The 70,893-nt window shown below is 40.9% G+C and overlaps 5 protein-coding genes across 9 annotated transcripts in view; 3 read left to right on the top strand and 2 right to left on the bottom strand.

The window, feature by feature from the left end:
• qars1 (glutaminyl-tRNA synthetase 1) overlaps positions 1-5,955 on the top strand; it is a 6,360-nt gene extending 405 nt beyond the window's left edge. The window contains 21 exon segments of the mRNA XM_034126372.1: positions 135-285; positions 480-589; positions 676-751; positions 842-906; positions 1,026-1,083; positions 1,615-1,695; positions 1,809-2,077; positions 2,157-2,216; positions 2,219-2,258; positions 2,351-2,429; positions 2,515-2,754; positions 2,857-2,949; positions 3,056-3,193; positions 3,397-3,484; positions 3,584-3,730; positions 3,861-3,962; positions 4,070-4,162; positions 4,763-4,890; positions 4,978-5,044; positions 5,151-5,276; positions 5,374-5,955. Of these exon segments, the coding sequence (XP_033982263.1) occupies positions 135-285; positions 480-589; positions 676-751; positions 842-906; positions 1,026-1,083; positions 1,615-1,695; positions 1,809-2,077; positions 2,157-2,216; positions 2,219-2,258; positions 2,351-2,429; positions 2,515-2,754; positions 2,857-2,949; positions 3,056-3,193; positions 3,397-3,484; positions 3,584-3,730; positions 3,861-3,962; positions 4,070-4,162; positions 4,763-4,890; positions 4,978-5,044; positions 5,151-5,276; positions 5,374-5,424 (2,262 nt within the window). The 3' untranslated portion in view covers positions 5,425-5,955.
• A 675-nt stretch (positions 5,956-6,630) lies between these two features.
• Positions 6,631-13,959, top strand: LOC117479518 (glutamine-rich protein 1-like). Its single transcript, XM_034126532.1, has 12 exons — positions 6,631-6,854; positions 7,498-7,771; positions 7,861-7,950; positions 8,044-8,184; positions 8,296-9,057; positions 9,164-9,335; positions 9,440-9,594; positions 10,820-10,934; positions 11,195-11,303; positions 11,538-11,686; positions 11,777-11,867; positions 12,753-13,959. The coding sequence occupies exons 2-12, from the start codon at positions 7,517-7,519 to the stop codon at positions 12,937-12,939; spliced, it is 2,226 nt and encodes a 741-aa protein (XP_033982423.1). The 5' UTR covers positions 6,631-6,854; positions 7,498-7,516; the 3' UTR covers positions 12,940-13,959.
• LOC117479519 (receptor-type tyrosine-protein phosphatase V-like) lies at positions 13,773-18,626 on the bottom strand. 4 transcript variants are annotated; one of them, XM_034126534.1, is made up of 11 exons: positions 18,352-18,626; positions 17,927-18,037; positions 17,591-17,690; positions 17,409-17,499; positions 17,237-17,313; positions 16,975-17,109; positions 16,291-16,413; positions 15,984-16,144; positions 15,337-15,472; positions 14,826-14,887; positions 13,773-14,702 (listed from the first exon to the last, which is right to left on the bottom strand). In XM_034126534.1, exons 2-11 carry the CDS (start codon positions 17,929-17,931, stop codon positions 14,489-14,491), a joined length of 1,104 nt encoding a protein of 367 aa, XP_033982425.1. In that variant the 5' UTR covers positions 17,932-18,037; positions 18,352-18,626; the 3' UTR covers positions 13,773-14,488. The 4 variants fall into 4 exon arrangements, with proteins under 4 accessions (XP_033982425.1, XP_033982424.1, XP_033982426.1 ...); XM_034126533.1 differs by having other exon boundaries at positions 18,483-18,626; XM_034126535.1 differs by having other exon boundaries at positions 17,927-17,989; positions 18,483-18,626.
• Positions 18,627-23,526: 4,900 nt separating this feature from the next.
• LOC117479562 (periphilin-1) lies at positions 23,527-31,568 on the top strand. Of its 2 annotated transcripts, none has more exons than XM_034126640.1 (8): positions 23,527-23,826; positions 24,007-24,066; positions 24,767-24,847; positions 24,938-25,038; positions 25,144-25,340; positions 29,388-29,443; positions 30,147-30,284; positions 31,033-31,568. In XM_034126640.1, exons 2-8 carry the CDS (start codon positions 24,028-24,030, stop codon positions 31,240-31,242), a joined length of 822 nt encoding a protein of 273 aa, XP_033982531.1. In that variant the 5' UTR covers positions 23,527-23,826; positions 24,007-24,027; the 3' UTR covers positions 31,243-31,568. The 2 variants fall into 2 exon arrangements, with proteins under 2 accessions (XP_033982531.1, XP_033982532.1); XM_034126641.1 differs by having other exon boundaries at positions 23,528-23,852.
• A 2,896-nt stretch (positions 31,569-34,464) lies between these two features.
• LOC117479384 (prickle-like protein 2) lies at positions 34,465-68,395 on the bottom strand. The gene is made up of 9 exons (XM_034126332.1): positions 67,967-68,395; positions 43,102-43,286; positions 39,472-39,585; positions 39,214-39,351; positions 38,558-38,761; positions 37,498-37,684; positions 36,702-36,856; positions 35,687-36,479; positions 34,465-35,600 (listed from the first exon to the last, which is right to left on the bottom strand). The coding sequence occupies exons 2-9, from the start codon at positions 43,231-43,233 to the stop codon at positions 34,642-34,644; spliced, it is 2,682 nt and encodes an 893-aa protein (XP_033982223.1). The 5' UTR covers positions 43,234-43,286; positions 67,967-68,395; the 3' UTR covers positions 34,465-34,641.
• Positions 68,396-70,893: the final 2,498 nt, after the last annotated feature.

Here is a 70,893-nt window from a genome sequence, read left to right as displayed (position 1 = left end):
TCATTTTCACATTCTTCAGGTTGTAGGCAGACACTCCTCCCAGGGTCAAGATAACACAGGCCATCTACAGGTCATTCCCACTTTTTGAAGGATTAAACTAATCATTCTGATCTTTTTCTTTTTCTTTACAATAGGCCCATCGTGTCCGTGGGGCATCAGGAGTGGACAAAGCCATGGGTACACTGCTGTACAGTATGGCATCTCGCCTTAAAGACCCTAAACGCGTGGGATTTCTTTCAGACTGTATAGTTCAGAGCAAAATCTGCACAGAGCTGCAGCTAGCAGGTAAATTCTGACGTCTTTGACATGTTGCAAGCTGACTGGTCAACACAATGTAAACATGCAACATTAATCACCTCTAATGGATTGTCATTTTTTCAGACTGATCCCTAACACAAGAGAATAATTGTAGAAGTTCATTGCTTTGGATTTATTAACCACTGTGCCTTCCTGCTTCATACATTTTTCTTTTTTTACAGCTGCACTGGAATTTGTTAAGAGTCACCCTCAGGACCCCATCAACCAGAAGGAGTTTGAAGACACATGTGGAGTAGGCGTGTTCATAACACCTGAGCAGATTGAAGAAGCAGTAAGTCCATGAGCTCAAATACCCCAAAGTCTTTTTACTTGCTTTTCTGAGGGTGGTGTGTTCACTGACAGTGTGATCTTGTGCAGGTTGAGTCTGTGATCAAGAAGTACAAGGAAAAGCTGTTAGTGGAGAGGTTCCACTTCAACATGGGACTGCTAATGGGTATGATGTCATATTTGCGTAGTTATGTTTGGACAACATTAAAGCTTTACAAACAGACAGAATATCTCACCAAGCATTTTTGTGTTGCAGGAGAGGCACGTTCTGCCCTAAAATGGGCTGATGGAAAGGTCATCAAAAATGAAGTTGACTTGCAGGTGTGTTTTAAAAAGAAAATATTGTTAGAGGTAGTTTTTTTATTGTGATTGTATATTTGCTTCTGAGGTTTGGTGATTCTCACTGTATACTGGAACTTAATACGACTTTTGTCCTGAAGGTCCTACACCTCTTAGGACCCAAGACTGAGGCTGACCTGGAGAAGAAAGCTAAGGTAACACACATCAGAACATTTTGAAAAAGTTCAGCATTACTGGAAATGTTCTTACTTATTTTCTTTCTGCATCCAACTCAGTCAGACACTTAACCTACATGTTGAATCACAGCTAAATTAACACAGCCCTTCCCTTTTGTGCGGACTAAACAAACTTGATACAACAGAGATTAGGTTTGCTTTATTGGCCCTAGTATTACGATTTTAATACCTTTTTGGTGGAGCCAGGCTAGTTGTTTCTAATTGTTTCCAGTCTTCATGAAAGCAAATCATTTTATATTCCAAAATGTCTCATTATACTATTAGTCACTGCTTGTACTCTTTGGTTTTAATCTGTGGTTAATATCTAACGTTTGTGCAGGCCTCAGAAGGGCTAAAGTCGGCAGAGAATGTGTAAAGGGACGAAGAAGGAGGAAGGGGGCAGTGAATGGTATGAGGTGGCGAGTAGATGTAGGAGTGCTTGTTGAAGTGACATTTATTCTTTGTTTGTGTCTGGCAGTTTGTTTGTTTTTAACTGTGCTTGTTGGTTTTTTAGCTGAGGTGAAGACTGGGGAGGTGAGAGTCACTTACTGGAGCAGCTCCGAGGGGAAGAGGTCACTGAAGTTCCATAAAACAGGTGAGAAGAAGCCATTCTGAACAATCAGAAGCATCTCTGCTACACTCCGTGAAGAGCACATTATGGGATTTGACTTACCTAGTATGTTGATCACCCCTGATTTCATCATACAGGAGAGAACTATAAACTGAGGCTATGTGGTCACACGAAAACAATGGATTGGCTTAACACGCACTTGGAGATCACTGGTGGACAGGTACAAACTTTATATGTGTTGCTGTGTGGAGATAAACACCCATACTTTAAAATGGTGTATATTGATTTTTCTCCTTTCCTTTTACAAATTCCTTTAGATACGTACCCTCGTTTCCCTCCTGAGCCAAATGGTATCCTTCACATTGGGCACGCCAAAGCCATCAATTTTAATTTCGGCTATGCAAAGGTACGTCTTTATTTCCTCTTGTAACCAACCACGTAATATTGTGAAGCAGTTTCGTTTTAAAATAAGTCTTTTTCATTAGGCAAACAATGGAATTTGTTTCTTGAGATATGACGACACAAATCCAGAAAAGGAGGAAGAAGAAAATACTTCACTGCTATCAGAGACATGGTGGAGTGGCTTGGTGAGTTGGATTCAACCTTTGTGATTTAAAGAAAGCTTCTATTAAACTCTACATGCATAAAAGTTTCTTATTAATATTATTGTATGGCACAGGATATGAACCTCATGCGGTCACACATGCATCCGACAACTTTCAGGAACTCTACGACCTCGCTGTGGATCTCATTCGCAGGTGAGTGTATAGACTTTGTGTAAATGTTGGTAAATGTGCACAAGCTGGTTATTGATGTTGGATTTGTTTATATGTCTTCATTCAGAGGTCATGCCTACATTTGCCACCAGAAAGGGGAGGAACTGAAGGGCCATAACGCTCCTGCATCACCCTGGAGAGACCGACCCACAGAGGAGTCACTGGTGTTGTTTGAGAGGATGAAGAAGGGGCTGTTTGCTGAGGGAGAGGCTACGCTCAGGATGAAGATCGTCATGGAGGACGGGAAGATGGATCCCGTGGCGTACCGAATCAAATACACGGCGCATCATCGCACAGGAGACAAGTGGTACGAGAACTGTTGTACTTTTACATTGAGATTTTATTTAAATATGTGCTTTCTCACAACAGGCTGTGTTTTTATTTACATGTTCCTTGTGTTTTTCTGCAGGTGCATCTACCCCACTTACGATTACACCCACTGTCTATGTGACTCTATTGAAAATATCACACACTCACTCTGTACCAAAGAGTTCCAGGCCAGGTATACATTAATGCTTTGGAGATCTGTCGTAACTAAACTATGAAAGCATATTTTTTGGAGGAACATAAATGCATTGTTATGTTACGGTCCTTTTTGTTTGTGATAGGCGTTCATCATATTTCTGGCTGTGTAACGCTTTGGATGTGTACTGCCCTGTCCAGTGGGAATATGGACGCCTAAACCTCACATACACTGTTGTGTCAAAGAGAAAAATCATCAAACTGGTAGAGACTGGCGTTGTCAGGTAACATTTATATTTCTTAATTACTTCTAAGAATAATCTGCCTTGTAATAAATGGGATGCAGTAACACTCAAGAAATAGAAAGCATTTCTTCACCAGTCATCTGATCAGATTTCTTTGTGGTGAATTAGATGCTTTTTATCTTTCTTTTCATGTTACAAATAATCGGTTTGGTAACTGTAGAAGACATTTCTTCTAATTACAGTAACTGGGACGACCCTAGACTCTTCACTCTGACTGCGCTCAGGAGAAGAGGTTTCCCACCAGAGGCGATTAACAACTTCTGTGCCCGGGTATGCAGAATGGACTGAAGGATCATTTGTTGGGTGGAGGAACTAGTAATTAAATGCATGAGAACGGTGCGGGAATGATATGTTGCATCTGTTCTGCAGGTTGGAGTCACAGTTGCTCAGACTACGACAGAGCCCCACCTCCTGGAGTCGTGCGTGAGGGACGTGCTGAATGAACAGGCACCCAGAGTCATGGCTGTGCTGGAGCCACTCAAAGTCACCATTACTAACCTCGCTGAGAACGCAAAGGTTTGTACATGAATTACTAATACAGACAGTGCACGCTAAACAGCACCCTAAGGACTTGTTATATTATTTCCACTGCATATTTACAATCTTTGGTGCTGAATATTCCTGCGGTTGTCTTCTTCTGTCTCAGTCAGACGTACGAGTGCCAGACTTTCCTGCCAACGAGGCCAGGGGCAGCCACACAGTGCCTTTTACACGCACGATCTTCATTGAACAGAGTGACTTCAGAGAGGTCAGAGAGAAAACCCCAAATGATCCTTACAGTTTAGGTTGCAGACTTTCTTTGTGCAACTTTTGGATTGCGGACAGAAGTTGATGATGGACTCCTCCTTTTTGCAGGTGATGGAGAAGGGCTACAAGCGTTTGACCCCAGACCAGCCTGTAGGTCTGAGGCATGCTGGGTATGTCATCTCTGTCCAGAAAATCATCAAGGTAAGATTCTAGATATTCTGAGGTTGGTCCGATTTGTTTATTCTGTTTGAAATATACCTCATAGCAGGGTATGAACAAAAAAGTTGAAAATACTTTACTTTAACTGTTGTGTTTTGAAGGTTAGAAATATGCTTGATTTGAATATAGTTATGCAAAGTACTTGATAATTAATGTAAACCGAATATTTTTAAACAATGAACGGGTCAATAAAAGTCAATTGGTTTTGTGCAGTCCAACTTGATCTGGGTATTTTACATTCTTAGCAGTGTTTGCTTCAATTAAATTAAATTCAAGTTTATTTATATAGCCCAATATCACAAATCATATATATTGTCTCAGAGGGCTTCACAAATCAACAAACACAATTGACAATGTAAAAGCAATGTGAAACAATGTAAAAACAACAAACATATCTTACAAGATAAATGTGAAAATACCAATGAAAAAGGTACATAACACAATGACACAAATACAGTTAGAGTACAATAATTAAAATTCTATAAAACGAAGGGTCCATGAGGATGTTTACTCTGTTGATGTCTTTACTTCCTGGTCCACATCCTCATAACATCTCAAGCTGACTTCACCTTTATTTCCCAGGACGCTCAGGGTAAAGTGGTTGAACTGGAGGTGAACTGCTGCAGTTCTGACACTGCAGAGAAACCAAAGGCCTTCATCCACTGGGTCAGCCAGCCATTAGTGTGTGAAGTGCGCCTCTACGAAAGACTGTAAGTCGCAAAAACAGCTTACTGCCAATCGCAACCAATATTCCATGTTCAAAACTCGCTAAACCAAACTTCTTGCTGTCTTTGTAGATTCCTGCACAAATATCCAGAGGATCCGTCTGAAGTGCCCAATGGCTTCCTGACTGATATCAATCCTGTGAGTATATGTGCACTCCTTTGACAGAATGCCTGTTTAAATCAACAGAGATGTTTTAATGAGTATAGAAGTGATGTTTAAGGTTTTTCCTCCTCTTGTCCTTTAGCTTTCCCTGCATACTATCAGCAGTGCCTTAGTAGATACTTCAGTGAAGGGAGCAAAGGTTTTGGACAAATTCCAGTTTGAGAGAGTTGGCTACTTCTCCCTGGACCCCGACAGCACAGCAGATAAGGTACAGTAAGAACAAAAAGACTACAGCTGTAGTTCATTCAATAATGTATTTAGACATTTGGATACATATTGGCAATGTTGTCTCTTTCTCCCTGCAGCTCGTCTTCAATAGAACAGTCACCCTCAAAGAAGACCCTGGGAAAATCTGATTGACTGAGAACAAGCCACACTTCCTGCTTCCCATGAGCCCACAGATACATGTCCACATTGTTTGCATCATTTAATGTGTAACAACAGCAAGGGGACAAACAGCTTAGGCTGAGATTGACTCAAATCAGATATTGTATGCCGATATCCCTAAACTGAAGTTTTGTTTGTTTTTCTAAAAACAAAAATTCTATTTCTTGATTGTCAGCTGTGAAAACAACTTTCTGCAGTGTCACTCAGTCAATGTCAGAATCCATTTGAACTCTTTCTACAATAGCTGCAATAATATTTACTTACAGTGTTTGTTCTTTGATGAATGTATGCATCTTTGATCATTGTTCAAAAAAGACCTGATGTTTTTTAGGTTAATATTGCCTCTAAGCTGGTGTTACACAGAAGAGATGCTCACAATAGCATACATGACTTCTTTGCAAAGATGGTATAACACTGCCAAACCATCATGTTTTTTTTAAGACTCAGGGGGTAACATGTGTCCTTTTGACAGGAGAAAATAATAAATAATACCAAAAGAACCTGCAATGTCTCTGATCATCTGAAGTTTCCAAAAAATATTCTCACACCAGTAATCATTTAGATTTAGATTTAAGGTAGAACTCAGCTAAAGGTAATGTGTGTGCGCTGTCACTGTATTTCAGTAAGAAAAGTCTGAGAAACAGTCAAATAAATTAAAGTAATAAGTAGTTTATTGCCAAGTCGATTTGAACATGCAATAAAAAATGTTGCTGCATTGGTGCCATATCGTCAGAAAATTAAATAGAAATATAGCAAGTATTGCAAAAAAATCAAGAAACATAAATATTGAATATACGAAAATTACAATACAATGTGTACAATAAATCGAATCTAAAATGAAAGAGCTTTACAGTTTCCATAAGGGGTATTCTTTTGCAAACGCAAAGCACGCTGAAATGTAATGCGTGGGAATTAACCCTGAACTGCCCAAGGCTCACTTAGCACCAGGCAAACATTCAGCGCATCTCTTTGGGACTACCTTAAAAGATTGAGAATCCAGTGAACCACTAGGAGCGTCTGTCTGGCATAACCGGGTTTTAAGGTGGTCTGACATCTACCTGATCTCGAGAGCTACTTTGCCTGTGTGTATCGCCTTTAACGAACTATACTGTCAACACCAGTTATCGCGATATCATCTGGTGGAAACACCGCGATAGCTCGACAGAGCTCCAACTCGCTTTCCGATTGGTCTGAGGGAACTGTTGTAAAATGGCGCCCTGTGAAATATGAGTGATTAATAAAAAGAAAAACTACAGTCAGCGATCTTACGAAAATAAAGATAAATAAACAACACAGCAGCCACAGGGGGATGTCAGTATACGTGTCCCTATAAGAAGAGTGCAGTTTTTTTGAGGACAGATAAGCACGGGTGGGCGGCTCGAGTCTTTGAGGAAGAGAGGTAACGCGCCTGCTAATGTTAGCATGCTAGCTTTGGTAATAACATGTAGTCGGTCTAACGTTACAGACAGCAGACTAACCCCAGTGCCTTCTGGTTTTGCTCCACCTGCTACGGAGACATTGTGTTGTTGATTGTGCTCATGCTCCCATTATTACACAAACAGAGCTGTGGCGTGTTATGTTTTGCAAACAACACACGGCTAGTTAGCCATGTCTGATCTAGTTTGTTGTGTAGCTTCAGCAGGATGCATGTCATTCTAATTTCATTGCACAACTTGCATGTTTTCATTATGCAGCAGTTTCCTTCACTGCTTTTGAATACTGCATCGGATTTGGAAAGTGGCCGCGCTTTTGTCCCTGCTCGTACACAGTCAGATAGATTTAACCCTTTCGTATTACCCTCTGTCAGTGGTGCCACTGGGCAGTGATCTGTAGCTCTGTTTGTAAACACTGTAAAGTGTAAACTGCACAGCATCACCCGTTTTTTGTTACATCAATAACTAAGCAGCTGTCTCCTTAATTTTCAAATGTATTTAAGTTGTGTTATTGAATTCATGGTCAATTTTTTTTGTATACAGGCATAGAGCGTTGCTACGCCTACAGCTAATTAAAAGCACTTATTTCCTCTCATCCTGCCTATAAAGGAAGACACTGTCAGCAGCAATGAATAACTCCCTCGATGGTACGGGCTCCTATGAGGAGCTTGTGAGGCAAAAAGCTCGGAGCATCCCTCAGCATCGCATGAAGGAGTTCCTGGAGTCCTTGGCCAGCAAAGGCCCAGATGCCCTGCAAGAGTTCACCCAGCAAGGCGGAGATGCTACGACCACTACCACGACTATGGTCTACCAACAAGAGCCCAACTGCATCTACACAGACAGCACGGAGGTGGCAGGGTCATTGTTGGAGCTGGCTTGTCCGGTAAATTAGCGCACTAAATGGACACAAATCAATCTGTTAGCTATATCCATGAATCACAGCTCTCTGACAATGACTGTCCTGTCATGCAGGTTCAGGTTCATGTCCAGCCACAGCAGCAACAGATACAGGATTCTCAGCAGCAATCTGTACAGCAGAATACAGAGCAACAAATTGTGCAGGTTGGTACTTTTTAGTATACCTTTGTGCTGTGTTAATTACTTGTTCCTCTTAATTCTCTACTAACATTTTTTTATTATCACTATTTTCTTCAGGTGCAGATCCACGATCAGCAGCAAGGTCAGATGCTTGGCCAGGTCCTTCAAATGCCCTCTGGCTCCCATCAACAGCTTCAAGGTGTGACAACTGCACAGCTGATTCAGCCTGGGGAACTCACAGAGGAGCAGCACCAACAGGTACACATAAGCACACATAATCACAGTCAGCACCATAAGTCACTTTCAAATGTTGCAAATTGCCAGTTTGAATTTAGTTACCATCTATCATTCCACTGTCTTGTGTTTTAGCTGCAAGCCCAGTTGATAGCAGCTGTTGCAGGAGGTCAACAGATACAAATCCAGACAGTGGGAGCTCTCTCTCCGACCCAGCAGCAGGACAATGTTGAGAGGAGGCTACTGGGTACAACCGTTGCCACATCACAGGGAGCAGGGGTCCTCCAGCCAGCCAAGAAGCGCAAGGTCGACATGCCCATCACTGTGTCCTATGCCCTGCCTGGTCAGCAAGTAGCCACAGTGCTGGCTATCCCTCAGGGACAGGGCCAGCAGCAGAGTTATGTGTCCCTGCGGCCGGACCTCCTCACTGTGGACAGCTCCCACCTTTACAGTGCTACAGGCACTATCACCAGTCCCACAGGCGAGACCTGGACAATCCCTGTTTATTCTGCTCCAGCTGGAGCGGGAGGCCGTGAGCAGGTCACCCATATTGCCATCCCCCAGGAAGCCTATGGAACAGTGCAGGTTTCAGGGCCAAACACTACGACAATGACAACAATGCCAACACAAGTTACTGTTGAAAATGACAAGCTGAAAAGTCAGACAATTCAGGCCGTTTCCAGCATTACAAGCTCGGGAGGAATGGGAGGCCAGGAAGAAGTGGTGCACACTCTGTCTGCAAACACGCTGTTCCCTACCCAGCTGATGAACGGAAACATCCACATCCCAGTGGCAGTACAGGGCTACTCCAACGTGACACAGTCCCTCATCTGGGATCCACAGCAGCAGGTGCTGCACACCCAGGGGCTGTCGGGGCACGATGGACAGCAGCTTCAGGTACTAACACAGGTGTTATGTTGGACTATTTTGGCCAGATACACATATTGACTTGTGTTGATTGTTTGCATGAGGTAAGAGTGTTGGTGTGTTTGTGTCTCTGGAGGGTCACACAGTGGTAGCAGAGGTAGATGGCCAGCACCAGGTGCAGGTGCAGGAGCTGCTGCTGCCCGCAACCCTGAAGCCAGAGGAGGGGCTGGAGGTGTGGCGGATATGGGCTCAGAGGAAAAATTTAGAGTTGGAAAAATCAGACACAAACAAACTGGCTCCAATTGGCCGTAAGTACATTTTGACACTGTTTGTTGTAATGTTAAGACATGATGTGTGTGCATTGCCATTATCTTTTTCCTGTAAATCCTGATTTGTGTATTTTGTGTTTTAGGACGCCAAGTACTGCGTTTCCAGGAGGACTTGGTGTCGAGTGCAGTAGCTGAGCTCTGCATGGGTCTCTCCTGCATGACCACAGAGGCTCGGGGGCTGGAAGAAGAGACTTATGAGGCTGATGTTCTCTACTATGTATTTCTGTGCATACAAAAAGTAAGTTCACTATGCCCCACAATCACACACAATAGGCGCTTTCCCCGTACTTTTCCCTTTTAGTTCCGATAGTTCCTGGGATTTTGCGTTCACACCAAAAAAAGAACTTAGTTCATGAGAACTTTTCCCCCTTTTTCAGTCCCTGCTAGAGAGCCTGTACTTTCCTGGGGAGAAAAAAGTTCCAATTTCTGATTGGCTGGGCGATTTGCAAACCACGCCCCGTAAAACTCGGAAAAGTTTTGTGAAGCCGCCATTGTATTTGCTGGCATTTGCATTAGCCCCACGCACCAACGGAGAGAGAATAAGTTATGGCAACACAAAAAAAACATGGGAGCGGTGGAGTGATGAGGAGGTGTCGGCGTTCTGGCGATTTACTCGGAAGCCAGTCCATGGATGTATAATAAGAACTGGATACAGCGTCGGAGGCGGGGTCTCGTTCTTTCCTATGAGAGCTGCTCATTGGCGCATGAGGACAAAATGGCCCAACTTTTGAGAGAGCGAAACGTCACAGATTACCCATCATGCCTAGCTGTCAGAGCAGAAGAACCCGTAAGTGCGCTCACAGAGCATGCGCCCCTTAAGCCCCTGAGCTCCCACTCTCGGCTCAGTAGAATGAATGGAGACAGAAAATAAATCTAGATTCGGCTTTTAGTGCATTTTACAACTTTAAGGGCTATAAAATAGTTCATACTGGGTAGTTTATTTAGTTTTTTTAAAAATATCAGCTGATTTACAGACGTCTCTTTCCCAATGTTAGTCAATGGGGAAAAGTCTTTCTGGGCCCAGTGACGTCACGGACTGATACGGAAATTGTAGTACCGCCGTTTGGACACAACGAATATTTTCATCAGAGTCCGGCGCACTTCCTGGGGGCTTGAGCCAGTCCCCAACTCCGGGGACTTCCGTCCGGGGACTTCGGGTGGCAGTATACGCCGTGAAGTTGTTTGCGGCCTGCCAGTAAACCCAAAGCAGAAGAAGAAGAATTGACGTCAGCGGCTTCATTTGCGTAATCTTCCCTCAGGGACTTATTCCGGTGTGAACGCGATCTGCTCTTTAGTTCCATGGGGGAACTAAGTGCTGGGAACTAAGTACGGCAAAGTACTTGGTGTGAAAGCGGCTATACACACTCATCCATTCAACATCCATTTAATAATTGTGGGTTCTTGGTTTTTATGGAGTAACACTGTTTGACCACATCTTTATTTTCTAAATGTTTCCCCTGCAGTATCTGTTTGATAATGGCCGTGTGGACGACGTTTTCTCCGATCAGTATTACACACGCTTCGCTCACAGTCTGCACCAGATCTTAGAGCCTTGGAGATCATCTATCCACCCGCTAGGTGAGAACAAAGAGTGTTATCCACATTTTTCTTGCATTTACAAAGCCTGTTTTTTGGTAATCATATCAAATAATATTATCTCAGATAATATGCACAGACACAAAACACAAACCTAGCTTGTTAGGGGTGTCACCAATCACAATTTTTATATTGGGAGCAGGTTTTTGACGTTTTTGGCACAAAACATTTACCAAGAAGTGTAATGCTTTTCTCAATAATTTATTGGCGGGTCTTCATAATCTAACTTTACCTCCTGCCAGGTTACATTATCCCTAGTCATGTGACGGAGGAGATGCTGTGGGAATGTAAACAGCTGGGAGCTCATTCTCCCTGGACGTTGCTCACGACTCTTATGTTCTTTAACACCAAGTAAGTTTCTTCCATCCTCACACATTAATCATACTGTTAAATTGACATCCAGTTATATTGTCCATTATATACCTCATAGAGCAAACCTTCATTTTAAGACAAATAATTCTCAATCTACATATAAGCAAAATACAAATCTGCACAAGACACTCGTTGTCATTCCATACACTTTGGGATACCAATTAACACACACTGACCAAATCAGTTAATGTATATACATTATATTTTCTCCAGGTATTTTCACCTAAGGACGGTGGAACAGCATCTAAAAGTGGCCTTTTCTAAGGTGCTGAGACACACCAGGAAAATTCCCAACAACCCCAAAGACAAGAGCACCAGCATCCGATACCTAAAGTCAACAGAGAGGTTCATAGGACAGAAAGGTAAGCTTTCACACAATGTAATTTGTGATTAAACCCCATGTTAGAATGGATTACAATTTGTATATTGCTTTTGTATTTTTCTCTGTTCAGTCACAGATGACATGTACTCGGAGCAGCTGGAGGACCCAGAGAACCCGCTGCGATGCCCCATCAAGCTCTATGATTTCTACCTCTTCAAATGGTAAATATATAAAAGTGTTTATCAGTAAATTGAACTGTATATTATGTGTTTGGAGGTGTACATTTCTTTTTATGTAATGATACATGAATCAAACATTTCATCGCTTGTTCAACTGTATTAATCTAAAAAAAACTAGTAATTCTTCTTAGTGCTGCCATGTAGTGTTTTCACTCTGACCAAGGTTAAAGTTATCAGTCTACGATGAAAGCCAGAGTTTCTGCTGCTACATGATGTATTTTTTATTGACATGGTTTGTAAAGTGCACGTTGCACTCAAGAGTTCAAGTGGTTTGAAATTGTGAAAACCTTGTTGCTAAGCAACTGACAAAAACATAGATGTTTTATAATAACTTCATTTTTCTCCTCTTAAACGGTGAAAGATTTTTTATGTTTTCTGCCTCAACAATTTTCAGAAGAATAAGCAAACACAATTATCTAGCCTTAGCTGCCAGCGTCCTTCACCACCTCTTAACAGAAAGAAATGTCTGAAAGTCGATCAATCATTGAACAATACGTAAAAGGTTCAACAGCTATTTTCATTATTTCTTGCCATTCACGTTTTATTTTTTTATGTTTCACATCATTGTATATATTTTTGGGGTTTGGACTGTGAGTCGGACAAAAAAGAAGACTTAATCTGGGCCTCTTAGAATCAGTCAGCAATTTTTCAGTTTTTGACTTGTGTATATCACTTGATTAATATAGAATTAGTCGCAGCCCTGATGGCAATAGGACAAACGAAACAGTCTCAAACACTACAAGATCAAAAACAAAACCATCATGACAGCACACCTTTTTCAAGAACCTCTCTATTTAACTGGCAGACAAATCTGATATGTTTGTGAATCAAGGTGTGCTCATGCTCTGTTCCCTGTGTCTCTGTCAGTCCGCAGAGTGCTAAAGGTCGCAACGACACCTTCTACCTGACTCCTGAGCCTGTGGTGGCTCCCAACAGCCCCATCTGGTACTCCACTCAACCAATCCCAAAAGAACAGCTGGAGCAGATGCTCGCCCGCATCACTGTCCTTCGGGAAATCCAGGAAGCCATTAACTTGTCTGAGAGCGTGCACTAGTTTGAGCTGAGACTTATAAATGGACTAAACTCTTTCCTTTCTCTTCACCCAGCCTTTGACTGCTCATTATCAGTAGTTTTGTACTCACACCCTCCTATGGTCTTAAGGGGTGGCATGTTTATAGTCATATGTGTCAGTGTATCATACATTCACGGACTGTACATACAACAGCTGATCATTTGTTTTATTGAGGCAATCTCTCAACCTTACCACATTTATTTTATTTTTGTTTGACCAAAGGATGTAGTGTCCGATCTGTTAATTGGACCTAAACTCTAATTTACATTTTATTTGTAACTGTTGGTTCTTTTAACCAATTGTAATTCCCTGTTGTATTTTAATCTGTAGTATATGTCCTGTATATTTTCACTGGGGTTGGCTTACGCTATGCTGCTCTCCATTGAAACCCCGCTTTGTTGCTCTTCTTTCTCTCATCTGCCTTTGTCACAGTTAGGTGTCCCAGTGAATACCTCAGTGGTATTAGGACGGCATTATGTTGCCAAACATAGGCTAAAGCGATTTGTTTAAGTTGTGTGAATAATCCCTTTTTTTTGTATTTCACTCATCTGTCTTGAGCTCAGTTCACAATACAGCGAACTCTGAAGATCACTCGCTTTTTAGTAATTGTTGCGTGCTGTTGTACTATCTTAGGAGCATTGAATCACTTCAGCAAACAGACTTTATTGCAATACAGTGTCGCCACTTGCCCTGCAGCTATTAGCACTTGCCACACGGTGGAGACGTAGAGGATGGGCGAAGGATGTGACTTCGGCTGGATCCGCCTTTCTCTCTCCTGTCCATCACAAGCCCAAAAACGTACCCGAGGAGGGATCTATTGTATCATACATGTTTATTACCCGATAAATGAAAGACTCTTAAAAAAGAAAAGAGGGTTAGCCCTTTTATGTTCTATAATGTATAATGTTCATAGCTCCTTCATGTACTGTAATGGGTTTCAGTCTTCTAAGGAGAATGACAGTGCCTGTGTGTTTTTGAAACATGACCTTTTTTGTACAGCCACTATACCATGTGTCTGCCTTTTTAGCAAGTCTGCTATAAATTATGCACATGCATTCTTGAGTACTTATGTGTGATGTGAAATAATGCACAATGATTTCAAAAGAGGAAACTAAATAAAGTAATCCCGCAGCATCACTTTATCAATAATGGAGACAAAGATATAAAAACAGTGAATTCTTCAGCTAGCTGTACACCCTGAGGATCTAACTGTGTGCACAGGGAGCAGCTTGATCATTGTGTTCTTGTGAATCTCCTGGTAATTCATTCAAAGAACAGGTTTGACCTGTCTGGCATGTTATGTCCTTAATATGTACTTCTGGTCGCAAAAAGAAAGAGCTGCGTCTGTGGTTTCTTTACCAGCATATATTTGCATGTTGTCAGGCCGGTTTTCCACCTGCAGGGACAACAAGCTTTATTTCTGCAGTCTAATTCCTTCTGAGGAGCTGTATGAGGGCATGCATACCGCTGTTGTTGTTTTTAACCCTTAGTCTTGTTTGTGTCTGTAGTATCAGCTGTACAGTTGGTGAGTTCAGAAGGCGTTTGATCCTGGATTAAACGATGAAGAGGAAGGCAGTAACCTCCTCAGTAGGTTCCCAGGGTTTAAGATCTGTTGCATTGCGGTCTGTGGTTGGTCTGATGGAGCTGTCTGACGGTGATGGCGATGTCTCCTCCCACCACTGCTCCCCCTTCCTGAGGAACTGTGTTGGTTAATATTTGAACTGGCTCCCTGAATTTGTGGCCTGCTGGGGAAGAAAAGAACCATAATTAAAATGTCATCTTACATTACAATGACTAATTATACTGCCTGTGCTGAAATTTGATTTGGCTGGTGTGTTGGTGCTCATAGCTTATTTCTGTATTCTCACCGTGCTGAGCTCCCTCCACTGAGCCAGTGCAGCAGACACTGATGAACAAATATGTACTGCTCCTGAGTTCACACAAAGGAATGAACAGGTAATGAGAAACTCGTGAGAACCAAACAGTAGAGCAAACTGTTAATGAGAATGGAGGGGGGTGGGGGGGGGTTACCTTGGTTGGTGATTGGCTAATGGTTACACAAGCCAAAACATTGTTATGACATAAAGTGGCCAAAATCTGATCAGCTCATTTTCAGACAGGTTTTTATATAAACTTTCAGAATCTCTTAATGCAGAGGGAACACATATTTATGTATAAAAGACATGAAAAAGTGGATTTTGCATAATAGCTGACCTTTAACTATCTGCAAAATGTACAGAACTTTGTGATGGTTTGAATGTATGTTGCTGCTAATGCTTTGGTACTTTTACTTAGGTAACATTTTGAACTTTGTTGCTGTTACTTTTACTTATTTTAACACTGAAGGTGAGTAAACCACTGGATCACGACTGCACCGACCTGATTTTGGACCATCCACATTCGATGTAGCCTTAGGTCCTCCACAGCAGCCCGGACATCAGGCTTGATGCCCCTCGCACACAGCTGCATCAGCCACAACAGCGTCACAAATGTCCCTGAACGCCCAACACCTGCACTGAAACACAATAATACAGGATTTAACTTCGACATCATCTTAGATCCATCTGATTAAAATGGTTGGTCAGTTATTAAATACAAATGACATGACTATTTTTGTAGTTTGTAATATTGGCATTTAATAGCAAGATTATCTGATCTGAATTATATTGACTCACTTTTGGTTTATTTTAAAATAAATTGTTGACAATATTGCACTTTATACTGAAAAATGGACACGAAAAATTGAGATCCACAAACACTCTTTTTTCTCTTTAAACATCTCAAAATAGTTTCAATGCAAATGAAATACATTTTGCATATTCAGCATTTACAGTTTATCATTTCACTATTTACTGTTTTTTGTAATCCGACATAACATAATCCACATTATATGTAATCCATTGCTGCCAACCCTGGTTATTGATACACCTCTGAAAGCTCTACATGGTAGACTGAACAGGGCACAGATTTTAAATAAGTCAGTAATAAGTTTCCTAACGAAGAGGGTGATGGGCTTGAGGTCTCACCTGCAGTGCACCACGGCCGGTCCCAGGCATGGAATCGCTTCCATTTGCTGCCGCACATGCTCAGTGAAGGCACAGAGAGAGGATGAGTCTTTAGGGATGCCCCGGTCCGGCCAGGCTGGGTAGTAGTAGTGTGTGATTAGCCTGTCAGTTGGACAATCTCTCTGAAACACAAACACTTTCCTTCAACCCAAACACAAAGGCTTCTCCTTCTTCTTTGATTGATCACTGGTGCGGTCAGTGCACCCACAAGTCCACAGCAGCACTTCAAAAGGTACCAAAGGAGATGATGGATGTTTCTTTTGCTCACCTGTCTGAGGTTAATGGTGGTGACAAAATAATCTGGACCCTGTTTACGGATCACTGTAGTCACTTGGATCAGTCCATGATAAACTGTCCCTTGTTGCAGAGGCCAATATTTATCACACAGCATCTGCACACATAGAAATAAAGGTAATTTCAAACCACTAATTCAACAAGGTCCTTTTTTAAAGACTTGTAAGCTATTTACTGATAGTAGGTGTACGAAATGAGTTATTTAGTATTTATTGGAAACTCGCTTATTCACTTTCTTGCCCACAGTTAGGTGAGAAGACTGAAACCCCTCACATGTCTTCACGGGAAATATGGAGCTTTCAGAAGTTTAGCTATAAAGACTGTAAAGAGGAAAGAACAGCTAGCCTAGCTCTGTAAACAATATTTAAAAAGCACAACCTACCAGCAACCACAAAAGCTCACAAATTAATGGTTTTGTAGTTGAAATTACTTAAACTCTGGAAACTTCCTCCGCTGTAGCTTCATATATTACCGTGGGCTATAGACAATTCCTTTAAAATAAGGAATATATATTTCATCTCAGTCAGATGTTGGACACACACACACACACACACACACACACACACACACACACACACACACACACACACACACACACACACACACACACACACACACACACACACACACACACAGAGAGAGAAAGGGTCTTTCTCACTATGTCCTTGTGTTTCAGAGCTGTCACCATAACGATTATCCTGACGTTCTGCTCCCACACCATCCTCCAGAAGTCAGCCATGGTGTTGTTCAAAGGACCCTGCGTGCAGATAAAGTCTCTTTCTGAACCTCCTCCCTGAAAACAGACACACATGCATTAACAGATGCAGACAGATGTGGAGGCAGACTTACAGACAGACTCAGAGGTGGTAACGCAGGAGGACAGAGTAATGAAATGACAGAGGAGGTGAATGGATTCTTACAGGGACAAAGTTTGCGTTGATGTAGTCAGTGTGTGGTTGGGAGTTTTGGACTGACAGCCTCACGCGACAGTGGTCATCTATAACCAGATGGAGAACAGAAAAAATAAGAAAAAGTCTCACACACTGCAACAAATACATGATGTAATCTGTTGTAGTGTGATAATGTACTTACATGGCAATATGTAGGGGTATCTGTTCTTTTCTCTGTTTGCCTCTAAGTCCCCTGCTGTAATGGGAAGTTCTTTGCCAACTAAATCTAGCTCCTTCAAAAAGTCAAGGACATCAGAACAAATGACAAATATAATAGCTTCACAAATCAGAAATCTGATGCAAGGTAAAAAAAATTGAACTCACCTCAAACTCCTGTTTAAAGCCTTTGTTGTCATTGGCTGCATGTGCCTGGCATCGCAAACGAAACTCCTGCACAATTTGCGCTCTTGAGAAAGTTTGCACCCTGTGAAATATAATTGTCTGATATTTAACCATTTTAAGGGCATTTATAGACAATATGAAGTAACCGGCATAGAAAAAGTAGACCTAATACAACTAATTGTAGAAGTGTGGTCTGTTTTTTTAAAGACATCTTTAGTGATAAGCCTAACGGCTCAAAGACAAACTTGCATAATGTTTTGGTCTATTCATGGGAATCAGCCACACACTCAAAGTTCCAACAAAAAATGGTGTCCTTACCTCATGTCTTCTCTTGCTGTCAACCTCGTACTTTCATTAGAAATTTAGCTGGACCTCCAGGTGCTGAAAGGTGCCAGTGTGATTTCAGTGTTGATAGAAAAATACCAATTCCTGTCAATTAAAGTCAAATGTTCTTTTAATTTGACATCAATAAATGTATTGGCAAATTGTAACTGAATAGCTCAGAACATTGTGTCAACCTCTTGTTTTCCCCTCCCCCTTTATGTTAAATATTTTCCACCTGAGCAGAGTTATGTGAAAACAGAGGAACACACAGAGCACATGTGAGGAAGTTAGTTGCCTTCAAAAATGTATTTGCATGTACAGTATACCTCATGTAACTACACTTTCTTTATACTGGTTCAAAACAAAAAACGTGTACATTGAATCAAACGTCTCCTCTATTGTATAGTAGAAAGGCATACCTGACAAGCACAACCCAGCCTTCACACGGAACAATTAGTAAAACTGATCCGACAAGATAGAAAACCTGCTCCAACACGTCCTCAATACACAACACAGAGTCCAAGCTTCAGTATGAGGGTTTCAGGATTACCTTTCCAAAGGGGCCGCTGGTAAATGGTTTAAACCTGAAGAGAAACAGGACAGTAATAACCTGCTCCAAGTCATCTTAAGGTTGTCTGGTTTTAATAATACTCAACCCTTTCCCTCTTTCTCCCTCAGGGCAGGGGAGGAGGAAGTTGAGTGGCGACAGTGGGTGGAGAGAGAAACACTAAACCTCTGGGAGGGATGCCAGTACATGATGTTATTAGATACTCTTAGCACTAACAAAAATGTAAAGTAACTGTAACTGAGGCTCTGTGAGAATTAAACTCACGTTTTTTTTTAATTCACACTTAAGGTGTTTACTAATACAGTGGACATTTGTGTCTTGTTTAACACATACAGCTGACACAATGCATCAGTCTGTTGTCATACTCAACATGTGATAAAATGGCACAAAGCTATAAATGAAATCTTTTTCATAGATTATTGTTCAATTGTGTCTTATTCTCTAGATTATCAGCACTTGATGATTGAAGGTTAGAACACCTGCCTTGTCGATTAGTGAGTTCGTTGTGACACTACTTTACAATGCTTTTTTGTATTTTAAAATCATTGTGGTTTTGTTTTTGTTGAGCATGTCATCATTGACATGCTCAACAAAAACAACGAATAGACTTGCAAACATGTCAGATTTTACAAAACAAATATCTTTAAAAGGGAAATTTAGCATGCATGTCCCTTAGTTAGTGAGGGTTTAATTTGTGATAAGCCCATAAATAAAATGCATTATTATTATTATTATTATGAATAAACAAATTCAGGCAGTGTCAAATCACAAAAACGACAGGTTTAATAATCTAAATGACAAGAAAATACTGTATTGTGTGATTAATGTTAAATTGAATATGTAGTCTAATTCATGTATTATTTATTATTATATGATAATCCAAGGGCAAGTTGTCAAGCTTGTGACAGAGGTCAATAATTCTGAAAAATGTTTTACTATTGCAACAGTATTATTGGCGTATAGTTTGTCCATGTGAGATAAGGAAATTCCCCTATAGCCTACTATATTTTTCACAACTCAGATATATTCATATTACATTACATTACATGTCACTTGTTAGACGCTTTTATCCAAAGCGACTTACACACTCAATACTGTGGACAATCCCCACAGGAGCAATTTTGGGGTGAAGTGTCTTGCCCAGGGACACAACGACATGCTGACTGCAGTGGGGTTTGAACTTGTGACCCCCTGATCCGAACACCTACACACTACCCACTGCGCCACACGCCTCCCTCATATTTGCACAATAAACCACAGTTGGAAATAATCTGCATAATGAGTACTTTTACTTTTGGTAGTTTAAGTACATTTTGATGCTAATGCTTTTAAACTTTTCTTGAGTAACATTTTGAATGCAGGATTTTTACTATTAACCAGGGTCGGTTCTAGGGGGGGCCAGGGGGAAATTCATGTTGTGCTCAAAGTGCACCAGGTTGATGCATTTAACTTCAACATTTAAAAAAAAAATCTTCCCGGGGGTGCATGCCCCCGGACCCCCCTAGAGGATGTGAGGTCCACCCCCCAAATAAAGCAGGTTAAAATAATTAAATTGCATACATTTTCTTTTGTAAACACTGAAAACAGGTCCCACAGACCCAAACAGCACACAACGGTTAAAGGTAAGCATATAATAATGTTAAAATGTGCTAAGTACTGCAAAAAACAAAAAAAAGAGGAGTAAAAGTAGCTCACGACTTGTTTTATTTTTTGACAGTAGCTCTCATCCTAAAAAAGGTTGGAGACCCCTGCATTAGAGCGTATAAACTGTAACTATAAGTATCTGAAATAAATATGTGTAATGAAACAAATACCAATAACTGTATTGCATTGTTTTCTTATGCGCAATTAATTCATACTGTCTTTGTCTTTTTCGTCCTGCATTTACTGTGCCCCCCTCAGAAAATAACTGGCCCCAGCCTGGCCCCCCCACTCAAATTGGTCTAGAACCGCCACTGCTTGTAACAGAGTATTCCTCCACACTGGTACTTCTACTTTTACTCAAGTACAAGATCTGAGTAGCCTACTTCTTCCACCTCTGCTTGTTACAGAGTATTTATACAATTTAGGATTGCTACTTTCACTTAAAGTGGACCTATTATGCTATATTGGAAAAATATGTTGTAGGGCCATACCTATACAAAACATGTCTGTGAAGTCTTTTGCTTAAAATTCCAAACAGATCACCCATTGTAGCCATGCCTCATACTGCTCATACCCCTCTTTTGCAGCCCTGAGAAACGCGGATTTTGGGTCCTTAGCTTAAAGGGCCCATGTCATGGCCATTTCCACTGATCATAATTACATTGTTGAGGTATACTAAAATAGATTTATACTGTGCAATTTTCCAAACTCACATTGGTTTCGCATACAGCATCTCTGTCAAGCATGTGTATTCAGCAGTATTCACTTTCCTCCACTAAACGACTCGTTGGAGCTCTTGCCCCCCCCTCCGTGTGAGCTAGTGTGCTCCGATTGGTCAGCTCGGCCACTCGTTTTCTGATTAGTCAACCACCAGAGAGGCTGCGCCCATGGCTAACAGTGCTTTTCCCGGCTGCTCTCAGCGTAACATCAGTCTTATCATGGCGTCGGCACAGCCGTATATTTTATATACATATATATTTTTAACTGTTGTTATAGAAGAGTGTGACGGCCCCAGGGCCTTTGTCTTACGATGGGGTGGAGCTGAAGAGGCTAATCAGCACGATCACGGACACCTCCGGACACTACGGCCCCAGTCTCTCTCCAAAGCGGCTGCAGGAAGACTAACTCTGCGATCCTCTCAACCACCTATCTCTGCATTTACCACAATAAATGTGCCGTGGTTTTGTAAACTCGTGTATGTCTCCTTGTCTTTGTGGCCTACGAGCCGCTCATAACAAAGAGTAAGTTATTTTTACCCGTTATAAACTACTACTGTTTGATGAGAAATCAAATCATGGTTTGCTATATATGAATTCAGGGAAGAAAGGATAGGCCTACTAAGTATTTCCATTAAACTTTATTTTTAGAAATGTACAAAATGAACATAAATATACATATAACACGGTATATCATCCATTCCTCCTCCTCGCAGGCAGCACAGTCGGTGCGGTGCCTTTTAGCACGACGCCTCAGTAGTAGTAGAAGTGCCTTTTAGCACGTCATGGATTGTCCGCCAGGATCTGGCTGGACGAAATCAAATGCAAATCACAAAATATTAGAGAACTTAGTTGTTTTAGATTCGTTAGTAGTAGTTGTGTAATGAACAGCTTGCCTGCTAATATGCTAACCTAGCTTTGTTTACCTTGGTAGCTAACACGATATGAACGTTAGCTTGGAGGAAAGGCAACTATAATGCAGTGTAATAAAACTACTATGAACAAAAGCTAGTGGTTCATATTAGGCTAGCAATAACGTGTTTATAATTGCAATCGTATACGGGTATTCTGCTACCATACAATGTAAACTTGCATGAATACATTGTTTTGCGCTAGCATACAGCTAGCCTCGTTAGCTACATGCAGTATATGTACGGTCACAATGTACGGTAAATCACAGTACAGTATACTGTATGAGTATTCCGGTGTGTTGAATGCAGACATTCTCCTGCTATGAGATACATGTATGCAAGGCCATCTGCTGATATTAGAGTTGATATATGGAAACTCTAGCAACTTAGTTAGCACAGTTAGCACTGTGTCAATGGCTTAGCAGTCCAACACAGTTTACACATTTTAAACAGTCTTGTTTGATAAATACACAAATAACAATGCAAACTTACAGGTTGTATACCCAGATCTTCCCCTGCTCCAAACGGTCCCAAACAAGCTGGTGCATATCCGGCCTCAAACTGGGCAATGTTTTGGAAGCTTTCGTCTGTGAAATGCCGGTTCTTCGAACCTCTGGAGGAGGAACACGCCGCTGCTGGTGTGGCCATAGCTCTTCGGGATTGGTCCATTTCGTTCCGGGTACCGCATGACATCAGGCGGTACCCGGAAGAATCAAATGGGCAGTGACGTATCTCCAACGAGGCGTTTTGGGGAGGTATTTTCTGTGTTAGAGTTTTACTCGCTACAGGGTGTACTTTGAGGGTTTTGACTCTGCACACCGTTTACATGCATAAAAACCTTCATAACACACAAGGGGACGGGTAATAACCGGAAAAGCATGACATGGGAGCTTTAAAAAAAAAAAAAGAGGAGGCGGAGCTAATGCTTGATCAGAATTCTACCGGAGATAAAGTTCAATTCTGCTGTGATAAAACCACATCAAGGATTATTTCTGAAACAGTATGGAGCTCAAATGCTTTTTCTCTTGCGGGTTTACCACAAGGTGAGTTCCTTTTTTAATGTCCTGCTTTTTAAACACATGTGCTCTACAGTACAGGTTAGCTCTGAGTGTTAGCGAGGCTTGCTAATGTAAACAAAGACGAGATTACGTCCAAAACACGTCAGGCATAGCAATTTGCTGTGGGTCCACCATCTGAAATTACGTAATATCGGCAGCAAATCTGTATCCGCTCATTGTCCTCGTTTTTTAAAAGATTTGGGTACGGGAGGAAAGGAGAAAGGGTTTTATTTTTCTGACGCTGCGTGAGTTCCCCGACACACCGGGGACGCATAATATTTATGTATAAAAGACATCAAAAAGTGCATTTTGCATGATAGGTCCCCTTTAAAGGTGGGGTAGGTAAGTTTGAGAAACCGGCTCAAGATACACTTTTTGTTATATTCCATGGAATGCTCTTAACATCCCGATAGCAATGAATATCTTAAGTGCTTTGACAAAAAATCCATAAAAAAATTTCATCTGTGGAAGAAGTAGTACTGTAAAAAGTATGACCAATCATTTTAGCCGGCCCGGCTAAAATAACTGGATGGCCTACCTGCCTGTCAACCTTCCATCTGTGCACAAACTTATCTCGTGCCCTCATTGGTCATGTGCGCGTTCGTGTGTGTTGGAGGAGGGGCTTTGTAAGGAAGTGGCAGATTTTTTCCGGCTGTGTATTTTCAAATTCTTGCGCACTCGAGCTGGTTTCTCCAAAATTACCTTCCCCACCTTTAAGTAAAACATCTGATCTGAATAGTTTTTCCACCCCTGCTTTGGATGTCTATCATAGGTTTTAACCATGGTTTTAACAGACAGAATGTAAGACTGCGCATGTGTGTGCTCAGGAGAAACGCTTCATTCCAGTTTCGTTTTTGATAATGTCTTTTATGACTGTAGCCTGAATCTGATTGGTGGCTGGAGTAAAAGGAAGTAAAACACATGTTGCGTTACTTTCCAGCGGAAGCCAGAGACACTGCTGCTCGTTTGACAACAATGTGAGATTTTCAACTACAAGGTAAAGCTTTCCAACTTGTCAACAAGGTGAGACAGGCTAATAAACCTCGAAGGGAAAGAAACATTTACATATTTCACTTTTCCAGATGTAACGAAGAGATCAGTATGTGATAGGTAAGACGCGCTTCCTGGTTTATCGGACCTTCTACAGAGAATAACATTAGGCGTGTCATTCATACAGATCAATCCACGACAGACAGAAATGGACCATGCACGACCACAGGACACACAGCAGAGCAAGGTAAATACACAGTGTCCTGAAATTCGTCCTGTGCTCACAGACTGCACACGGCCGGGTAACCCCCCTCACCAAGATACATCTACTTTCGCTTTCAATACATCAAAAATAAAGCTCATGAACTCAACTTAGCTTTCATTTGACTATAATTGCATTCACTGCTAACTGCACTATGACAAAGTGTGATTGTATGTGTGGTTTAGGAACACATTACTCTCCTGATATTTGGTTTACAATAAGCAGCTGAACGTACGTTTCCCTTTTATTAATTTAAAGATCCAGTATACTGTTTACAAACCCTGTGTACTTCCTCTAAGCACATTTCAATCTTCCTAAGAAATCTGCAAACAAAACGTCTCAGCCTTAATATCTTTATTAAATAATCTGCACATATTGTACAGCTATTGGGTGTTTCATCTGTGAAATGTCTAAAAAAAGTGTGGACATTTCCCATCATGTAATCCTACAGACCAAACCAAGATTATTTTCAATGTACTGTCACATAAGATTACACATTTACACATTTTAGAGGCTAGAACATGGGAGTGTTTTTGCTTAAAAAATGCTTAAATTATGAATAGATTACCAAAAATAGTTGGCAATCATTTTCTAATTACTTAATTTTGTCTGCTTTAGTAATACTCAGACACAAGCTGTACTGCAACACCATAATAACTGTGATTAACATGTTTTATTTCCTCAGGGCTCCATGTTGCGACCAAGGGAACACAGTGATGAATCGGCCGACAAGAGGCCTCCTGATGGCTCTGCTTCTCCCTCTCTGGTACATCATGTTCTCACATGTCTCATTAAACCCTTTTAGACTCGTTTTAGTTCCACGGTGTGATAAATAGTTTTACATCTGTATAAACAGGATAAGAAGAGGCTTATCAGAAGAGTGAGGAGTCCATCCAGACCGAGGGCGTGGCTGTCTAATTCTTACAAACCAAAACTTGGGGCGCGAGTCCAAAGACGGTAAGACTGACGGCTTGAGTACAGCAAGTTTGTATTTAGTTTTCCTCCCAAACATTCATTTACTTTTTGTGTTTTTCCCCCTCTCAATGTATGCAATTTTCAAAGGGAGGACCACTTCTACAAACCTGGCTTTGCAAACCAGAAGTACCAACACTTAAACCACCGGGGTAACTTTCACCGGAGGGGTCATTTCCATCCTAAACTTCACCAAGCCTCACAGAGGAACAGGGAACGGGAGGAAAAGGAGCGGTATGAGCCGAGAGAAAGCGGTGAAGGCGGTTCACCTTCAAAACAAAACAACAGTAAGTTGGTGCAGCAAACATCTGTGAAAACCACATTAATACACCAATTATACAATGTTCACTATTGGACCAAAATATGTTTATTTATGGTTTGGATTATACTCTTTGGTTTACAATTAAAGTAAATATTGATTCTACAACATACAATCATATTTAAGACATTGCAGAGGATACACTTTCCCTGTTACAATATAACAACTCCCCTGTGCACAAAGTGAGGTTTATAAAGAAATGGTTGTCAGAGAGGGGTGAGGAAGAACTGAAAGACCTCCCTACGAGCGAACATCTCTGGCTAATGCATATGAAGGCCTCAGCTCTTCTTTATACTCCTTGTAGCTTGTAATGACGAAGGCCTCATTGACCCTGAGTCAGGTACATAATCACCGCGAGACATGGACTTGATAAAACACACTTTTAGAGACAACTGGGATTTTACAGGTTAGGGTTTTCACACGCATTTCATTTGCAAAAGGGTATGATTAAGATACAATTATAAGAACTGCTGTTGTAAAACTGCTTTCTTTTAGACTATGATTCTCAGTGGTGTTGGGCAATGTGTGAGGCTACAGGACTTTATTACTGATGAAAGGTCAAACCAGGCTATTGCCCATTTTCACAGATTGCACAGATTGTGTACTTGTACTTTGACCTTGACACTAAAGACGGTCCCACTGAGCCACAAATATGTCTTGTCGTTTGTTGTTGTCCATCAACATTTAGTGTTTTGCATGATTCCTAATGCACCTTTAAAGGGCCCATGTCATGGCCATTTCCACTGATCATAATTCCATTGTTGAGGTCTACTAGAATAGATTTATATTGTGCAATTTTCCAAACTCACATTGGTTTCTCAAACAGCATCTCTGTAAACTACGTGTATTCACTGAATTTCACTCTATGCCTTTAACGGCTCGTTGTAGCTCCAATAGCTCCAGCCCCCACCCTCCCTGTGAGCACAGTGTGCTCTGATGCCCCTTTCACACCAACGCGTTTTCAGCTCCGGCTCGGAGCTGGAGCCTGAAAAGTACCGGTTTTTCCTGTTCACACCGCAGCGGCGCCGCCTCTTAGCTCCGGAATGCGGTTCACTTCCAGCTCCAAAAAATTGTCGGTCTAGAGGCAAGAGCTTCGGAGCTAAGAGGCGGCGTCGCTTACATCTCTCTTACGTCGAGGCGTGCAGGAAACTAAACCCACCTCCCCTGAACATGGGTCGACTGAAGAGTCTCGTCATGCCTGCCTACAAGCAGTAGCGCTGAGCAAAGTAACTAGAAGGCAACCACACACTTTATAAAGTCAGGCAACACTAACCAGGCTTCGTGTGATTCTGTTTATTTGTACCTTACTTTGACCATCCGTTTGCTGTCATTGATCATTGTGGAGAGTAGGCAGACGTTTTGTTTTTTATTATAGCAGCTATCGGATGGAATCAATACATGGACTGCACAGGTTGTCATGTCCGACTATCACAAGTAGAATCATAATGAAAAATACGCCGGTAAAATGTGCCTGTAGAAAACGGCTTAGCAAGTAGTCAGTTTAGCTTCGGTTGCTATGCTAACATCACCCATGTTATACCAGAGAAACTTTCATAACAGCGTTATGATGCCAAACAGCGTCAATTCAGACTGACACACATTCACTTAAGGGGAACTGGGGATATGTATCAGCTGCTTGTGTGACAGTCAGACAGTGAATACTTTAGAGCCGTGTGAGCTAACCCGGAGCTAACGGGAGAATAAACTCCCGTGGAAGAGCAGCCAGCACTGCAGCGGTCGGTAAATGCCGCTGAAACACATTAATAAACAATGAACCACGGCACTCTGGAGAAAAGTATAAGGTTGGAGAAGTCGTTATTTAATTTAATCTGGCTTCGTATGATTAAAAGCAACACGATCATCGACCCGACACAGTCCCCCGTTGTTGTTGTTGTTGTTGTTGTGAGCTCCGTTGGGGAGAAAATCAGCGATGTAAACGGTGACGTCATGACGCAGCAGCGGCAGCTCTGGGCGGTGTGAACAGAGTGGGAGCTGAAAAGGGAAACCGGAGCTGAACCAGAAAAGCTCTAGCTCGGAGCTAGAAAGGGAAAAGCGCTGGTGTGAAAGCCGCATGATTGGTCGGGACGTTGTGAATCGCGCTGAGCTCCGTGGAGGTGTGGTTTCCTTGTTTAGCGATACACAGCGAAACACAGCCAAACTCATCCTGAGCACACACAAACTCACAGCCGAAGTAAAAACAATAAGTGTGGCTTGATATTGAGTAAGAAAAAGGTTAATAAACGCTGTGAGAATGGGTCTGCAGAGAGAATTTTGCCGCGATCCCAACTGTCTGTTTTCAGCCTGCAGCCAAGGAGGAGAAATCAGCAGAGCTGCCTGCACTGAGTGTGTGTGTGTGTGAGGAAGTCCGTGGATTGGTCAATTTGGACCAATCAGCGGGGGCTTAACGTAACGGCTCCACGGATTGGTCCATTTGGTTCCGGGTACCACATGACCGTATCGCGTCATAGCTCTGGGCGTGGCTACTGGGTATCCAGACGTCACGATGCCCAGGAAGAACATGAGAAATCTCCAACGAGGCGTTTTGGGGAGGTCTTTTCTGTGTTAGAGTTTTACTCCCTACAGGGTGTACTTTGAGGGTTTTTGACTCTGCAGACCGTTTACATGCATAAAAACCTTCATAACACACAAGGGGACGGGTAATAACCGGAAAAGCATGACATGGGCCCTTTAAGGGACCATTTACACTTAGCATGACAGAAAATACCCACATTTCCCAAATTGTGAAACTACTCTAAACAACTAACTACTAAAAGTAATGCCTATGTTTTTGGGATAATAATTCTCGCCATTATAATATAAAGCACTGCAAACATCCTGAACATAAACAGATATTTATATCCTGTAAATGAACATAAGAGGACGCCCTGCCTCTCACACACACTGGTATAGTGGCTAGACACAATAGCAGAAGCACATACACGCATATATAACAGTTAAAACATACACACTTAAACAGATTACCCCTAAACAAAAAAACTACAAAAAATGTTGAAAATGTTTGTTTTTGTCACAAGCTGTACAGTTTCACTGTGCACTTTATTAAATGACCATCAGGTGGCAGTATAAGCAAGCAGGCAGGCACACAAATGCACATTTCCATGGACACTTTGCATTACAAATATTTGGAGGGCATTTGCTCATCGTGGTATGTGTTGGTTGGTAGGTAGTCACAGTGATAGCAACAAACCAGTGTTATATAATGCTGACCAAAAAGAAGCTTTTCCTGTTCTAAATAGATGGATTATGTTGTGATGTGATGTAGTAGTCCATGCTTTATTCATTATATGTCCCAGGATGTAAACAGTGTAATTTAGTCATAGGTAGGTTTATTAGATACTTGAGAATTACTACTTGACTCATTTGTCAGTGGGAGTCTGGAAGTAAACAGTAGGGGTTCAACAATTGTTACAACCATGTTCCCTTGGTTTTAACACAAACTGTGAATGTTTTTGTTGATCTTTTCATCATTACAAAGTGGTTGTTTTTAAGGACTGAGCTGTTGGTACTGTATGTTTTTATCTTTTTATCTCACCCAGGCACTGTATCCGTGCGCACACTGCAGCACTGTGGAGGTGTGTGTTTGTGTATGTGTGAGTGTGGAACAGGTTTTTTGTGTGCCTGAGTGATGGTGCGATGATGGTGACTCATCGCTGATTTGTGTGTATGAGAGCGAGATGGAGAGACTAGCCAGCAGTATGTAATGAGCCATAACAAAACTATTTCTTCACATAGGAATACTGCATTCCATTAATACAACATGTCCTAATATCAGCAGGTTTTGCTTAAATATGTATCGATTGTTAGACCGTGATACTTCACGACAAAACAAAAACATCACAGGAGGATGGAGAGAAAAACGAGGGCTTTAACATCAATGGTGGTCTAAAGATACACATATAAATGCTGTAGGGGCTTATAGGCATGGGTATCAGAAAAATAAGGCCTTTCTCTTGCTGTGTTGTTGTGTTGATCCTGTGGTGTGTCTGTTTTCCAGCAAGCAGACCGTTCTTACCCAGACCCAGCTCCAACAGGGACAAGGACATGCAGTTTGTAAGTTCACGAGAAGAAAATAAATCTGCTCTGCTTTTCCCTTCACTGGTTTACCATTTTGCAAAAAAATAGTGGTCCACCATTTTTTATAATTGGAATTCTTAAATATTTTCCATTTAAGAATTGATGTAATGTAGTGCTGCACTGTCTGAACCGTGTTATTGTGATATCATGTATGAAAGCTTTAATTAAAAATAATAATCAATGTTTTTGAAAGGGATTTTCTGTCTTGTGAAATGAACAACCTGATGAGAAAGAAGGGCTGCACCCTGTGATCGTTATTGATTCATCTGCTGATTTATTTATTTGGTCCTCTTTTAGCTTAAGGCCAGTCTCCCAAGACGTATACACTGAGAAATTGCTTTTTCTAATGTCTGTTTTTGTCGAGTGATATTCAGTTTAAAATTCCATTAAATAGTGTAGTGGGTACACCATTTTTCTTGATCAGATAGCCACATTAATAAATCATTAAAAAAGCCAATTGCTTAAGGAGAAGTCATTTACATATTTGACTTTTGACTACATATGCAGTCAGAACAAATTGTGCATTTATAATAACTTGTGTTACAAGTCACCATGTGGAACTTCACTTTAGTCATCTTGTGGCCATTAGCAGCTCAGTCATCATCACTTCATCATAATGTTTTTTGGCCAGCTGTCCGATTACTACGATCCAACTCCTGTCTCGTTTTGTCTTCTTCAGCTTTATCAAAGCGACAGGAGCCAAAGCCGAGAGAGCAAAGAAAGAGAACGCAGCAGAGAGAGGGAGCTCCCTTCAGCTGCGAGCCAGACGGCGACACGAGACAGAGCCATCCAACACAAGAGGAGGGAGATAGATGAGGTAGGAGTGTCATTTCATAAACACACACACCTTGGAAGAACAGATCGAGGAAGAGGGGAGATAAGAGAAGCTGGGATTAAAGAGTGACAAAGAAAATATGTTAGAGCCGACAGGAGACAAGACAAGAAGATTTGTTTCCTGTAGTCTAAGCATTCATTTTGAAATGTTATTATTGTCTTCACTTTTCTGAGAACTGACAAAAAACATCTTCTCATTATTATGGTTTGACTTGATTTATGGTGTTTTAGTTTTCTAATTGAGCAAAAACACAACATGATTCTGTTTTTTATGTAGTCTCACATGCATCATAAAAGGCTCCGACACGTGCCTTAATGCTGTCCTCAATGTGACGGGCATCACATAATGCTCTGCTCATTGCCGGTGTGTTTTGTGTGAGAGAGTGTATGTGTGTGTGTGTGTGTGTGTTTCCACCCACTTAATGGAAAAGATAGTGTCTTGCTTTTTCATATCTCCATGGCTGCAGGATTATAAAGGTATTCGAGAAAAGCTGGTCAGGCAACAGGTAGCCGATGCAAAAATGTCCACAAAGCTCAGCCTCCAGGCACACCATTCTTTGACCGTTTCTGCAGATTGTTAATGTATTCAGTGGTAATTGGAGATGCATGACTAGACTTCTCACTTCGCTCATTTGTTGTGCTCTCTTCCTTCCTTCCGCTCCAACACTTTGTCACTCTTCAACCATTTATCTAATTTTCCCTAAAACCATGAATGTGTGTGTGTCTTGCAGGTGTATTATCAGGAATGTGAAATGTTTGGCCTTGTGGCAAAGATGCTGATTGCCAAGGATCCGACGCTGGAGCAGTCCATTCAGTCGGCGCTGCAGGAGAACCTCAGGGACATCGGCAAGCGCTGTGTGGAGGGCATGGAGAAATTCATCGAGGAGTACGACTCCAAGGAGCTGCCTCAACAATCAGAGTCACAGACGTCCCAGCATTGATCCTATTGTTGAGAATCTTCTATCGTGTGATTGAACGCTGCTTTTGTTGTTTGTTTTTATGTTTGCTTGCAGAACTTTAATACGCTTGTACATTGTTGTATGCTGTCTGGTCAAAGTCCCCCTTCTGTGCTGTGCCTTATGGTGAGCAGGACTGATAAAAGAAAATGAAAGTAAACTGATAATAATTCGGACCTGTTGATTTTTTTAAGTTTGATGATTATAGTGAAAGAATACACTGGTTGTATCACTTTATTTTGACATGTAAAACTTGCTTTTCACAATATTAAATTGTTTTTACAGAATAATAAACGTGTGGTTTGAAAATACTTTCAATGATTTATTCATGGAAATATGTGAAACACAATATCAAGTCATAATAGGAAATACATGAATGGGTCAGAAGCTAACATTGTTGTTTAGGTTAAAGTATTTAAGTATTACTAGAATGACGAATAATTCCTTTTGATGCTTTTGCTTAAGCTGGATGGATAAAGTATGGACCATATTGGATTGTTATAAATGTCAGCCGATAAATAAGAAATTGCAGCACTGAAATGCCAAATGTATTTTTTAAGTTACTTAGGAACACTCCAGACTGACAAATTATATTTTCACATGTAAAATGTTCTGCTCTTTTCATATTGAATTCCTAAAATGGCACTCAGATTCTACACTCAAAGTTCAGTTTACTCACCATGATAATGCCTTCTCAGTCTGTAAAAATGGCTTCATTATTTCATCTGTGAATCAGAAAGAGCTTTGTCAAGTCTAAAAAAAAAAACCCTCATGATGTAATTGACGTCATTGCAGCTCAGGCCTGGTGACTAAAAATCTATAACAAAGTTTGTGTTACAAACTGGAGCTGTGGAGAGAAAGATAGGTGTTAACCAGACATAGAGGGTCAAATGAGAGACGGTATCCAGTTGCATTATGGGAATTATAGGATCAAGTATTTTCTGAGCCCGACACATAACAAGTAGGATGTTATTTGCGAGTACTCCTTCAAATGAACAGATTTAGCTATCCATATGGTGAAGTTATGGTGTGTATCTGTTGGGCTCTGGTTTGAGGCTAACATTCTAACATTGGCTAACATTACAATAACATACTAGTGGCATGGTGGGTACAATGCTTTGGTCTAGACTAATATCCCAAAATTAATATTTGGATTGCCATGAAATGTGGTACAGACATCCATAGTGGATCTTAGAACAGCAAACTCCCTTGAAATGTTTAAAAGCAAATTAAAAACCTATCTTTTTAATATGGCTTTTAATTTGGGTTAACTTTCAATTGTCACTAGTATAATTGTTCATGTTTTCCTGTATTTGTTTCTTCTGTTTTGCTTTTATTTTACATTTTTAATTTTGTTTTTTAAATTGTTTTATTTTAACATATTATCACTGTAGATGTTTTCTGTATTCATTTTAATATTATTTTAATATTGTTGTTATGTTTTCTGCAAAGCACTTTGGGCTGCTTTGTACATGAAAGGTGCGATACAAATAAAGTGTATTATTATTATAGTAATCAGGGGATTAATCATATTACACTTGATTGGTATTCCTCTAACTGTCAACAGGTTAAAATGTGTCCAGTATTTAGTTTAGGACCAAATCCTCATCAGCCTCAGCTATACTTTTTTTGATAGTGCTTTTCTGCACCTGCGAGCAGCTCCTACATCTCCCTGGAACATTGAATTGTGGGACAAAAGACCTTTTTTTACAGCAGACATCTTGGCATGTCACAGCAGGGAAAGCAGCAGGTGTGATTGATCAAATTAATCACAACCGCTGCAATCCATTCAGGTGAGCCAGTTTCAGCTTGCAGGTATTGTACATGCTGTCTCGTAGGGACAACTGATGGAACTGAGCCATGGTGTTGATTGGTCTACTCCTGCTATGGTGAGTCAAAATGGCTGCCTTGAATTTGTCTTCAGTTCACAAAGTAATAGTGATTTCTTTTTTATCTCAGTTGAAGCACCTGCTATAAATAATATGAATCACGGATATGGGGCACAGCCAATGTGTCACTCCAGCCGACCAATGAGAACAATTTATAGGTACAACTTGCTGGTTGTTCATTGAAGTACACTTTATTTTCATTATGAGACAACAACAACAAATCAACATGCAAGTCTCCCTATCTCTACATCATGTTATACAAATAATGATTCTTTAGTTACAAAATATATAAATATTTAAGACCATATGTACAGAACATTTACATTACTACATCCATTAATTTATTAAGTTTATTACTATATATACATTAAACAGGTTTTAATTCTGTAATATTCTCATAATTATTATTTGCATTTTTATGATTATAAGCATTATTTTTAATTATTATTATTATTATTATTATTATTATAATTCTTAATCATCTAAGGGTAACTCTCAAAAAAACAAAGCATGTTGCAGAAGAGAAAACGGGACCATACCTGACGTTACTGTGCCTAAATGTTCAAGGATCAGAGGCCGTGTGGCGCTCTGTCCTTGGTAAAGCATGGAGAGCCGGCTATGTAGAGCACAAAGTTCAACAGACTATTTGTACAAGGTGATAACAGGGCTAGCGAGCCAACACTATATTCCAGCAGCATTTGGATTCCACTGAGGTAAACAATGACATAGCTTGGAATCTAGCACGTAACTTTCACTATCCCAACACAATTTCTCGTTTGTCCACATAGAATACGTTTTTCTGCCCAGGGATTGTTGGATCTCTGAGCTGCGACAGTCAGATCGCTGCACTTCCACCATATTTACTTCCCTTTTTCAAACTGTGAAGGAAATGTCCGATCTCTCTGTACCAGGGATTCATGCACGGACGGGCCCGGACATCGTGTTATTTACCTTGACCACGTTATATTTAGTAGTCAAATTCATCAGTGCTTGCTGGTACCATCAGAGGAGTTGATCTCTATCATTGTAAACATTTCTGTTGTGTAAGCCAGCTGAGCTTCCTCTTATGATTAGATCATCCTGTGTAGGTGTACACAAACACTACCCGGTGTAGAGTTGTGTAAGCTCACAAGCACACCAAACTGGCCTTTTCTCTCTTCCAAACTCACACACACACACACACACACACACACACACACACACACACACACACACACACACACACACACACACACACACACACACACACACACACACACACACACACACACACACACACACACACACACACACACACACACACACACACACACACACACACACACACACACACACACACACACACACACTATTCACTCTCGCTGACAACTGTCTCACTCTCACCTTCCCACTCTCTCTGTTCCACCTTCTTTGTTGCTTTAACCGTCTCCTTACCTCTCATTCTCTCATCTCTTTCACTCTCCTGCTCATCCCTCACCATCCCCTTGCCCTATATCTAAGAAAGTATGCAGTTTTTGCTCTTCCTCCTTTGGCGGTTGTGCATCTGGCCATGAATTGGCCCGTGCACAGGTCCGTGGTGGGGAGCTATCCCAGAGGGGCTGTAACGATGGCGCAGCTCCTCGTTGTTGAGGTAGCAAAGCTGCACGGGCCGAGGAATTGGTTCACCCAGGAAATAACCTTCATCTGCCTCAGACTCGGAGGAAGAGGAGCAGCTGGAGCACCACGGGTCAGCAGCCTCCATGTGACCGTCGCCCCAGCACTGACCACCCAGCCCCGGGGGTTGCCAGCCAGCATTCTGCAGGGTGAGATCAGAGGTGGTGCGGGGGCAGGGTCGTTGGGGCTGCTGTCTGTACCCGCCGGGCTCCAGACCGAACAACTCCCGAGCGGCGTTACCAGCGGGGAAGCGATCGTAATCCTCCTGGACGCGGCGGTAGGGCAGCTCCACCATCTGAGCAGGACGGTCTGCCACCAGGTGCAGGGCGTTGTCAGAGCGGGAGCGACGGGAGCGTTTGTGATGGCGGCTACTGCGGTGCTGCCCGTTGCCGTGATTTCCACGGTGGTGTTTGCGGCGTCTTGGTTGTGGCTGCTGCTGTTGCTGCGTCACAGGTTCCTGCACGTTGATGCGTCTGCGGGGCATTCTGTCGCTCATTGGAGCCATCCGCAGGTTTCCACTGCTGCCCATCACCCCAACGCGACCTTTGCCGTCGAATCCCAGCGGCTGTGGGCCATCCCAGTACTGCAGCGGGTAGCCGACCCTCAGCGGACCGTACATGTTGTTGTTGTAGGGCCGGGAGGAGGACAGAGACTCTGTGCTGTGGAACTGGACTGAGGAGCTGAGGGTGCCCATGTGGCTCTTTTCAGACACGTTCACACCCGAGTCTTTACTCAGGTCGGGCATGGAGAACCTCGACAAATGCTCCTGGCGCTTAGTGACCCCGTCCAAAGAGTTACCTGCTAAAAGCATAAATCATATGTCACATTACTATATAATTCAGCATTTAATCTCATTGAAACATACTGGATCATCTACATCAATTTACCTGTAGCATTGGACATAGTGAAGGAGTCCATGGATCCACGAGGAGTCTGTTCTAGAGGAGTGAGGGGCTCGTTGAAGCTCATGGCGTTGATGGGGTTCCTCCTGGTCAGAGGGGGTCTGCCGTCTCTCTGGAATCCATGCAGGCTGATGCTCCTCTTGTCAGAAAATCCCTGATTCTGGCTGGGCATCTCGTTGAAACTCATCTGAGTGCGAAGCTTGTTGGGCCTGAACTCATCCTGGCTGTGGTGGGTCCAGTTCTCGTTAAAGGAGTGGCCCCTCAAAGCAGCCATGGGAGTCCTCTTGGCATTGCCTTGTTCCTTCCCCCAGGAGTCAGGCCTTTTCCCTGGATTGGCAGCAGTCTGAGCTGGAGGATGAGCATTTGCGTTTGGATTGTAGCCCTGCCTGGGGTTACACTGAGCCAGCAGATGTATAGGTGCGGGTGTAGGTGTGGGTTCTAGCTGGGGCCCCTCATAAACGGCAGGGACGTAGGGGTCATCGCGGCTCATCCACACCTGGTTAAGGCTCGGGGCACGGCTTGGAGTGCGGCTGGGCGTGCGGTTAGGGGTCCTGCTCGGGGTCTGGCTAGATGAGAGGCTTAAACGGTCCATCTGGCCGGAGAGGGGATCGATTTCAGCAGACAGACGGTCGGGCATGGGGGGGGGAGCTGACTGGCGGGGCTCGGCACTCCGCTCGGCATTCCTGCGCTCATTTTTGCCAATCTTGGTGCTGTGGCGGGATTCACGGGAACGGGCGCTTTGGAAGGCAGAGTCGGAGGAGTCAGACTCATCTGGATCCTGATTGGTTCAAATAAAACACATAAGTACAATTATTACCTGCTAATATCTAGACATTAAGAATAGATTGTTTGGGCTTTACAGAAAATACAGGCAGAAGGGATGTTCATATGGTCACAAGTGATGATTGAGAGGCATTATCTTTCAAATGTTTTTAACCTTCAATGTATGTTTAAATGTTCCAATAATATATAATCCCTAGTCCTGTTTTTGGTGACCCACCTGTCCAGCGCTGCAGGATCGTGAGCAGAAGATCTGCCCCTGCTTTGGCAGAAAGGGGCGGCCCAGCAGAGAACGCTTGCAACGCGCACAACAAAAGCACTCCTCGGTGGCGTGCCAGTGCTGCCCATCATAAGTCATCTGGCCTTGGTCAATGCCTTTGGTAAGATGTAAAAACAAATATCATTTTATAAGACAACATACCAGAAGTAGGTTTATTAGTAAACGCACAAGCAGTCCAGCTTTAACGGATAGAAAATGGTAATGTGATGGCAGCTTCTCCAATAATAATGAAAATGTTATTCTACAAAGCCTGAGCGGCTAATGAACACAGCCCACAGCCTGATATTAGCCAGTATGTTGAGCTCATTTTTGTGAGATTTGCAATTTAGTGCTGAAATGGACTTGAAAAAAAAAAGTATAAACAGAGGTTTTTTTCTTCCAAAGGAAAACATTTCTGTGCCCATACAGATGAATGCTCGATTTGAAGATAGCATGAATACATTTCAGCAGCCGTGCTCCCCAAGTAATCATCTTTCACAGCTTCCATCTGGATACTGCATGGGAGCATCCACTCTTTCACTGTTACTGGAGCTTGGGATGATAATAACCATCCACATCTCACTGCCCTGACTCCGCCTCCTCACAGCTGTGGCACACAGCCTTACAAAGCGGATAACACCCACACTTACAATAAATGGCTGTTTGAGGTTTTCTATGATGTTAGTGTAAGGAAACAAGTGTCAATGTGTTTTGTTAACAGCTCATACATGTTAAGAGAAATAAACATGTGCTATACCTATGTGTTCTCCACATGCGTCACAGTACTCTGCATAAAGGGACTCGAAGCAGTTGCAGCAGTGTGGCCGTCCGTCCTTCATGATGTAGCGCTGGCCGCCGAGGGTGGTCTCACACTCGTAGCAACGGAAGTGCTTCATGTGCCAGTGCCTGCCCTCCGCCTCAGTGCATTCATCAGCAAAGATAATCTGCATAACAAAGACATCACAACAGCAAGAGACTCAATGAGATTCAATGATAATAAATCAATATTCTGGCGCTAAAATTGTTTTACACATATTTAAAAAAATTACTTTTAATGCTGCTATAAAAAGCAAAATCATCTCGATGATGATGATGATGATGATGATGTTGTCTGGCGTACCTTAGGGCACCATCCTCGGCTTATTATAATTTTTATAATCTTTTTAGATGGCCACTCAAACTTAACATGCCACATATGTTGCACATATTGCATTCGCAGTGCAATTCCACCAAACTATTATAATATTCCAAACCTCTTAGATTATATTATTTGGATAAGTTAAGAATTTGAGAAAAACTGTATTATTGGGTAGAGCTGAACAGTTTTTTTCTTTATTTAAGCTGTTTATAAACTCACCACCCATCAGAATCATCTTGTGACCCTTTGGAGGGTTCAAATGTCGCTAAACTAATATTAGGGATCCAATCATCCAATAACAATCTAGACATTACTCCAACAATTATTTTTTGAAGGTAATTCTTCAATCCAATATTATTGTTAATAACAAAATTGAATTTTCTTTCCATATCTCCAGCTGGCATAACCATTCTGGGATATCAGATACACATGATGTGTCGGTCATACAGAACTATAAGGAAAATACAATAATTTGTATAAAAAAATTCATGAAATGGAAATTATTATCAATATTATTATCATCCCGGGCCAGCTGGCCACACATATGGTTACTTTCAGAGACATGCCAAGGGTACTAAGGTCTTTTCACTCCAGATCAATTTCAATCACATCCAAGTCTCTGAGCTATGAACCATTCAGCCATGTCCAGCCCTGAAGGCTCCAGGCCCAGACAGCGCACCTCATCACAGGCGGTGCAGCGGGGTTTCAGCCTCTCCGCGTGGTGTCGGCCGCAGAAGATCTTGCCATCCTGGTAGAAGTAGATGAGATCCACCAACAGCTCCTCACACATGCTGCAGACAAAGCAATGAGGGTGCCAGACTTTGCTGTGCCCTGCCCTCGCAGCAAAGACCACCATGTCGCCTCCGTTTATTTGACCACCGCACTGTTGGAGAGGAGACAGGGAGAGAGGATAGGATAGGAGACAAGAGAGATAGGAGAAGAGTTAAGGTAAAGAAAGGAAGGGGACGTAGAAGACGAGAGACAACGACAGGAAATGAGTTTCGATGATAAGAGAGGAAAGAAAAGAAGAGAAAGGTAGATGGAGGAATTAGGAGAGAAGAGGGAAAGAGAAGAAAGACAATTTGTGAGAGAAGAAGCCGAGAAAAAGATGAATACAAAATGTAAGATTTTGATTTGATGAGACATTTAAAAGCAACCCAGGTAAGGAAAACCAAGAGTGTAATTAAAAAAAATATGCTGAATACCGAAAGAAATAGAAATGCAATTTCTTGAGACAGATATAAGTATTCAAAGTTTTTGGGATGTTTGTTGGTATCTTCAATGAGTAAATTGGAAGACAAAAGGGCAAAAGGCAGGATGACTAGTTGTATTTACCTTGTCACAGATGGCGCCACTGATGGTGAGGGGGAAAGGACGGATGTTGCCTCTGCCCAAGTTGTCCTTCTTCCGCTGGTTGCTGAAGATCTTTAGTTCCCGTTTCTCCTCCTCGTCCAACGCGTTACAGTAACGCACCTGAACAACAAAGTTCATCATCAGGAATCCTCATAACGTCAAGAAAACTTCTGGAAGTCATTTCAAAGATAAACATGTCAAAAAAGATAGGAATTTTCTGTTTTGTTAAAAACGTTTTACCTCATTGTCATGGGGAGGCAACTGGTGCAGCAGCTGTTTGATGCGATATTTCTCTCCAGGGCTGTTTATATAGGGAACCTTTTCTTCGGGTAAGGAGTTATAGTACTGATGCACCTGAGACCAACAAGAACAAACATGTGGTGATCAAATATCAAACCTGAACTCACTGATGTTTGGGAACATCGGGGCGCAGAAACCAGCTGTAAAAAGAAATGTATGTATGTATGTATGTATGTATGTATGTATGTATGTATGTATGTATGTATGTATGTATGTATGTATGTATCTATGTGTATAATGCCTTAATAAGATATTCTAGGGGACTTGTTAGTGACATTAGCATTAATTTCAAGTTGTGTTTCTTATGATGAATGTTAGTCTAATCTCATATGTGTTTTGTTTTCTACTTTGTACAGTGGCTTTATAGATATTTCACTTGAAACCAAAACAGGTATACTGTAGGTGGCTGAAAAATCCAAACAAGAGCTGAATGATTCTCACAAAGACATATTTAAGTCGTCATATGATCCATTATTACATTAAAATGATTGACTAGAGTCATGATAAGAACCTGACTTTCACAGTTTTAACTAAGTCATTATGTTTCTATTATGTACAGTAAAAGGTAGGATAATATAATACTGTATAATTGTACACAATCTACATGATTTTATTAATAAATGGAGACAGACCTGTGTAAATTAATCTGAAATTGCTTTTAAATTAATCCTGGTATTCATGCATTTGTTTTTGCTTTGCCCTTCGCCCTTGGAAATTAGTGGTTTTTAAAGTGTGGCCCAATGAGCTCTGTGCTGCAGCTGCTGCAGACACAACCTTGAACAGCATCAGGTGCTTTACATTTTTCATCAGCTAATATTCACATTGCTTAAAGGAAATCTCCATGCTGGTAGTGCACTTAGAAATCAGGATGCAGGAGGACTTGTTATCCGTGGCCTGAACCTCCTTTTGTCTTGTCATGTTAGCGGGGGAAATAGAGAAAGCCTTGATTGGGTTTGAGAAGTAAACCCTCAAAGAAAGGAAGGCCATCTTGTCACTTGTGTCTGATTTTCAGCAAAACAGCACTGCACACAAAGTGGTTTAGTGTTCAGTGCAGTGTAAAGATCTATTTTGCTGATGTTGTTGTGATCCAATTTACATAATAATCGGGCTGGAGAGCGCGAGGGAGAGGAAGAAGAAGAGCATCTGAGTGCTGCCCCTCAGATTCTATATGGCCCAACCATTTTTATATATATATGTTTTGAAATACTATGTGCATGCCTTTTTATATAATAGTGTTCTATTTTATTCATCTTTATCTACGTATACTACGTAAATTTCCCCTTCCTGGGACGAATAAAAGAAACCTGATTCTGTTTCTGATGTTATACTCTACACCAGTGACCATCAACTGGTGGCCACATCCGGCCCGCACGGCGGGGGTGACTGTGGCGTTGGCGGAGTGGTTAGTTACTCACGAGACGTTAGTTACAACGTCTCGTGAGTAATGTGCAGTACCGGAGTCCAACAAAGAGGCAGCAGCTGCAGGACAGTAGCCTGCGTACTGCGTAGCCTTCCTTGCCCTGAAGAAGAAGTGATCCTTGGTTAGCGTGAAGAGTTGCGGATTAGAAAGTATTCCGAATTGAAAAGATCAAGTGAATTTGTGCTTAGAAAATTACTTAAGGTTAATCAGCTATCCACATTTTTGCTACTTAGTTTAATGTTTACTGATGTATTGGTAAATTGACAAATAGTTTCAGCTCGGTTTGAAATGATAGAAAGCCCTATATCACCAAATATTGTATTCTACAGCTCTTGATGTCACCATCTGTCTGTATTTCCTGTTTTATTTTTTAAAGTGTTCACCCATCGTGTCATGTCTGTCATTACTTCCTGTCTCTGTGTTTTCCCTCCCGTTTAATTACCTGATTCTGTCCACCTGGTGCCCTTGTGTTTTTCCTTCCCTCCCCAGCTGTGTCTTGTCTTGTCCTTGTGATTAGTCTTGCATGTATTTAAGTTCTGGTTTCCTATTAGTTGCCATCAGATCCTTGTTTGTCATTTATGGAAGAGGTCTGTTCATATTGTTTTTGCCAGGCCCTACTTTATCTAAATCACATGCCATTAAAGGTATTTCTGACTTCGACTTTTGTGTCCTGTATTTGTGTCCACCCCGCTCTGCTTGAACCTGACACTTATGTTAACTTTCAGTTTAATTGAGAAGTATAAATACATTATTCAAATAATATAAAATATTATCTTTAACTATTTTAGTTTGTGTTGGAAAATGGATCCTAGAGAGTCAGTAGTAAATTGTCCAGTGAGGTAATGTCAGTTACAAACACATGTTTATGTCACACAATGTAATAAGAAAGTTAAGTTCTGACAGCTCAAAGAACAGCACTGCTTGAGATAATTATTTTCTTTTAAAGTCTGTGTCACACTAATGAAATTGCGCAGAGGGGAAACCCGAAGTGACAGGCTTTAAAATCATTATGTTTAAGTGCATTGAAAAAGCAACAGGCAGCTGCAATTGCCTGCAGAGAAGGCAGCCTCTTTCAGTATCCCGTCAAGATGGCTGACTGGAGAAAATGACTGTTATCAGGGCGGCCTGTCATCTGTTAACAGAGCCCTAAGAATGCTGCCCTTACTATATAAAGACAGAGGTGTTTAAAGCCAATAACGCTGCACAGAACTGTGTTTATCTTATGTCAGAACTGACAAAAAACAAACAAAAATGATTACGAAATATCGTCCTCTTGATGTGCACAATTGATTACATTAGCTTGGTCATGCATGCAATTAAAAGGCATTTAAACTGCAAATGAGTCCAGACAGGAAATTGTGAAACCTGGATGCATAAACACATTGCCACACATTTCCAATTAGATTCATCCAAACACTCAAATTGCTTCCATTCCTCTGGGTTTAGGTTTGCACGGATACACTAAAATACAGAAGAAATTGAGGCTAAGCATACCAAATCCATTAAATGGGAAAATAACAATATGGCAACAGTTCTAAAGTGATATTTTCATCTCATAGTTTTGGGAGAAATCATGTGAAATTAGCTTTTTTGTTTAGGGGGGGGAAGGACTCCACATAACCCTATGTTTCTGAATATATAACGTTTTGATTGATATGTGATTACATATTTTGATAGATGAAAATGTGCGACAAAATGTGCGACAAAATGTGCTCAATTGATCTCATGGTTGTCATTCTGGCTGAGTGTGATCTTGGTTCCTACACAGAGTCAGCTTGAACACTGACAGATGAAAAATGTCCTTACAGTTATTCTTCCATGAAGCGCCTGACAGCTGAGTCTCATTGATTTGTATGTCGGCCCTGCCTTTCCCTCCTCCACCCTTCAACACTAATGGACTACGACAAATAAAACACCATGAAGGAGATTTAAAAACAGTAAAGATACATTGTCTTGTTTTCAGATCAGTGAATTTTCCATTTTGGAAAATGCCACAGATACTTTATGTTCCAAGGGAGTCATTTTTGAAAGATTTGCTTTAGTTTGATACGGTCTGGCTATGCCGAGAAAAAAGTATGTCTTTGCTAATGCGGCACTTAGGAGCGACAGGGAGGGAGGTGTCTACTGGGCAAGTTAAATATATTGTGTACCTGCTCAGGACTGAGGCCGGGGGGGACCCAGGCGTATTCCTCCAGTGCACATCCAGAGTCATCATCAGAGGTGGAGTTCCTCTGGAAGTCGTACATCAGCTTGGTGATGGTCTTTTCCATCTCCAGAGACATGGCTGTCACAACATGCTCCTCTACACAAACCGCTTCAGTGGACACAGGTATTCCTGTTGAGGAAACAGAGGAGACACTGAGAAAGAGTCGGAGAAAAGGCTTCAAATAAAAACAGGGTAGGAGAGTGAACACAAAGAGAAACAAATGGGGAGGTAGCAAAGTCTTCCTCTTATCAGAATTCCAGACTATCTGTGGCATGTGCAGATTTAGATTCACCTGTGGATAAACATTAGGTGCAGCAGAGCTAAATAAAATATATCTGTGAAACATGCTTCCCTGTGTAGCATATTAAAAACCAAAAACACATCAGTTGTTCAGACTTATACAATGCATTCAAGGTGCTTTAGGGCTGTAGTTGGGCACAGGGGGCTTTAAGGTAAATGTTAATGTCAGCAGGTTAACACTCATCTTAGTTCAATGTATGTGTATGCAGAGTAGCATTTAACACAAAGTACAGCTGAGGCTGATGGGAATGTTGTTAGTCATGCAGCTATCTGGTTATAAAAACCAGACAATCCATCCAATAGTTTTACATCCTGCTGGTGGAGGAAAAGTTGGGAGATCATCAAAGTTGTTAAGATGTATCCTCTGTTGACCACAAATATTTGTACAAAATGTCCTGATTTAATATCTCACTGTAAACATCTTACAGTCAAATGGAAATGGAGAAGTTTGTGGAAATCATAATTTGGGATTTTTACAAACTTTCATGACAATCTTCCTAAATAAATGTTAATCTGGACCAAAACGATGGACCGACTGACAGTCTGCAATGCTAACCCTAAATCAAGAAAAATCTCTAAAAACAATTACTTATGTAGTTCGAGGGTATTTTGTATCTATATTGCAGACACCGCTGTGTGCATTCACTGCTTTTATTGAATGGATAGATTAGAGATTCAAATCAATCTTATCCTCCTCCTTCTTTCTGTCTGAGAAAACAGCTGCATACATTACTGACACATGAATAATTAACAGGTGCAGGTATCGCCTCCACCACCGAAATACAAAAATGAAATGCATCTAATTTGACAGACAACGAGTATATTTAATGATCCAGCACCAAGAGCAAGTACGAGTTCTGTTTACATTTCATGGCTTATTGATTTATAAGCTGATGAAGGGAGAGATATTAGAGTCAATTAGTGTCAAGTGGAAGGTTTCTGACAATGTTAAAAACGTACAGAAATGTGTAAAATCCATTGTGTTTGATAAGCTTGCTGATGTTGTTACTGAGAAGATGCAATCTGATCAATGTGGAGATGCCAGCACAACAAAAATGATGTGTTTCTGCAGGTCATGTATCAAGGTCATAGCAGTTAACTGACAGAAACAACACGGCATGGTGGTCGGTGAGAAAGTGTGAACGTTCCCTGATATTTCCGATTCAAAACAATTGCACAACACAGGTCTTTTCAAGCAGTTTCAGACAGCAACACCATTTCCCGCAGATTAGAAAATCACAAGAAAAACAGAGCGTAAGCAGTAGCCAAGGAACAGCAGACATTTCCACAGGCTGAGCCAGTGAGTCAGCCTCCATCCAAGCAGAGCTGAGTACTGTTTATCTCTCTAAGATGGGTGCTGCTGATTTCTTTGTGAGGATGGATCACAGGTATGTAACCTTCAGCCTGTAGCCTGGCCCGAGGCTGTTGTTCATTAGTGCACAGAGGCTGAGGGAGAGAGGGCCTGCTGGGAAACCTGCAGCCTGTTGCGCCAGCTAGACATCAGATAAAACGTGACCTAAGTTGGCTAAATGTAATCACATCAGTGAGCTGCTGACTAAAATGTAAACTACATTCCTGCATTCATATTTTGTTTCTTACCATCTACTGGGGCACTAGCCTTTTAATTGTATAGCTATTATAGCGATACATTTCACTTCACGTTAGCATTATTACATTCAAAGGAATATTCATATATTTTGTGTATATTTGAATACACTTGTTGGATGAGAAGATTAATAACACTACAGTCAGCAGCCGGTTAGCTTAGCTTAGCATTAAGGCTGAAGACAAGGGTCATATGTAACAACATTTGCCTACAAGCTCCTCTAAAGCTTACTCATTAACATGTTATATGTTGATGTTTAATCAATACCATGACTAAGTTGCTAAATAAACAACATATGTGATGTAAGTATAAGTAAGTACTCACTGAAGTAAGGGACACAGTTAGAAGTGTTCTTGGTGAAAGTCATGTTTTTGACCCACCCATCAACCCTGAACTCATCCCTATGTGTAACTTAAGTAGCACTTCATCTGGGAATCCAGCAACAAATGATACCCAAAAATAAGAAAAGTAAGATAACAAAACAACAAAATTGACTCGAGAAATTGGCATTTGTTCATACACCATTTGGTAATACCAGAATAGAAACAAATAGACGTCATCAAAAGATGACAAATCTGACTTCCAGCTGTTCTATAATTAACTTATTTACATCTTGTATGTAGAAATGCTAGCCACAAACTAACAACTGGGTTCTGTTCAAATATAGAAAAGTGTACAGAGCTCACGATGAGAGAGGCTCTTGTGTTCACAGGCACAGCTGCTGTCTGTTGAAAAATGGCTCCAATCTGTATAAGCAAACTGCTCTTTATGCAACAATGTTTTGTTTTCTATGTTCATCAGTGTTGAATACACAAGATTGTGTTTGCACATGACAGCTTTGGAGATGTTGTTCGAGGGAGTTAGGCGAATTGTTTTCCTGCTGCTTCCAGGGTTTGTGCTAAGCTAGGCTAATCCTGTCATGGATCTGCTTCTGACCCCAGAGAGGATCTCATCTTCTGCCTCCAGATAAAAGAGACTGTATTTTACACGTCAGAATATTCCGCTAAATAAATAAGGTTTGTCTGTTTAAGATCGATGATGGCAAGGTTTTTAATTTACTTCGTCATAGCAGGAAACCACAAGTGTACAATAATGATGTGCAGGCCATTGTTGTGCATGCTGACTCTGTAACATGTCTAACTTCGCCACTTAAATGAAATAAAACCATGATTAATCTCAATAGTCATGCCTTTGTTTACCTGCTATGACAAAATGTCTGCCATGAAAATGGTTTCTTCACTACAATCTTTTTGGGTTAAAAATGATGTGTGATGTTATATGGAATATGGGGAATGAGCGGCCATGCTAAAAATAAAGTAGCCAATTACTTGTGTTGTAAAATAGACTAACCCTCTGTGTCTCTATTAGTAAAGCCACTGTGAAGAAATTAATTTCACACATATTGTTAGATGTAGGGGATGACAGCGTCCCTGTGTGCACCAGTGCCTCGATTAATGGTCCCTTCACACCCCACTTATTAAGATGTTCTCTGTGCATTGTTAAACAAAGACACAGCTTTAGTGTCAAACTGTTTCAATTTAATGAGTCGTCTTTACACCCTAACTTTTGACTGAATGCACATTGAGCTGGTACAGAAGGCTGCTGATGAGTGTGTGACTTTTTGACGTAATACTCACTCGCCAGGCCGACTGGTTAGTCATAACTCACTCCTCTGTTCTTCCCCAGCAACACGAGCAGAGAGGAGAGACAACTTGTGAACTTCTGTTTCCTGGAGGAGGCATACTTTCGGGTAATTCTTGCTTTAGAGAGAAGAAGTGGTCTATATTTAGTTTTGCTTTTATTTTGTCGTTGTTTACTCTTCTGGAAGTCAACCCTTATTTATTCAAGCCACATTAACATGCTTTGGTAAACATAGCTTTACTAATCTGTACTCTTACGGTTGATTTTGCTGACTGCACTGCCTACTTTAAGGTTAAATGTAAGTCACATAGGACTTTTTTTTTATAGCCTAATATTGAATGTAAACAGTTTTAAAATAATTGTATTAACAGAGAAAGAAGGAGGATTACTGGAGAAACCACTTGAAAAAGATCGCTAAATGATTGAATTAAATCACTTCAGTAGAATGTGAGATATGGAAAGGCAGTATGGTCATTTTAAATCAGGGGGACATGAATATTACAGATCCAGGATAAAACTGACTGAGAGGCAGGACTCAACAGGATTTCTCATTGTGATTTTTTCTCTGCTACTTCAGGACCACAGACAGCGCCATGGATTTATCAATACACACTTAGGCTACAGATATTCCAGTGCCATGGTCGGGGCCAAAGATTATCACTAGCACAAACCCCAGTCAGATAAAGGATCAATGAGTCAGGCACAAGACTAAAATATTAAACTATACAACCTCTCTACCCCTGCACTCTCTCTGCTACCGGGGGGGTGGCAGGTTAACAAGGGGCCTTCATCATGGTTATTTTGATAACAGGGGGATTGTTTCCGTTCTCCATCTCACCACTTCAGTGATGGGTTTGGGGAAGCATCAGGGTCTGCAATTAATAGTGTGTAAAGGTCTACAGCAGAAGTGGGCAATCATGTGCCCTGCAGGACCAAGATTGCTCGTTCTCTTCCCAACTGATCAATATGAATGAATCACCAGGGAGACTGGCTGTCCGCACTCCCTTCCCATTTGGTGAAATTTAGTCTATAATCATTACAAATATCTTATAATCCATTTTTCCTTTAAATGACAATGAAATCCTTATGAGCTTGGTTGATATCAGATCCATTTTGTGGCTCAGATACCTAAAAGCAACATCTTTTTCTCAAAATGTTGTCGCACTGATCGACTGAACAACAGGCCCCTGGTGTCAAAGGGAGAGAGTGGATTTCTCTTTGTCACTTTTGCACAAAGCGGCTGGTGAAGCCCCCGGTTAGCTGTGCGTACAGTGGAGCTTGTCCTTGTATTGTAGGTCTCTTGGTGGCCTCCTTCACTAGTCTCCTTGTTGTACAGCCAATCAGAGGACAGCCTGCTTTGGACAGATTCACTGCAGTGCCATACTCCATTTCTGTCAAAAGGGAGTTTTGAAATAGCCTTCAGTCCGTTGGAGTCCTGATAGTGACGAGGCAAATGCATGACCTTTTAGATATAAACGTTCCTAGTTCTTATTAATCTAACTAACTTTTAAAAAGTATATGTTGATGGCACTTTGGGCAGGGAAAGTACAAAAGTGTCTGTTTCCACTCTAAACACCTACACACAAGTACAGTAATCTCCATTTAACTAATAATGTGACTTCTAAAGCAAAGTGCCTGTGATAACTTCTATTAAATAAAAGAGGTCAAACATGTATTTAGATTTCTCTTTGGATTTGATAAAGAGATCTGTTTTCACTTTGAATTAAAAAAAAAGAAACTTCTGAAAGACGGGGCCTGCTGAATTTATAATTAGGCTCTTTAGCTGCTGAGTACTTTGCTTTTAGGTCACTGTGATTAATAAATCTGTGCCTACTTGACACCTCTCAAATAATCACAGTCAAGTATCAAGAGTTTAGCTAGGCAGTTTAGATTTTACTTTATTATAATGTATTTGATAAAAACATATTACTTATTTTGATTTGACAGTGACGATTGCTGTTTTAACAGGTGCAGGGACTAGAGGACTCCCTGAGCCTCGGTGAGGCAGCAGTCAGCCGACGGAAGGTTGGAAAAATGCTGCAAGTTGCCGTGGCAACAGATTGGGGTGCAAAGTCTTGAATAACATACGAGTGTCTGAATAAATATATGATTATATTGATTTAACAATAAGAATACAAGCAGAGAGAAACCATTAATATGTTTTTCTTTCAAAAAACCCTCTTCGTTGGGAAGCATGACTTTTTTGTGTTGTTTTTATTACAAACCAGGGTTATATAATATTTTAGCTCTAGGCATATCATGCTTTAAAGATCATAAGTGATCCCTGCATTTTTTCTTAATTTGCTTCTCCTTCAGTTACATCCAATTAACAGTGTCTTAATTTACACATAAATTAGCTGAGATTAATCAACGTCTCTGAGCCAGAGGAGAGAAGATCTTGGGTAATTGGGTAATTTTGAGAACAAAGAGAAGAGGCTCTGCGTATAAGACTCACAATAGTGAGAAAATAGTCTTGAACACATACGGTATCTGGAAACAGAAGGAGAGAGAGAGAGAGAAACAGAAACAATAGATGGGCTGTGTATGCAGTGTTAAGAGCAACGCTTTTTCTTTTTCACGTGTCATGCTTCACCCACCTCCCTCCTTCCTCCTCCCATCCTCATGTGCCTCTGACAGGCTCTGTGTGGGTGTGCATGAGAGAAAGAGAAGGAGAGGGAGTGATGGAGAGAGAAAGCTCTTATTTATGTAAAAGCTGACATGAGAGGAGGTGCTCGGCTGAAGCACAGAGCCTGACCAAGGCTCTATTAACTGTTCACGGTGAGAGCATCACCCATCACATCTACAGTGTTTAACTGACAGCAAATATAATGCAAAGCTGACTTTCAATGTCCTTATCTATTACCACCATACAGCGAATCAGCAGGGATTGAAATAAATCCTCTGGTTTACAGAATGGTTTTCAATTTTTCCAATAACCCCCTAAAATAAAACACGAAAAAGGCGATATTAGCTTATACTCTGAGTTAATACTGTGGGCTTTTAATGTGCATTTCTTATCAACGACCAACATTAAAGGCTTCTATCAGAAAAAAAACCTGGTAAAGAGTTTTACATTTAATGTACTCCCTCCTGCGCCCTCTTTAACACACAAAAGCCGAACAAAGGAGGATACTAATCGTTTCAACAGGTTCTTGGTTGTCAGATAATCTCAGTGCTGTATGTAGGCAATTATTTCACTGTAAACAAACACTGTGTGGAATTATTATTCTAACACACAGTAATTAATCATCCTTCGCCTGATGTGGGCTCTGCTGCAGGAATGTGTCAAACACAGTCGTTCAGGATTCATGAATGCTGTTAACTATTTACTATGTTCACGAAAAACAACAAGCATAAGAGTCTATTATTTGTTACTCACTCCTTTGTATTCGTAACAGCAGCTCTTTAATGCTTTCAACATCCTCATTGACAGCACATCTGATGAAATATTAAAGCCAGTGTACAGTGGGAGGTTTGAAGAATCTTACTAGATACATTAGCTGCTCGCTCTGTTTCTATGTGTGTTTTGTAGAGGTTAAACACACGCTCCTAATGTTAAAGAAGTGGTAGTAGTTTAGTTTGCACACAGGCCCCCTTTGCAAAATCTGTAAAACATCAAACACTTCAACAATATGCCCCCGGGAGGATTGTGGCAGGCAAATAACATAATGCGACAGAGTACACAAAGGTCAGTCATTGAAAAAATTGAAATGCTAATGTTTCAGTGGGTTTAGCAGGCTTCAGTATGGTGTAGCTCAATCGGAGCATAAAAAGACTGAAAAGTGTAGGTTTTTGTTGTCCTCTAATGGACTGTACCACGTGTTTCCCATCTTTTGCCTATCCTCATTCACGTATCCATCCAACAAAACAAAAACATCTATCTAGTTTGACGTGCTTCCCTTTCTTTCCCTGTTATATGATTAACACTGAGCCTTTTGTGCCACTGATATTCCTCAAATCATTTTTAAAGCACTTTGAGTTGTAATTATCCGAGTGCCTCTCACAGCTTTAAAAACCCTTGCGTTTTCAAGTAGAGCAAGAAGATTTGGATATTTATCAGATTACAGTTTTGCTTTTACAAAAACAAAGACGTTAATAGAACTGATATGCCTTGATATCTATTTATTAATATTTATTTCATCAACAGATAGTTGTTTCCTCTGTGTTGGCTTCAAGTGCTGCACTATGAAACCAATTTGTTGGCTCATCTCATTGCTCGCTAACATAATCGACTGATATAATCAATTTTACAGGACAGCAGATGGATGAAATCTGTTATCATCCTCTTTACCTCAACCAGTGTCCTGATGCAAATGGCTTTCAAATCGCTCAGCAGGTACAGTTTTGATCGACTTTCTGGGCCGAGTGTGTTCAATGAAACCATCCGACACACACACAAATGTAGTGTGAAAAATCTTGAGGTAAAACGATGTGATGTCCTTTGACAAACATTTGAATGTGTTTTCACAGAAGTGACACAACAAAGGGCAGTGGGCAGGGTTGAAACAGTAACCTACTGCTCCACTAACGCTGTGCTCCCTACTGGACTTACAACAGCTCCAAATGTCAACCCATGACCTTTTCGCCCTCCCCAGATGATCTCACAGTTATCCCTGAATTAATAATAAACGGTTATAGTCACACACACACCAAACACACACTCCTCTCTAGCCTGAAACTTCGAGCAGTGTCTATCCCTTTCTCTCATAACGAGAGAATGATCTCACTCGGTCGGGAACGAGTGTGGCGGAAAACCTGTATACAGGATAATGGCCATGGAACTGGTCGCCATGGAGTCAGGCTGAGTAAATACAGTAACCCCTGCCCCAGATATACACCGTGTAATGAAAGAGAAAATAACAGCATGGCAACTGAGTGAGAGGCTTGACAGGAAATATGTTATTCGTTAATCTAAATGCAGGAATACACATACAGGAGATGAAAAAGTTGGTGTATAAAGATGGAAGATACAATAGAAGACTAAAAATAAGCAATTTTGTTGTCAGATTGCTTCTCACCGAACAATATATTTTAAAATACAATCTGTCAGGCAAGTTCAGTATCCTTCATTCCTCCATTTTGTTTCTTAATCCGCACAGAAGGGGAGGTGTATGTGTGTGTTTGTGTGTTCAATGGCTCTCTGAGGTCTGCATGGAAAATCATTATCAAGGACTCTCGTGAAAACAGGCAAAATGCTGTCAGATCTTGTCTACGGATAAAAGCCAGGAATCATCGTTCTTTCTGTGAAAACCGAGATTCGGATTTGAATATTGGTTGGTTGTAATTGGCTGTCAATACGGCATCAAATCCAGAATGATGTAACCCCCTCATTTCAATAACAAACAGTTCTCATGTAGCGCCAATCAGCTCATAATCCAGTTATGAGGATTAAATTCTTACCGCAGCTTATTTGGATCAGAACTAACAAGAAATTAATTGAAAGGGGGATGACCCTATAGGAATAGAGCTACGCAGTTCAGCTGGCAGAACAGACTGAGAAAAGCTCAAAGTGGGTGACAGTGCTGGTGATATAATTGGGAACATAACACACACTCCAATTGGCTGTCAGCATTACTCACGCCGCATCAATAACTGGAAGGACATTATTTTCACATCCTGAAGTTGTAGATCACAAAACTATGGGGCAAATTAACTAAAATTATTAAAACAAACCAATTCACACACACACACACACACACACACACACACACACACACACACACACACACACACACACACACACACACACACACACACACACACACACACACACACACACACACACACACACACACACACACACACACACACACACACACACACACACACACACACACACACACACACACACACACACACACACACACACACACACTTCCTGTCCCTGATGTGCTAATTGCTGGAGGTGTGTTCCTGAAATCCAAAGTAAGACTCTTTTACCTACAGATGTACAACATTTCACAAGGACCTGGAATGCTGTAATTAAAGGGTGACACATTTCTGCTCCTCTCCCACTGTGTGGGATGGCCTGAAATAGAATTGCAGGGTTTCAACAGGCAGATATGCACTCTGCACGGGCACCATCCTGCGTCTCAGCCAGGGAAACAGATACTGCCTGTGTTCAGCCTCCCCTATCTCTGTGGGAATTTTACCAAATGATATGACAGACAGGCGTGACCAGGTATGATGACAGGCCACTAAGGGAGAGTCTGAAGGGCCACACACACAAACACACGGATCAGTTTCCAGTCCGAGTCATATGACCAGTGCGATCAGTGCAGCTGTGCATGGACTCCCTCGACGCCTGGTGATACCCAAACTGAAGCTAATTCCTGTTGTGTGGTGCCATTTACATCCTTTGCCTGAGGGTGTAATCTTTAATATGGGCCCATTATTATTCCACAGAGCCTTGTGTTGGGGGGTTCAAGTGTGCTATATCTGCGCAGGCGTGTGTTTACTTGTCTGTGCATGTGCGCGTGTGGTAATGTGCCCGTGTGAGTTTGCGTGAGAGAGGGAGAGCAGGAGAGAAAGTCTGTTGCTATGCATTTTTACACGTCCTCCCACTGGTCTCTTCACATGTAACATCATGGCAGAGAGGAACACATATAGTTGAGCCACCTTCCTGTGATGCAACAACACTTTAGCAGTAAAAGCCCTGAAAGCCTCAGCGTAGCGTTATAGGTCGGGCACATCCCTGGGCCGCCTTGATCCTGCGAGGAAAAAGGGCTTTAACCCCTATATATTGCTTGTTGGCTCACCAGATTGCTAAAATGGATTCTCTGGGAAGGCACTGCTGTGTTTTTCATGGTTGAATGAGAGCATTATGTTATCTTGCAGTTCAACCTGTTTTGAAGAGTTAGGCTATAAGGGTTATTATGCAACCTTTGAGTTATGTAAAAATCAAAAACAAGGTGTATTTTAAAATATACAAATGTCCTCCTTTAGTAACATGTAGGGCTTCCACAAAGAAACCAAACAATAATGTCACTTTTTTTGCTTTCATCCTCATACTCCTTTACAACACATGACCCAGAATGTAGACAAAGAGGCAAAACAAAGAAGGTTTTTAAATAACGCCACCTGACCTCCTCCCTTTGTTCTTGTCATAATAACTCAGGCCGCTAGAGGGATTTGTCACTGGAACCTTAACAAAAAAAGCTGATGTAATTCTGGTTCATTAAAAAAAGAAAATGCTCCCTGCTTTGTGTGTTTTTCTTATTTTGTTGGCAAGTTAAATTACATCTTGCCGGATAAGTTGAGCAATGACAATGGCACACATGCTGCATGATCCACTAACTGCTACAGTGATACATTATAGAAGAGGTAATTTATTTTGGGCTAAGTAGAGAAAGCCTTTTTCTTTTCCGGCAGCTATGACTGATAACAACTTGGCGTCAATGTGGCAGCACTGTGTGAATTTCACAATATCAGCACTCTCTACAGAAATAACGCTATGAATCTCAATGTCTTCCTATAATCTTTCTTTTACTGGCAGCAAACCTGCCGCAATTTCTTCGCAGAAGGGCTGACAAATATGCGGATGCTGCCTCATGGGAAGCATTTTACTGCTCTTCATGCATTTGTAAAGTGCTGTGCATATAAAAGTAGTTTTTGTTTTCAGTCTGGAGATGAGTCTCCCTGTTCTTGTGCCATTTTGTCAATGGAACCATGACGGGGAAGCGTGAGTGCTATACCGGCAAATTGAAAACAAACAGAAGATGGACCCAAGAGGTTTGAACTGGTCTGAGAGTTATTTTAAACATTAATGTGCCACCACAAGTTCATACTTTATTGTGATGTGAACAGAAGCACAGGGAAGAGCCCAAATGTGCACTGTGGTGTTTCTCTGTGAGAAATAATCTGAGTTCTCTAATTGAAAATCCACCACCAACATTTATTTGCTACTAAAACCACCAGTGTAAAGAAAAGGAATCCAATACTGACTTTGTAGAGTTCGTTACAATGTAAAAGTATGTAAAGGAGCAGAGAGAGTAGCCAAAGAAGGCATGATTCATCTAACACCCTCCATCATTGTTGTAGCCCTTTTTTGAAAACCAGCGTTTTTGTGCAGCGACGCAATCAACAATAGAGAATGACTCACGCCATAGTGTTCCAAAGCGAACAAAAACATATAAATTGACTATGATGTTACAAAAAGGACCGACAATGAGATAGGACAAATCAATCAGATCTCAATAGATCAAGTCACAGCCAGACAAATATTCAGAGAGGAACACATCTGTGTGTGTGTTCATGTATTTGTCGCTCGGAAGCTGCTGCAGGTATTATCACTGAATCTGTGAATCACTTACACCTCCATGACTGGAAAACTGGAATTACAGGCTGGGAGGGAAATGATATTGGACAGCTACCGGTAAGAGTATGATTACATATAGATCAGTGGGCGCCACCATTATCTCTAATAGAGCCTGTTTTTTCATCTAGCCTCTGCCCTCAGTCACACTGCTAAAAGATGCTGCAGAAAAGTTCACCGACACAAACACCGGCTTGTCTCTGTGGCTGAATGAAGAATGGCATAAATAGATCGCCATGACAATGCAACAGGTGACAAAAAAAGACACATTGTGGTCTGTGTGCAGAGGTGATTATTACCATTAGCCGAAAAGCCCTTCAGATAACAGCTCAAAGCCGCAGACTTTATCACAAAACAAAATTAACTAATGAGAAAAACCTGGTGGCCATTAGCTGGTAAGTCTTTACAGCTGAAAGGCAACGACAAGATGTCGCACCTAAATGGGTTACAGCACAGCAACAGGGACAATGACTGTGTGTGTGTGTGTGTGTGTGTGTGTGTGTGTGTGTGTGTGTGTGTGTGTGTGTGTGTGTGTGTGTGTGTGTGTGTGTGTGTGTGTGTGTGTGAGAGAGCTGTGGGCTGAGCTGAGGTGGGATAAGAGGAACTATTATGATATCCACTCATTTTGTGATAAGAGATGATTGGAAGAAATACATATATTAGGAAGCTTAATAGAGGGTAGATAGCTGAATACGATTTGGTGAAAGAAAAGACAGAAAGCAAGACGGACATTATGTAAAGGAACAGAAAAAGGATAACAAGGATAACAATGGAGGTTTTGAGACTAGAGGTTTGTTCCCGACTGAAGTATAAATGCCGACCAATCAGTGGCGAGGCCGGCCGGGTTTCCATTTAGGGTGTCTATGTTTCTGGGTCACAGAGTTTATACTTTTAATACAATCTAGTGTTAGAGATGCTAATTATACATGTTGAGGTGGAGATGTTAGCTTCTGACATTTAAGGGTTAGAGTAATTAAAAAAAAAAAGGAAAGATCAAACATTGTATCCAGTGACCTGGTAATAGATAATTAGAGAACTTCTAACTAAAGGTAAAAGGTTATTTCTAAAAGGTTATTTTCTGCAATTCTTATGTAATTTCTCCTCATGTAACTTACTTATTTTTCTGCGTTTCAGAGGGAAATATTATACTTTTTACCCTATTACATTTAATTAATAACTGAAGTAAGTTAATTTGCAGATTCAGGTCAACAACATTATGATATTATTTATGATTAATATAACACTTTAATGAACCCTGAGGGAAATCAACAAGCTAATGATGGATAAGTAAAATAATTTGCAATAACTCCTGCTGCAACATTAAATTGATGCACATTAAGGTATTCATTTTAATTATCTGATAATATAATGCATATCATTATGCAATAGGCAACTCTGCATAATAAGTACTTTTACATTTGGTGGTTTGAGTATTTTCTGATGTCAGTACTTTTGTACAATTTGTATTTGTAGGATAATCTGGGGTACTGCTAATTTACTTAAGTAAGAGATCTTAAAACTTCTTCCATTACTGGGTGCCAGTAACAACTTCCTTTAGCAGTTAAAAGCACAATAACCCAAATAAGACAACTAATGAATTCCTGCGTGAAGTTTAATAAAGTATCCCGAGCTCATTGAGATTCATTAGCCTTTAATTGGTCTTTAACAATGAAGCTCTTGTCCAAATGCAATAAATCTAGTTTAACATCTGTTCAGTGAAGCCTTTAAGACTGAGCTCAAAATGGAAAGCTCTGTATATATTGTCGGATTAATAAGTGCTATTAAATAACACCTGTTAAAAGAGTAAGAGGTACTTAGCCCAAAAACCATTATTGGATGATTTAGGGCTTGCCTGAGCGACTCTCTGCGTAAGCCATGCATGACACTGTCGCCCAACAGGAGGGGGGGGGGGAAATCGCTGTTGGGAAAATCGTTAGCTTAAAACCTCAAATTCAATTACCTCCTTGTTACTGGATCTCCCATGATGCTCCTCTGGAAGACTTTGAGTTCAAAATCATTCCTATAACTCCTCCACTTTTGTAAAGTCAGGCATCGGGATCAGGCATCGACGGAGCAACACAATCAGAAAACATTTAGGGAGCTAGCCGAGAGCAGCGAGAGTAAACACATTCAAATCAAGCTTAAAATAAACAAAGGTCTCCACTTCAAATCAAACCGTAACATCTCTAGTGGAGAAAGAAGTACTCATATGCTTTTCTTAAGTAAATGAGGAATAAAACAGTGTAGGAATAATCCCACTAAGTAGAGGTAGTCAAGTATAATCAGCTAAATGTATTTGAAGTGTAAAAAGTAAGTAAGTAATTTGTTCTTCAAGAAAATGGCCACCTATTATGTGACATTATCAGTTTGTTAATACTGATGCAACAATGTGAAAGCCTTGTTTTTCTTTAGATGTAAGTCAAGGTGGAGCTGTTTTTCCACCACCTCATATCGAGTTAAGTTGTTTACTCCAGAGCTTCCTAACCTCTAAGGGTCAAAAGATAAATCCGAGGTTGTGATATGATTAATGGCGTACGGAGGAGAAAGTGACCTACACATTTTTATTCCGTTTTTCAAAGTTTCTAATCTATGCTGTTTTGTGAAACATTGGATTTGAATTCTCAAACAATTATTCATATGATGCAATCTGAGAAAAATCACTCTTTGGTTGAACTGTTGAAAAGGTCCCAAGGCAAACATTTTGGGAATTACTGGTTTAATCTTCAACAATGTGCTGTTTTTTAAAACTTTTGTGACATATAATAATAAATAATAATAATAAATGTATTTTGTAAGTGCTTTTACAGGTGCTCAAAGTCACTTTACAGAAGTAGTACAAAAAGAGAAGGACAACAATTAAATATAGTAAAAATCACATTAAAATCAAGCAATAAAACAACAATCACACATTAAAGGTGAGGTCGGTAATTTTGGAGAAACCAGCTCGAGTGCGCTAGAATTTGAAAATACACAGCCGGAAGAAATCTGCTACTTCCTTACAGAGCCCCTCCTCCAACACTCACGAACGCGCACATGACCAATGAGGGCACGAGATAAGTTTGTGCACAGATGGAAGGCTGACAGGCAGCTAGGCCATCCAGTTATTTTAGCCGGGCCGGCTAAAATGATTGGTCGTACTTTTTACAGTATTACGGCTTCCACAGATGACATTTTTTAATGGATTTTTTGTCAAAGCACTTAAGATATTCATTGCTATCGGGATGTTAAGAGCATTCCATGGAATATAACAAAAAGTGTATCTCGAGCCGGTTTCTCAAACCTACCTACCCCACCTTTAAAAGCCAGTTTGAAGAGGTGAGTTTTTTTAAGGTGATGAGGTCAGTGCAGTCTCTGTTGAAATATACCTTTCATCAGACATATACCTAAAGTGGTCTAATAAATGCAGTATAGTGAAAACTACAATAATTCTCTCTGACCTGTTTTAAATAAGAAAAGGAAAGTAATGGAAATGTGCCTGACCGGCTTAAATCCACTAACCTTAAAATTTAAATCAGAATACAGTTACAGAGCAGAGATATGTGTGCACAATACAGATTCAGGCTGTGTAGGCTGTGAGCATCTCGGTCTACTTTTGGTTTCCAGGAAGCCCTGAGGAGCAGCTGAGCCCAGCAGTGGGAGTGCTGTTGGTGCGCCATGGGCTGAATGAGCGGATTAACAGTGATCTTATTCTGCTTGATGGGGGGGGGGGGGTTATGAGAGGCAGGTGGTGCAGCATTGTTGAGGATCAGCTGGTTAGAAGTAAGGGTGGGTGTGTGTGTGGCTTTCACAAAGGAGGTGTAATAGTTAGCAGCTTTGCTCCCATCATATCCTCATCTTATCAGAACCGTTTAGAGTGACGCAGAGCTCATGAGTGGAAAGCAAAGATTTCGGTCTGTGAAGTGATTTCACTGCAGCCTCGCGGGATGAAATATTTAATGGATCAGGCAGACAGTGTTGACTTTTTCTACATCATCTCTGGGGCGCAGGGATCATTTACATCTACAAACATAACAGAAGTTGCCTTGTTAAAACTTTAGCAATTAAATCAACTTAAATTATGCATTATGCCTCTAACTCTTTCCTTAAAAGCGATGGCAATTGTATTTATTTTTTAGCACAGCTCTTGGGACAGTATTGTTGGTCTGGTGGTCCACAACTTTGGTCCAGAGAGAAACATCTCCACATCTTCTGGAGGGATCAGCATGACAAACTGTAAAGAAACACCGACGTCATTTATAATTTTGGTTATCTGACTTGTCTTCTTGTGTCATCAAAAGGCTACCAGTGCTTTTGAGGGAAATGTCTTAAAACTACTTAATGACATTTTTCATCCAGTGCACTTAGCAGGTAAATTCGTTTTGGGGGTATTTATAACAAAATTATTGCCAATCTATGAGCATATGTTATCATGCTGACGTCAACATTTAGCTAAAAGCAAGTTCAGCAAGTTTTTCTTCTCTCTTTGAATTCAACTTGATGGTATCTTGAACGGTTATCGACTAAGCACTTTTTTTTCGTCAATAATGTCAGCATTAAACAGCTTCTTGAATCTGACAACTATAACTAAGTACAATTTTACCTTCTTGTCTGAAAGGGAAATGAATCCTATACAACTCTTGTTATTCCTCATCCCCCTATATGAACAGTTTATTGAATCGCTTTATTCGCCATACCTTCTTAAGATGGAAAATCCATTCACATATGAGAAAAAATGCACTTCACACTTTTTTCATTTATTCTGAATTGAGTTGAAGAGGGCTGCAGATTAAGTCATTTGAGAAGATAAATGAAGCTGTGAAAAAGATAAATTGGATATTTGAAAAAGAAAAAGGTTTATATCATGATGCAAGTAGAAGGAATATAGTCTACTGTAAAATAAATCCCTTTATTGCTGTCATTTTAAGAATTGTTTATCTCTATAGTATAGCTGAGTGACTGCATGATAGAGAATCTGGGAGATGACACACATAGAGAAGCCCCCTGCTGGGTTTGGATCCAGAACTTCGGGGTATTCTTTCTTTTTTTCAGCTGCTTATATTTGCATCCCTGTCCTTTCATTCTGCCATCACGCATCTCAATTGGTAAAATGCCTTTTTGGAGGTGACAAAGGGCAAGAAGCCTTCCAGAACGTGTAGCTTGGAGCGAGGATTAAAGGCATCCGATCGAATTTTGCTAGAGATTTTGGTCTTTATTTTTCTGTATTCTTTATCGTTCCCTCAATGTATAACTTATCTAATGAACTTATATTTAGTGGCATGTAATTGCTAATTGCGCAGTAGCTAATGATCAGTCGGGACTTTTTTTGTAACGTAACATTTTAAATGATTTAAAGGAAACCTTCTGTAGCTAAAATATTGTCGGACTGTGCATGCTTGATTTATTAATCAGTTGTAAGGCCTCAGCTGGCCAATGGGCAAGACATTTCATTTAACAGCTGATCTCATTGGCTTTATCATCAAAGGATCATCCAAAGGAGGGTAAAGCCAACAAAAGACTGGGATATAAATGTGCTTGGGTATATGTTGGACTATAGGGTAGGGCTGCTCAATTAAATCGTATTTTAATCGCGATTACGATTATGGCTTGCAACGATTACGAAAACAACGTAATCGAAATAAAACGATTATTTTTTTATAATTATTATTAATTTTTTTTTTTTTTTCAGTTGAATTATACTTAAAGTTCAGGGTAATCAACTGTTAAAAACATACTGTTCAAAAAAAAATTCTCCAATAAATTGATGTTTTCAAAGTAAATGGATAATCGTTTTTAATAATCGTGATATCAATTATTGACCCAAATAATCGAGATTATGATTTTTGCCATAATCGAGCAGCCCTACTATAGGGTACTGGGTACTATTACAGATCTTGTTTTCACACCCAGTATGCCTGTTAAACATGTAACGAAATGACGTCACAGTAAAATGATACTTGTTGAACGATGTCCTATTTGGCAGATGGAATTGCTACTTCTTCTATCCATGTATATCATCCCTGTCACAGATTAAAGGGCCCTGTTAGTTATATGAGGGAAAGGGAAAATAGGTCACGAGAAAAAAGTTAAGATGCAGTACTTCAGTCAGTATGACACAAAAGCATTTATTTTGTACTTTTCCCAATTTAAGCTTGTAAATATGAATGTAAGATGGATATAGCAAATCGAACTGTTCCTACTTAAATAGAGAACATGTCATTCATAATCCTAAATGCATGCCTTTCTTGTATATTTTCTTATTGTACAGTATTTGCATCGAGTTTGTTGTGTGTACATGTAAATTGCTGAAGCAGTACTTCTGTGTGTGCGTAAACATTTTGTTGAGTAGGAAAATGCTATTTCAGAAGCCCAGTAATGATGTCATTAGTATGAGGATAGGGTGAAGCTAAACCTTGGGGGCACAGCAGAACCACAGATGAGAGTTAAGCTTCCTCATATCAGTCAGTGAGGCCAAACCACCACCACAATTGACACCAACATCACCAGCAGCAGCTTTTACATCATCCTGTCTCTCTGCCCTGGAAATAATCCATACACCTGCAGCCTCAGTTTGTCCCCGTCCCTCTCATATCCTCTCTGGATGTAACTTTTAATTTAGGGGAATCAGTCCTCTGACTAAGCATAAACTGCATATTGTTCTCTTAGTGATCCCTATCGTAATCCAGTCAGCACTTTCTAGCATACACGGAGATTGGTAGGAAACTGCTGAGGCGCACAGTGCCACGGCGCTAGAGAAACGCTCTGTGGTGAATCTTGTTTAAAGCTAGAACTTAATAAATCTCTATGCCTCTGTAGCCTCCTCCTCTACTTCACAGATCACTGTTTTATCTATAAAAAGTGAGTTTGGGGGCCATTTTGAACTGACGGCCTTACAACTGTCAGGGGGAATGAGCAGAAAGCGAGCAGAGGAGCAGATGGCAGGAAGAGTGTGTCCAGATGGGCATTTTTGGCCAGAACAGCGAGGTTAGCGCAGAATCATCCTGACACTAAGTGGCGAGGAAACTTTAAAGAACCAAGATGAGTCAGAACGTTGGTGTTGATGAGTCCTGAATAATGTTGCAGAAAAGACCACGACTCTGCTTTGGGAACGATTACAGAAGTTGGCTATGATCGAGTCAGTGGGCTCAGCACTACAATAAGCTTTAATGAGCAAGTTAATGATTGGTTTATTCTTACCAATTAGGGGCTTTAATATGGCGCTGGGGAGAACATTATTCATCCGACAGCAGCAAGCCGCAGGGAATCATCCAGGATCCACTTCAAGAGGAGCTTGATTGTGAGATAGACCAGTTGCAGGCTAAATATTCACCTCTCACTCCAAGAGAAATCAAATCAAGCCGATTGCTTTCTCAAGCGTTATTTGGAGCTTGATTTACCTGATTTTCTCTCAACCTAAGACTGCTTCTTTTAGCTTGTGTGCAGCAAAAGTATACTTTCCGCTTGTCCACAGCCTAGATTACAAAGAAGAAGTTATCTGTATTCATTTGTTTCGGCAACATCTTTAAGCTATTTTCAACACCATCATTACCCCCAATCCACTAACAGAATAGTTCGGTTAAAAGACAGGGCCAACTTATTGGATAAATCAATCAAGGTGGTTACTGAGTTCAGAAAGAGTAAAGTCAATAAAGGAGGAAACCCTCAATAGTCATTATTCTGTTCACACAGCAAAGGGGAACGCTCTCCCTACAGGAGCAGTGAGTACCACGGCTAACATTATTAAATATTCTTTAGTAGTATAACTGTAATTGTTTCTCCCTCACATCATCTGAAGCAATACTACTATAACATATATGTGAGGTGGTTGTTCTTTCAGCTAACTCATCCTCACTCTTGAGCTAATGATGTGTGTTTTCTAGGTGTAGATTTTAAGGCCAAAGCTTTTTTTTGTATACAAGCCGCAGGTCTTATTGAGTAACTTGTTTTATGGCTTTATTGCCTCCACCAAAAAGGTTATGTTTTCAGTTTGTCCGTTTCCAGGCAATATCTCGGAAAAACTACTGGCCCAATTTCCATGAAACTGGGTCGAAGGGTACATGGGTCAAGAAATAATCCATTAAAAGTACGAATCACGGGGCGGTTACACAATTTTCTTACACTTATGGAAGTGGCCTTCGCAGAGGTCTGCTCTCTCAGTGCTCCCCCTATTTCAACCTTATTCCAGTCCGATTCAGTTTTCTTACCAAAAAAGGATAAGGGTGGCAATATTCTGCCTTTGTATTATTGTCATTAAATCCCTTTAAACAATATGTGTCATTCTGTCTCTCTCCAACTTCCCCATCTCCAAAAGCAACTGATTCCTGCTAAATACACAAACTAGGTCACCAATATATACTTTTACTTTTCAGTAAGTCTAAAAAATATCAAACATGGCCACTGTAGTTTTAGGAAAATGTTACAGAATTCAAAAAGGAGGAAATAGGTTACGAGTTGTTTTTCAGCAGCAGGATGGTGTATTAAAGTAAACCACACTGACCGTGTCGATGAACACGAGATCCTTTATGCCGGTCCCTTTTACAAAGTAAAAACCGAATCTGCAAGACTTATCCTTGAACAGTTTTCACTGTTATCCATTTTAGGAGGAGCTCAATGTGTGGCCAAGGATCCTGTGGTCTTTGCTGGGGATGTATTGAAACACTGAAGTCCCCGGTAGACACTGTTAAGCTCTGCTTTACCTTTATTATGCCTCATAGTGCCTCTTTATTATCATGGTAAATCAGGTTTGTGCTGTAGCCAACAGAATACCTGCTGCTGTTTGCCCTTTTACAGTAGATCTTCCTTAGACAGTTTTATTTTGCCTGTTGAGATTCACAGACATTCTTTACTGCTGCTACTGTATCTATTTTGTAGCTTTATTCAATTTATAGGGCTGTGTCACACACTCTGAAGACAAATCTAATCTTCCCTTTTACATCTTGTGGCTCTTGACGGTGTGTGACAGTGGGGCTGGACAATAGTTTAAAACCTTGTGTTATCTACATGATATGTAAGGTATTACTACATTTGACAGACTATTTTGGATTTTAAACAAAGAGCATCACCTCACCACCTTAATGTTCGATACAATTCTAAGATGATTGTCATTAACAAAGTAATTAACTCTGAAATGTGATTAGTTTATGGTATTATTTCACAAACAGTAAGGTTCTGGTTACTCAAAGTGATTCTCCACTGCTGTCTCCTCTGATATACATTTAGTGGATTTGTGTACTGGACAAATGTGTTTTTTATGCTGCATGTAGTCTTAGCAGTGTCACCTGAAGCTTTGTAAGGAGCACCTGGTTGGCCCAAAAGCTCATTTCAATTTTGCATTTCATCCATGCAATAAAAACATCTTAATTATTTTATTATCTTAAGAATCCCATTAGCTTTTCACAGGATTAGCTTATCCAATGAACAATCATTATTTTTGCTGGCGTCTACAGAAATGTACTTATTAAACTTTCAGTCTAAAATGTCTTTATCATCATTTTTAAAGTGTCAGATGTATCTTCTATAAACTTACCTTTGCTGTTTAGTTATGGGTGTGATAAACCACCAAGTAAGGCTGCAGTCACATTTATTTTATCAATGTGCCTGACATCACAGTTGTTATCATCTGTGAACCCCCATTCATACATTCATACTTCACATATTCACAAACACACATAACACCTGAACATCCGGTGCCAAAGGGGTACCTGGGACAGCATCCTAACAAAGTGCTAGGGTGAGCCACTCAGGTCTCAGTGTGATGCTGGAATGACCAATCGGCTGTTCTTGTATTGTGAAAAGGCGGCTTATAGGTAATTGTCCGTGTTACGTTTTTCTCTTAGATGACAGTGTATGCTCTTTGTTCTGGCTGTGTCTTGTGACGGGTCTGCAGTGTGCTGTGTGAGCCTCGGCTGCGTCACCACTGACTGTAATGGCTGAACACTGCAGGGTGGAGAAACCCCAGCAGCCTGCATACACTTACACCTTTTTGTTCTATCGAACTGAAAATAAATCACATGATCGGAGACATTTCTTTTGAATAGGATGAAGTCGAATTGTGCTTTAAGCAGGTTAATAAATGTATTGATTGGAATCACTAGTTCCTTCTCTTCACCCCTGTATACAAAAACTGTAAATTGTCAGATAACATTAGCGGCAAGAAACTTTTTGCAATAGTTAATGTGTGTGAGGTAGCAGGCTGTAAAAACACTCATGACATCAGTAATGTGTCTGTACAATGAAAACACTTTAAAAGCTTGATTTTCAGGGAGCCGACACATTAGACATCGCTGGTCTTCCCCATTACCTCCTGAGTAGAAACAAATTCCCATTTCAATTTAATCAGGCACTGTGTGATGAGCTCATGGGGTCCTGCTTAGAATCGACTGCGGTGCAACACACAGGTTTCATTTCCTGTTCGGGAGCCTTTTATAGAGGCAGTGTTTTAAGCTACTGTACAAACTCCAATCACCATGGCAACCAGAGCAATCCCAAACAGGCAACAAAATGGATAAAAACGACAACACAAAACCAAAAAGACACTTGTGATGAATTCCTCTGTAATAACGGAAGCAAATCTTTTATCTTGCGCTTTTCTTTTTTGAGTGGGAGGTCGACTGAGAAACGGTTACGCAGGGGGTGATTTATCCAAGATTTCTCTTTTCAATTCCACTTATTCCTTTCAATCCTGTCCGCCATCACTATTATTCTGCTTCAACCTTACGCAAGAGAAAGGTCATAGCATATCTATTATTGAATGACTCGGTCACAGATTATTACATTATTAATCACCTCAGAGTAGTCTCTAAACACACACAGTGAGCCTCGGACCCCGTGTGTCAAATATGTTTAAGCAAAGATGGGCCCGTAATCTCTAAGGATCAACCCAACGCTTAATTAGTAGACCAGTCAAGAGGCAGACAATTACGTCAGAATTATAAATAATGTCTTCGAAATTGAGCACAGTAAACCTCTTGACAAAACCTCCCTGCGCTATGTGGTTTGTCAGCGGGTAGCGGAGAGATTCCCCGTGTTCGTACCAATTGAACATGAATGGAAATGCAACTCTAAATAGCAAACATGTCCTTTGTGGGAACAGAACAAACTGCCTTTGTGCTGCTGATACGATTGTATAACATCTGACTGAGCCACCTGAACTGTCAACATATCGGGGGCCATAAAAGCAGCACAGAGGCAGAAATGTACTGTGAAAGCACCGCATGGGGCAGAGCAGCAAGAGCTCTGAGACACCCGCCCACCCTTCCTGAATCAGCCGTTTCTGTGGCGACCAGAGCGGAGGGGGGAGGGGGGAGGTGCGCGTTGAAAGTGAAGAGACAAACATTTGAAACCCAGTGGGAGAAACATGAAGGGATGGATGGATGGATGGGGGGACAGATATATTGAAGGATGGGTGATAAAGGGCTGTGGCAGGGTCAATGGGGATCTGGGGATGATTCCTCAACATCCCAGCCACTGACAGACTGACAGTCAGAGGCAAACAACAGCAGCATCCTCAGACAGAGACCAACCGGAGGGGATTTTTCACTCTCAATGGCAGCCCAGATCACGGTCATGGCTCAGGGATTTAAACTAGACACGAGACAATGTCTATCTGTGAAATCTCATTCGGCCATATGGTCCTATACAAAGCCTCGTATTTCTCTGTCCTGTATGTAAGCAAATCGCACAGGCTTGAAATAATTCATGCCAGATTAAGACTTTGTTCCCAGGCAAACTTCAAAAAGAAGTGAAGCTGAATCAACAAGTGGTGCCCCGGCAGGAACAATTCTGGACAGACCTGCTGATTCCCTGCGGAAAACACTCTTGAGCTGCCATTACACACTCACTCAGTACATTTTCAGGATGCAACAGTACAAGCGACAAGTGTCACACACTAACATGGAGGAGGAGAAGGTGCTGAAATCGGCAAAGTCTGATTCATGTGATAGATGAGAGGACAGCTGCGGATCAGAATAAAGATAAAGCTGAATCGGATGAATAGAAAAGCAATTAGTTATCAAATCAAAATAAATGTGATTAATTAAACCACTTTTATACATGCTGTCAAAATGTAGATATATGGGAAGCAAAATGTTCCTCATACCAAATGTACACATTGTCCTTTGACCATGATAATTCAGAAAAAAATGAACCTTGCAGAATCTTGCTTATTAGAGAGATCTATGATAAGATGTCAGCTCTATTTTGGAAATCAATCCACTATGGTGAAGACCTTATTATGTAACGGATTAGCCTTTGATTTGGGAATATTAGTATAGTCTTATGCCACAGTGATCGCATCCTGTCAATGCAACAACAATTAAGGATGGATGCAGTAGTTCTCTTGCGCAGTTGAGACAAAAGGCTCACACTGAGCTCAAGAAAAACAGTGTAAATCTGACATGTAAAGAGCTGCAGATTTTGCTGTGCCCACACACACACTACACACTGAAATATATGCCCAATCTGCATTCCTTCAAATACCTTATTCTGCCTAAAGCGCAGCACCTGAGATGGCACTGTCTTCATCGTGTTTTTGTTTTTTTCCAACTGTTTCCAAACAAGATGAGATAACACAAGCAGAGCTGAAACGGTTCCCACTCCACCCACTTTCTCTTTTAGGTACACATGGATATACACAAGGGAAAACAGGGATGAAATCAGACAGATCCTCTCCTATCAGAGACTTTTTTACCCCCTGAATCCCTGTGGTCTTTTCCCCTCGTCAGTCAATGAGGTCTTCAAGCCTTCACACAAACTAACGCACATGCAAAACATGCGTGTAAAAAAAACGCCCCCACTCGCCACAACCCTATGCACGCGCAACTGAAAATCAATATGCCTGATTTCTTAAAAACTTTCAATCAATCCATCTTTGTTAAATCAATAAATCATTGATATTTTTAACATCACAATGATATCTAAGTGTCAAGTCAAACGCTAATGAGAGGAGTGCATTATGACGCTGCTGAGACTCACCTGTTTGTGTGGCTGGTGTCAGAGTCCTGGTGGGTGAGGTGGAGGTTTGCAGGGATGGAGTCGCTCACAGTGGACACATACCAGAGGACTGACTCTGCTCACAGCGCTCTCCTCCTTCCTCCAAGTCTCAGAGACAAACACCAGCTCTGCCTCTGCCGCCTCTGCCGCCTCTCCCTCTCTGCCTTTCACACGTACTGTAGCAGCAGCGCAGGGAAGGCTGGGGGCTGCAGCCTCTGTGATCAGCACAAGTCTATCTCTCTTTCCCTCCCTCTCTCTCCTCCAGGCTCTGTGTCTCTCCTTAAGTCTGGCTACAGGCAGCAGTATCGGCTGCGGAAAAAGGCAGGAACACAGTGGGAAAGTGGTTAAAGATTGAGTTGACTCCTTCTGTAAGTATTTATGTTGTGTGTTAATGTGTGAGGACCAGCTTGCTCTGACAACAACAACCCACACAAGCCTACAAGCTTTTGGAGAAAGCTTTACTCCCGCCTCCTGCTCCCCCTTTTTTCACCACCACCTTAACCAACCCACCCATCCACCCACCCTCTCCTTGCCAGCCCCACACCAGCTTGTTGAAGTGAGTCATCAGCTATCGGCCAATCGTACGGCGGCACACAGCCTCCGATTAGAATAACATGAGTATTTATGCATGCCTGTTTTGAGGAGATGAAAATGAAATGGAGAATTGCCTGAGAGGACTTGTCATACTTTGCTCTTGGGGAGATCATGTGATAAATTGATTTAAAAAAAATGATAAACAATTCTGTCAGAGCAAACCATTACTCCACAATGTTCTCCCTTATTATTTCATATAATATTTAGAAAGCATTGCCTACAAAGCATACAGCATGAAGATATCCATATAAATGTGTTGATAAATGCACAGTATACATCACTGCATCACTTTTGAGTTGTGACTCACTCTGCTATATGATTCATGTGATCAAGGCTGTAGCCACATTAGAGTACAAGAAGGTCTGACCTGCGGTAATTTCCCTGGGAAAATGAAGGTAGAGTACTAAAATAGAGCAGAAAGTCGCTGCTCTCCTACCGCACTGTACAATCTGTAACTACGCACTGACCTGCGCTTCATACTCTGCCTGCCATGATAAGTGCCCTTCTGTGTAGTGAGGTGGGAGGAGGTATTTTGGGCGTTCAGTGTTCCAGAAGTTACATTTTCTTTTCAAGAAATTTGTTGGAGTAAGGCTTGGATGGACATAAAGCTCCTCGGGATGAATCACCAGTACAAACAATGAGCAATTGTGCTGATGAAAACTCAAAATGAAAAAGAGTATACAAATCCTGAGGATATATATATAAGGCAACTACAATTCCCAAGGAGCATTGTGGTAAGAAACAAAATCACAAATCTCAAACCTCAGAGACTGTCCTCCAAAGAAAAACACCAGAACCAGATGTTTGAGCTGTTAATGTGTAACTTTAAAAAGGTACCCAGTGGAGTTTTTTCATCTGTAGATTTCTCTTTTAGTATTTCATATTACTCTGCTGACGTATTTTTGGTGTGAATTCGCCAAGAAAGCAGCAAAGCACCAGACCTCAAGGGTAAGCACAATGCGTTTTGGTGAGTAACACAGGATGTAAATGTTACTTTTGCTTGTTTACAATCAATCTGCACAGGCAGCTTAACCAAGCAGTTCTTCTTTTGAATCTGACAACAAAGATTCCCAATGCAAAATATTCTGATTTGAATCCAGTAAATTATCTTTCTAAACCTAACCAAGTAGATTGAGGGCTAAACCTGACCCAACCTCAACCATAGTGAACAATTAGGAAACAGACCAAAAAAAAGCCAGATCAAAAACACTGATAAGGCTTGTTTTAAAGAGAATAACCCACAATGTATTCTGTCATTCAGTGTGTTTCTTATATTCAGTCCCAACATGTATCCTCACTCTGCTTACACTGATTTGTAGCATAGTTTATTGTTGAGGTCATCGTTTCTGTTCTGCATAACAGTTTAAGTTTTAATACAGAAAATTGCATTATCAGTTGTACATTTTAAGCACTGTGATGTGATCATATTCACCTTCAGCATTCACACACACACACACACACACACACACACACACACACACACACACACACACACACACACACACACACACACACACACACACACACACACACACACACACACACACACACACACACACACACACACACACACACACACACACACACACACACACACACACACACACACACACACACACACACACACACACACACACACTTTGGTTGCAAATTCTTTGACTATTTGAAGTCAACTGTTGACAGATCTGCTGTTTAAGTGGCCGTGACAGACCTCACCTTTACCTCACCTACCTCTATTAAGCTTACCATTAATAAAAAAAAATTGAATTGGCTATAATTTGGTTTGATGGAAAGGATGTATGTCTCAATAATGTCTTATCAGACATGTGAAACCAGACATGTGAAACCAGACATGTGAAACTAGACAGAACATCCTGAACATCCTGAACTCTTGACCTATGCACATTATGCATTTTAGAAGGGGCAAGCAAAGCATAACAGTTCCAACCACAATTCTAGGAAGGCGTTGTGGTTTTTGACACCTTGACAACGGTTACCACGGTTGACGAAGAAAATGAACACAGGATGTAGACGGACTACGTAAAGATTTGAACCAACTTCCTGGGCCAGCGAACAAGCTGTCCCTATTGTCTCTGTTAATAAATTAAGTCTCTGTTAATAAATTAAAGTATAAAGTTTGCATATTTGAAATTGAATGTTTAAAGAAAAAAACTTCTAAACATGACATTGACAATGTGTTCTGCTTTCATGAAAAATGTTCATATTCCCTCTTGTTAAAATTGCATATTATTACTATAAGTCTTTATTTGTTTTATTTTAACTTTACATTTTTAATTAAGTACAAGTTGAACATA

Source organism: Trematomus bernacchii, unplaced genomic scaffold (assembly GCF_902827165.1).
Source record: "Trematomus bernacchii unplaced genomic scaffold, fTreBer1.1, whole genome shotgun sequence".
NCBI lineage: Eukaryota > Metazoa > Chordata > Actinopteri > Perciformes > Nototheniidae > Trematomus > Trematomus bernacchii.
The sequence above is the reverse complement of the archived record's forward strand: the minus strand, read 5'-3'. Positions and strand labels throughout refer to the sequence as shown.

What these genes read in the sequence shown, in the direction of transcription:
- LOC117479518 (XM_034126532.1), top strand. Translation starts at nt 7,517, where the DNA reads ATGAATAACTCCCTCGATGGTACGGGCTCCTATGAGGAGCTTGTGAGG. An exon ending in CAGAGGAGCAGCACCAACAG is followed by an intron (nt 8,185 to 8,295) that starts GTACACATAAGC and finishes CTTGTGTTTTAG; the next exon opens with CTGCAAGCCCAGTTGATAGC. An exon ending in GAGGTTCATAGGACAGAAAG is followed by an intron (nt 11,687 to 11,776) that starts GTAAGCTTTCAC and finishes TTCTCTGTTCAG; the next exon opens with TCACAGATGACATGTACTCG.
- LOC117479562 (XM_034126640.1), top strand. Translation starts at nt 24,028, where the DNA reads ATGGACCATGCACGACCACAGGACACACAGCAGAGCAAG. An exon ending in AGGACACACAGCAGAGCAAG is followed by an intron (nt 24,067 to 24,766) that starts GTAAATACACAG and finishes TTATTTCCTCAG; the next exon opens with GGCTCCATGTTGCGACCAAG. An exon ending in GCTCTGCTTCTCCCTCTCTG is followed by an intron (nt 24,848 to 24,937) that starts GTACATCATGTT and finishes CTGTATAAACAG; the next exon opens with GATAAGAAGAGGCTTATCAG.
- LOC117479519 (XM_034126534.1), bottom strand. An exon ending in GCTTTAAACAGGAGTTTGAG is followed by an intron (nt 17,500 to 17,590) that starts GTGAGTTCAATT and finishes GACTTTTTGAAG; the next exon opens with GAGCTAGATTTAGTTGGCAA. An exon ending in TGTGGATGGTCCAAAATCAG is followed by an intron (nt 14,888 to 15,336) that starts GTCGGTGCAGTC and finishes GTGTGAACTCAG; the next exon opens with GAGCAGTACATATTTGTTCA.
- LOC117479384 (XM_034126332.1), bottom strand. Translation starts at nt 43,233, where the DNA reads ATGTCTCTGGAGATGGAAAAGACCATCACCAAGCTGATGTACGACTTC. An exon ending in TGCCTCCCCATGACAATGAG is followed by an intron (nt 39,352 to 39,471) that starts GTAAAACGTTTT and finishes TTTGTTGTTCAG; the next exon opens with GTGCGTTACTGTAACGCGTT. An exon ending in GATCCTGCAGCGCTGGACAG is followed by an intron (nt 36,480 to 36,701) that starts GTGGGTCACCAA and finishes TGAACCAATCAG; the next exon opens with GATCCAGATGAGTCTGACTC.